This window comes from Notamacropus eugenii, chromosome X (assembly GCF_028372415.1).
Source record: "Notamacropus eugenii isolate mMacEug1 chromosome X, mMacEug1.pri_v2, whole genome shotgun sequence".
In the NCBI taxonomy this organism is placed as follows: domain Eukaryota; kingdom Metazoa; phylum Chordata; class Mammalia; order Diprotodontia; family Macropodidae; genus Notamacropus; species Notamacropus eugenii.
Window position 1 is genome coordinate 81469031 of NC_092879.1, and position 72089 is coordinate 81541119.

Genomic DNA, 72089 nt, shown 5'->3' on the forward strand with positions numbered 1-72089 from the left:
CTTCCTGTCCATCATTTCTTATAGCACAATAGTATTCCATTACATTCACATACCATAAATCGTTCAGCCATTCCCCAACTGATGGGCATCCCCTTGATTTTCAGTTCTTGCCTACCACAAAGAGAGCTGCTATAAATATTTTTGTATATGTGAGACCCTTTCCCATTTTTATGATCTCTTTGGGATACAGTCCTAGAAGCGATATTGCTGGGTCAAAATGTATGCACATTTTTGTAGCCTTTTGGACACAGTTCCAAATTGCTCTCCAGAATGGTTGGATCAGCTCACAGCTCCATCAACAGTGTGTTAGTGTTCCAACTCTCCCACCTTTTCTCCAACATTTATCATCTTCCTGTTTTGTCATGTTAGCCAATCTGATAGGTATGATGTGGTACCTCAGAGTGGTTTTCATTTGCATCTCTCTAGTCAATAGTGATTTAGAGCACTTTTTCATTTGACTATAGACAGCTTTAATTTCTTTCTCTGAAACTGCCTGTTCATATCTTTTGACCATTTATCCACTGGGGAATGACTTGTGTTCTTGTACATTTGACTCAGCTCCCTACACATTTTAGCAATGAGGCCTTTATCACAGACACTAGTTGCAAAACTTCCCAGTTTTCTGTTTCCCTCCTAATTTTGGTTGCATTGGCTTTGTGCAAAAACTTTTCAATTTAATGTAATCAAAATATCCATTTTGCACTTCATAATGCTCTCTATCTCTTGTTTGGTCAAAAATTCCTCCATTCTCCATAAATCTGACAAATACTCTATTCCTTGATTCCCTAATTTGTTTATAGTATGAGCCTTTATCCCTAGATCATGTAACCATATGGACTTTATTCTTGTGTACAGTGTCAGGCATTGGTCTATGCCCAGCGTCTGCTACACTGTTATCCAGTTTTCCCAGCAATTTTTGTCAGACAGTGAGTTGTTCTCCCAGAAGCTGGCTTCCTTGGGTTTATCAAACAGTAGATTGCTATATTCATTGACTATTGTGTCTTGAGTACCTAACATACTCCCCTGATGTACCCCTCTATTTCTTAGCCAGTACCAAGTGCTTCATAATACAATTTGAGATCTGGTAGGGCTGGGCCACTTTCAGGGGGAAGGCTTTCCATAGCAGGCAATAACTGAACTAAGCACCAAGGGAATTAAGAGACTGAAGGAAAGCATTCAAGGTGCAGAACAGACTATGCAAAGGTATAAAGGTTGAAGACAAAGACACAAAGACACACACACACACACACACACATGCACACAAAACAAAGGAGGGCCTTTAAATGACGAAAATAAAGTCATTTGCAATACCTTTGGAAGAAATTAATTCCTATTTAACTATCTCAATCTTGCAAAAAAAAAAACTAACACTGATCAAAACTGCATGATCATTATTATTTAAAAATAATAATAATAATAACTGAAGCTTATCTAGCAATTTAAGAAATGCATTTTATGTACATCCTCTCAAAACAATCCCATGTAGTTAACTACTATTAACTTCATTTTATACGTGAGATAACTGAGGCTCAGAAGGATTATATGACTTGTCCTGGACCTCAGAGCTAATAATTCTCTGATGATTAATCGTCCAGTCTTCATTCATCCAAGTCCAGCTGCCTAACACTACATTGCACCAAGATTCTAATAAAAATAGATAAAATAATAAAAATGTTTCTTTGGAATGCCCCCTTCCTCCTTACATGTTACAGCATGGTAGAAAAAGGAAGATAAAAAGGCAGGCAAATTTACATGTAGACACTAGGCCCATGAATCACTTGTTTGTCCCTGTTGCATTTTCATTTGCCCGTTCATGCCAGAATTCATTTCACTCTTAGACAAATGTAGCAATGAGTAATTATTTCTCTTCACTTTAGTCTTTCTGCCTACCAAGGACATTATATGCCATCCAAATAACAAGTCAAGGTTGCATAAGATAAGCCTGGTGAAGGTCACTACGGACAGCATGGAAGTTTTCTATTCCAAAAAGATCAAACAATTCAAAATATGAAATCCAAACAAACCGAGCAACAACAATTAAAAACTGCCATGATGATCAAGTGGATTAGGAGAAAAGAGAGAGGTGTTTTCACTCAGCGTGTGATGATTTATTAATGTCATCATGCACAAGAAATTCAAGGTCATGTTTTTGCATATTGTAACTTTGCAGCACATTTCAGATAAAGGGATGAAGCATGTTAACATTTTGCTCAAGTTTCTAAACTTGATAAGGCAGCTGGGAGGCAAGGCAGAAGGGAACAATGGACTGGAATCCAGAAGACTGAGTTCAAATCTGGCCTCAGACATTTGCTAGCTGTGTGAGCCTGGCCAAGTTAACTTCTCTATGCCTCAGCTTTCTCAGTCATAAAACTTGGGAAAACAATAGCACCTAACTCCCACAGTTCTGAAGATCATAAGAGATAATATTTACAAAGCTCGGTGCAAAACTTAAAACACTATATAAATGCCAGGTATTATTAACTATCTTCATTACTATTATCTGATTATGTCACAAGTTTAGTAATTAATATTATTAAGCACCCACTTCACCAAATTTCTATGTGTGGAGAACACAGTGATAATTGACAATATACTTATATAGTTTTTTGGAAAACTTTTAAGGGGGAGTGTGTGTGCTTGCCCTTCACTGCCGAAGAAGACCATGCCACCAGAGAAATGATGACATGACTTGCACTTGACTGTTTTGAGTGAGGGAGGGCTGTGCAGGTCATCAGCCTCACTTCTCCTCCAGAGCCATCTGAATCCAGTGACCAGATGTTCATCAGGATGACATCAGGATGAGGCAATTGGGGTTAAGTGACTTGTCCAAGGTCACACAGCTAGTGAGTGTCAAGTGTCTGAGGTGAGATTTGAACTCAGGTCCTCCTGACTCCTGCACTGGTGCTCTATCCACTGCACCACCTAAGGGGACAGAGACAAGATGACAGAGTAGCAACACGGACATTCTAGAGTGCTCCCACCAAACCCAAATACCTGTAAAAAATGGCTCTAAACAAATTCTGGAGCTGCAGAACCCCCAGAATGATGGAGTGAAGCAAATCTCCAGCCCAAGACAGCCTAGAAGGTTGCCAGGAAGTATCTATCACACCATGCAGAGAGCAGTCCAGAGTGGACTACATAGGCACAGACAGGACCTGAACAGGCCTTGGGGAGATTGAAACTCTCACACCTGTGGTGGTTTACAGACTTCATGAGCCCAAAACACTGATGATAAATTGGAAAGTAAGTGGGAAAAGCCATTGTTGGAGAGTGGAGTGGTCTGGCCCCAGGCTTAGAGCAGCATAAGAGAGAGGGGGTGGAGGAACCTGCTGTAGTCACAGAAGCAGCAGGGGCAGCTACAGCCATTGTTTCTGGAGCCCTAGGCCCACAAGTGGCTGACAGTACACCCCCCTCCACCCTCACTGGAAGCACAGAACTACCTTGACAAAGAGCTCAAAAGCCAAGTAAATGGCTGGGGAAATGAGCAAAAACCTGAAAAAGAAACAGGCTATAGAATCTTATTTTGGTGACAAGGAAGACCAAAGCATGCAAACAGAAGAGAACAAAGTCAAAATTCCTCCATCCAAAACCTCCAAGAAAAATATGAATTGGTCTCAGGCCATGGAAGAGCTCAAAAAGGATTTTGAAAATCAAGCAAGAGAAGTAGAGCAAAAATTGGGAAGAAAAATGAGAGTGATGCAAGAAAATCATGAAAAAGGAGTCAATTGCTTGCTAAAGAAGACCCAAAAAATGCTGAAGAAAATAATACTTCAAAAAATAGATTAACCCAAATGGCAAAAGAGATTCAAAAAGCCAATGAGGAGAAGAATGCCCTAACAGGCAGAACCCGGTCAAATGGAAAAGGAGATCCAAAAGCTCACTGAAGAAAATAATTCCTTAAAGATTAGAATGGAGCAGAAGGAAGCTAATGACATTATGAAAAATCAAGAAATTATAAAACAAAACCAAAGGAATGAAAAAGTGGAAGACAATGTGAAATATCTCATTGGAAAAACAACTGACCTGGAAAATAGATCCAGGAGAGACAATTTAAAAATTATAGAACTACCTGAACGCCATGAACAAAAAAAACAACCTAGACATCATCTTTCATGAAATTATCAAGGAAACTTGCCCTGATATTCTAGAACCAGAGGATAAAATAAATATTGAACAAATCCACTGATCACCTCCCGAAAGAGATCTGAAAAGAAACCTCCTTCCTAGGAGGTTTGTAGCCAATTGTAGCCAAATTCCAGAGTTCCCAGGTCAAGGAGAAAATATTGCAAGCAGTCAGAAAGAAACAATTTGAGTTTTGTAGAAATACAATCAAGATAACATAAGATCTAACAGCTTCTACATAAAAGGATCACAGGGCTTGGAATATAATATTCCAGAAGTCAAAGGAGCTAGGAATAAAACCAAGAATCACCTACCCAGGAAAACTGAGTTTAATACTTCAGGGGAAAAAAATGGTCATTCAGTGAAATGAGGACTTTCAAGCATTCTTGATGAAAAGACCAGAGCTGAATAGAAATTTTGACTTTCAAACACAAGAATCAAGAGAAGCATGAAAAGGTAAACAGGAAAGAGAAATCATAAGGGACTTACTGAAGTTGAACTATTTACATTCCTACATGGAAACATAATATTTGTAACTCTTGAGACTTTCTCAGTATTTGGGTAGCTCGAGGGATTATATACATATAGATAGAGGGCACAAGATGAGTTGAATAGGAAGGTATGATATCTAAAAAATAAAATTAAGGGGTGAAAGAGGAATACATTGGGAGGAGAAAAGGAGAAATGGAATGGGGCAAATTATCTCTCATAAAAGAAGCAAGAAAATGTTTTTTCAATGGAGGGGATAAAGGGGGAGGTGAGAGGGAAAAAGTGAAGCTTACTCTCATCACATTTGGTTTAACGAGGGAATAACATACACACTCAATTTGGTATGAAAATCTGTCTTACACTACAGGAAAGGAGGGGAGAAGGGGATAAGTGGGGTATGGGCAGGGTAATGGAAGGGAGGGCAAATGGGAGGAGGGAGTAATTGGAAGTAAACACTTTTGGGGAGGAACAAGGTCAAAAGAGAGAACAGAATAAATGGGGGGGGTGGGATAGGATGGAGGGAAATATAGTTAAGTCTTTCACAACATGATTTTTGCAGAAGTCTTTTGCATAACTACACATGTATAATCTATATTGAATTGCTTGCCTTCTCAGTGGGGATAGGTGGGGAGGGAGGAAGGAAGAGAAGTTGGAATTCAAAGTCTTAAAAACAAATGTTAAAAATTGTTTTTACATACAACTGGGAAATAAAATATACAGAAAATAGGGTATAGAAGTCTATCTTGCTCTCCAAGAAAATAGAGGGATAAGAGAAAGGAAGGGTGTGATAGAAGGGAGGGGAGAGATGGGGAGAAAATTTGGAACTCAAAATCTTGTGTAGGAGAATGCTGAAAACTAAAAATAAATTAATTAATTTTAAAAAAGAAAAATTTTGAGTCCAGATGAGCTCCTAAAAAGATTCATATCAGGAATGTATGTTTTTAAAAGCATTATAAGGGAAAAAAAATCTCCATAAATTTCCATCTGTCTTTCATAAAGAACAATACCCAGAAGATACACTGGTGGATTGTTTTCACTTGTTTTACACATCCTATAGAAGCCCCCAGTTTAATTCAGTAAGAATTAAGTGTCAATCATAGGTCCAGTTGTTAGCCCTTAATGTCAGGTACTGTTCTAGTAGTAAGCATTACAAAGACAAAAAAATCAGGAACTTCTTCAGGGGCCTTCCATTTTACTGAGGGATCCAACATTTGCATTTTTTAAAACAAAACCATGATTTCATAGATATAGGGAGCTCTCAGGAAGAATGCAGACAGGTCCTCAGAGAAGCTCAGAGAGCCTCTACACTGGTTAGGCCTTAGAGCACTGAGGTATTAAATGATTTGCCTGGGTGTGTCAGAAGTGAGTGCAAAGCCAGGTCTTCCTGATTCCAAGGCCACCTCTCCATAGACTGCATTATGTATGTAAGTAGAAGGCATATACAAAAGAGCACAACACAATTACAAGAGAGAGAATACAAGGGCAGTCTGGGCTTTAAGTCTGGTATATTTGCATAGGACTCTCTTCTTATTTCCCACTCAAGAAAGGACATATGTGGTTCCATGCAGTCTTTATGGAGAAAGCCCTGGAGAGAAAGAGAGAAAAGAATTTGGGAAGCTGCAGACATGTAAAGGAGACAGTACCTTGGAACCAGAAGGAATCCAAAGAACCAGAGCATATTAGGCACAGTTAAGATGCTAATAAACTGAGAACACATAAGAAAACAAGAAACACTTTCACATATATGGAAAATATAAAATACCCAATCTGAGGACCAGATAGAGATCTTAAATAAACCTAATCTCAACAAAGGAAATAGATCGAGAGATAAAGAAACTACCAAAGGGAAACTCCTGACCCTTATGAATTTGTTTATACTCATACTTGACAAATTGTTCTCAAAAACTGAGAAAAAATGAACCTGACCAAAATCCTTTCCTGAGACATAGTCCTAATGTCTAAACCAGGGAAAGATAAAACAGAAGGAAAACTACATACCAATATAATTAATGAAAATTCACTCAAAAAATTTAGACAAAACCTTGTCAAACAGGCTACAGAGATTTATCGAAGAAATCATTCATTATTAACAAGTGGGATTTATACCAGGGATGCAATAATGGTTCAAAATTAGGAAATCAACTTAATTAATCATATTAAAAATCAAAATATGCAAAACCACACGATCATTTCAATAGATGCAGAAAAAGCCGTTTATGAAGTATAACACTTTTACACTAAAAATCCAAAAAAATATAGGCATATAAGAAACTTTGCTTAATCACATAAAAGCACATATCTAAAAGCAAGCATGACATACGAGGATAAACCAGAACCTTTTTCAGTAAATGTGAAAATAAAGGAAACGAGGCTACTTCCCCCCACTATTATTTGACAATTCTAGAAATGCTAGCATTAGCAATAAAATGAGAGAAAGATATTAAAGGCATAAAAATAAATAAAGAAGAGATAAAACTAGCCCTATTTTGCTGATATGGTGGTATCCTTGGAAAATCCTAGGGAATCAGCAAAGATACTCATTGAGGCAATAGCTTTGGCAAAGCTGAAAACTACAAAATAAATCCTCCAAAATCAACAGTATTTCAGAATAATAATAACAAAACCTAAGAAGCAATAACAGAAAGAGAAAAATTATTCCAAATAAGTACAAGATGAATAGAATATCCGAGGTTCCATCTCCCAAGACACATGCAGGACTTGTATACATTCAATTACAAAGTGCTCTTCCAAGAAACGTAGAACAACTTAAAACAGTCAGAAGACTGTTCAGTGCTCATGACTAGACAATGCTAATAAAATAAAATCCACAATACTACCAGAATTAATTTATACTTGTAATGTTATAGCAATCAAGCTACCAAGGAGATACTTGGGGGCGGGGAGGTGATCAGGGATAAATAACTTGCTCAGGGTCACACAGTAAATATGTGTCTGAGGTAGCATTTGAACACAGGTCCTCCTGACTCCAGGGCCAGTGCTCTACCTACCTACCCTGGGATACTTTTTAAAACTGGATAAATAACAGCAAAATTCATTGGAAAAAAAAAACATCTAGAATATCAAGGAAAGTGATATAAAAAAATTGGGAAAAAAAGGGAATAGCATTTCTAGACCTCAAACTATATTATAAAGCAACAGTCATCAAAATGACAGAGAGAGAGAGAGAGAGAGAGAGAGAGAGAGAGAGAGAGAGAGAGAGAGAGAGAAGAATCAGAAAAAAACCACAATTCAATAACCCAGTATTCAAGTACGGAAATAATATACACAGTAACTGCAATAATATAAAAGGAAAGAATAACCACCACAAAAAAATTTTAATAAATATCATAAAGTTCTAAAGAGCAAAAGTACAGACTGGAGCTACTTTCCCAATTCTCATTCACATTGACAAGTCAGGCTTCCAGAATCTGGCTACTATGTCCTTTCAGACTCTAGGGTTGACTATAAAGGGTTTAGGGGGTATTTTAATGCCATAGATCTTTAATCTCCACCAGTGTACCATTGATTATCAGTTGATATCCGTTGGTCATCAGGACACTTACTTTTAGAAAGGGGTTTCTACTAAGCATGTATAAAAAGACAAGTGGAACAAAAGCATCCACTGTAACATTTCTAACACCCTCTCCTCCCATGACATATGAGGCCCAAGGGAAACTAAGCTCAAGATTAGACGGCATACATGGAAAAGGGATAACTCAAAGGTCCTGGCCACCCATACCACCTCCCTTGGACATACTGTAGCTTTTCTGATCTGTTTTCCTCATCTCGTTCAGCTGCTTCTTGGTTTCCGATGGAGACAAACCCGGTACGTCACAAGGATGCTGATGTGAAGGCAGGAAGTCTAAAATCCTCCAGTCCTTTAAAGTTATCAAGATCCTTGTCAGGCCAGGATGAGGAGTGGGAAATCATGAAACCAGATGGAGCCAAAGCAAGGGCTCTGCTTGTCACTGTACCCCAATCCTTTCTCTCTCAGGAGTCTAGTAGGAATGCTCTCTCCAATTCCCATTTCTAATCAGCTTGATGGTTCTATACATGTCCCAGAGCTTCATCCACTGGACCATCTAACTACTCTTAGGTCACAGAAGTCCACAAAGGAGCAAAATAATAATTTCCTTGTGGAAATAGACTCTTGAAATCTCTTACATTCCATGGATAAGCACTGGGTGATTTTGTTTTAAACTCCTGTCACTGAAGCCAGAGAAGGCTGATAACAATTCCAGGTTGGTGCCAGGACGTGTTCCCAACTATACTATTTGTGTAAAGGGACAAGACAAAATGTGAGAGGGTCTGATCTTTCCTGATGCTCTTTTTTATTCCAACAGCCTTGTTGCATGTAGAGGGCATGACAGCATTTCTTAAAGTTCCAAAGTCAAGAGTTTTATTGCCTGTAAGTTCTCTACAGACTAGAGGTATATTTACATCCACCACTTCCGTGCTGAAATTCCAATGAAAGAGTGTGTAGAATTTGTCATCAGAGAGCGATTTCTTTCACCTTTGGTTACCTGCCCAAGTCCAGTTATGCAGCTTTCACAGATGAAGGCCTTCAAATGCGAAACAAGCTTCTTGTCATCACCAGACATGACATCTGGACTACTGCCTCATGGCTCCATTCATGCCTCCATGGGCTGGGCCCTGGGACCCTGCAGTGCATGCCCTCATATACAAACACTCTTTCATCAACTAGAGGGTTGAGCAAATTGAGGGCAGGAACTAGTTTCAACTTCTTCTATATCTTCCATAGTGCTGAGCACAGTGCTGACTGAATGTAAGAAGTATTAGAATATTTTTAACCTTTCCCCCAAAATTTGTTAATTTGTTTTCAGTTTTCAACATTCACTTCCATAAGTTCCAAATTTTCACCCCCTCCCTCCCCAAGACGGCATGCAATCTTATATGAGTTCTACATATGCCTTCTTATTAAACACATTTTCACATTAGTCATGTTGCATAGAAGAATTAAAATGAATGGGAGAAACCATGAGAAAAACCAAAGCAAAACAAAACAAAACAAAAGAGAAAATAGTCTGCTTCATTCTGTGTTCCAACTCCATAGTTCCTTCTCTGAGTGTGGATGGCATTTTGCATCATGAGTCCTTTGGAAAGGTTTTAGGTCCCTGCATTGCTGTGAAGGGCTAAGTCTACCAGGAATAGTCCTCGTTCTGTGGCCATTCCTGTGCACAATGTTCTGATTCTGCTCACTTTGCTCAGCACCAGTTCATACAAGTCTTTTCAGGTTTTTCTTATAGCACAATAGTATTCCATTACCCTCATATACCACAACTTGTTCAGCCATTCCACAATGGATGGGTATCCCCTCGATTTCCAGTTCTTGGCCACCACAAACAGAGCTGCTATAAATATTTTTGTACATGTGGGTCCTTTTCCCATTTTTATGATCTCTTTGGGATATAGCCCTAGAAGCAGTATTGCTGTGTCAAAGGGTATGCACATTTTTATAGCCCTTTGGATATAGTTCCAAATTGCTCTCCAGAATGGTTGGATCAGCTCACAGCTCCATCAACAATGAATTAGTGTTCCAAACTCTCCAACATCTTCTCCAACATTTATCATTATCCTGTTTTGTCATGTTAGTTAATATGATAGATGTGATGTAGTAGGTACCTCAGAGTTGTTTTGATTTGCATCTCTCTAATCAATAGTGATTTAGAGCATTTTTTCATATGACTATAGATAGCTTTAATTTCTTCCTCTGTAAACTGCCTATTCGTATCCTTTGACCATTTATCAGTGGGGGAAGGGAGAACTATTAGAATATTTTAAAGCATGAAAGGACCTCAAAAGTCATTCTACAGACAAAGAAACTGAGAGCTATGGAGATTAAGGGACTTATCCAAAGTTTGGCGGTATGGAGAAGTCTGGAACAAAATGGGATTTCACAAGTTACACTTTGATGCTTCATAAATGCTTGTCACCTGAGAGGGAGAGTAGCATAAGGTTGGAGTTCTAGACTTGGAATCAGGAAGACCTTGGCTCAAATCCCACCTCTGATATGTATGAGCTGTGTGACTATGGGTACTTTCAGCCTCAGTTTCCTCATTTGTAAAAGGGAACTAAAATTCTTATAAAATGAGTATAATATCTATCTCACAGAGTTGTTGTAAGATTCAGATGAGAATTGAAAATACTACAGAAAATAAACTATCACTGCCTAATTCACAGCAAAGTATGAAGCTCTGCCACATCACCAAGAAGCAGCATCTAGCCCCTGCTCAAACCCATAGCAAATTGGTTTATACAGAATTTAAGTTGTCCATACAGAAAGACAACATATAGACAGTTTATGCCTTTAAGGAACTGGCATTCAGGCATGTGCATTAAATAAAATACTGTTCTGTTGCCCCAGTTTTGTTTACAAAAAGAAACTGAAATGACCAAGGAATACACAAGAAGCCCAACTACAGAGCTACTATGAGTCAATCAATTGCCCTTCATCCCTTCTAGAGAAAACAGTATCTTGAGAAGGTCCCAAAAGCCATTCAACTGAACAAAGTGGAGGCTTGAGCTCCTGCGTCACCCAGCCTTACCCAAGTCAGAAGGCATATGCAGACACATCAGAGTATCCAAGTTGGTAAAAGCAAGTCTCAGCACCTAACTTCAAATCAATAAGCATTTACAAAGCCTGAAATTGTGGGGACAAAATACTCCGTGCACTCAAGGAGTGAATATTCTACAAGTGTCAATGGCTGAGACAGACTTGAAGAGTGGGAGAATGAGGGGAGCCCAGCATCCTTCCTGAGATTATTACCAAACCAGGAGGTGCTGACTCTGCATGTCAGCCAGAGCTCCTATCTGTCTGGCCCTAGAACACTTTGGCCTTTAGTCTCAATTACCCAGAAGTATATATTGCTATCTCTCCATTTAAAAAAAACTCAGTTTCTAAAAGAACCCAAACATCAATCTGTGATTAAGTGCATTTTGTGGTACAACACACAGACACACATAAGTCCACATACCCTGCCCCCCCCCCCCACATAAGAACTTAAGCACAGCTCTGTTCAAGTCACTCTCTTATTCAAACTGTCATTAAGATCAAATATCAACTGCTGTATTTGGCATTTAAAGCCCTTCACAATCTGTCCCCAACCTACCTTTTCAGCCCTATTATATGACTCCCCTTCCTCTACTCTATGGCTTGGCCACCCTGGCCTCCCACGTGCCACTCCATGTCCTATCTCTCCGCATTTGAATTGGCTGCCCTTCATCCTTCCTCACCTCCGCTTTAGAGAATTTCTGGTTCCCTTCAAGATGTGGTGGCAATTAACCGGAAATTGCACTGATGCCCACCAACTGGGGGATGGCTGAACAAGTTGTGGTATATGATTGTGATAGAATACTACTGTGCCATAAGAAATGATGGGCAGGTAGATTTCAGAAAAACCTGGAAAGACTTGCATGAAATAATGAAGAGTGAAATGAGCAGAGCCAAGAGAACATCATATACAATAACAGCAATACTGCTTTAAGAACACTGGGTGAATAAGTTATTTTGACTATTATATGTACCCAAATTAACTACTAGGGACATATGAAGAAAGATGCTATGTTCATCCAGAGAAAGGACTGATAAGTAGAATTATGTATAAAAGAATTTTCCATATACGTATGTATTTGTGCCTAATGGGAGCTGCCACTAGGCCGGGGAGGAGGGAGGGAAGAAAAAAAAAGAAATTTAGATGATAATTTTGTCACATATTTGGATTTAGCAAATTTGTATATAGCAAATATAGCTATTTGTATATAGTAAATTGTGTGTAGTACATTTGCCATTTCATGTGCAATCATTTTTTATTGTACCATGTCATAGAAATGCCGTATTCCATAAATTAAAAATAAAAGTTTTAAAAGATGCAGCTCCAGAATGCCCAATATCACCAATATTATTCAATATTATATCAGAAATGCTAGCAGTAGCAATGACAGAAGAAAAAGAAATGGAAGGAATCAGAACAATAAGGTAATAAAGCTGTCTCTTTTTGCAGATGATATGAAAATATACTTAGAAAATCTTAGAGATTCAACTCCAAAGCTAGTTGAAACAATAATTTTAGCAAAGTAGCAGGATATAAAATAAACCCACAGAAATCATCGGCAGCATCTATATATCACCAAGAAAACCCTATAGGAAGAGAAGGTAAGAGATCCTACATTTAAAATAACCATATACAACATAAAACACCTGGGAGCTGATCTGTCAAGCCAAATTCAGGACTACATGAACATAATTATAAAACACTGTTTATACAAATAAAGTCAAATTTAAATGATTGGAAAAATATTAATTTTTCATAGGTAGGCAGAGCCAATACAATAAAAACGGTAATTCTACCTACACTCATCTACTTCTTCAATGTCATCCTAATTAAATTACCAAAAAATGTTTTATTGAGCTAGAAAAAATAACAGAATTCATTTGAAAGAACAAAACGTCAAGGATATCAAAGGCATTAAGGAAAAAAATGTAAAGGAAGGAGGTTTGGCAGTACTAGATCTTAAACTGTGTTATAAGGCAATGATTTTCAAAGCTATCTAGTACTGGCTAAGAAATAGAAAGGTGGATAAGTGGAACAGAGTAGACATACAATACATAGTGAACCTTGTGTTTCACAAAATAAATATTTAAGCTTGTGGGATAAGAATTCACAATTTGGTAAAAATTGTTGGAAAAACTGTAAAGCAGTCTGCAGAAATTAGCTGTAGATGAATATCTTACACTACTTACCAAGATAAAGTCAAAATGAATACATGAACTAGCTATAAAAGGAGATATCATAAGTAATTCAGAAGAGGATGGAACATATTACTTGATAAACTTAGGGATAGAAGAATTTATGAATAACAGAGCATTCTGAGATGTAAAATGGATACTTTTTATTTCATTAAATTAAAGAAGGTTTGTACAAAAAAAACTAATGCAGCCAAGATTAGAAAGAAAGCAGAAAATGGAAGATGGGGGAGGAAACTGTAAAATTTACAAGAATATGAGTCACTTTCTAATTGATAAATGCTCAAAGGATATGACCAGGCAGTTTTTGATGAAGAAATCAAACCTGTATATAATCGTATGAAAAAGTGTTCTAAATCATTACTTATCAGAGAAATGCAAATTAGAACAACTCTGAGATATCTTCTCACACCTATCAGATTGACTAAAATGATAAAATGAGAAAATGACAAATGTGGGAGAAGATGATGAAAAACTTGAATACTAATACACTGATGATCCAGTAATACCACCATTAGGTCTGTTTCCCAAGGTGATCAGAGCAAAAGGAAAAGAACCTATGTGTTCTAAAATATTTAGAATATTTTATCTAAATATCTAAAATATTTGGTGGCAAAGAACCTGGAAACTGAGGGGATGCCCATCAAAAGGGGAACAATGGAACAGGTTGTGGTATATGATTGTGATGGAATACGAATTACTGTGCTATAAGAAATGATGAGCAGGTTGATTTTAGAAAAACATGGAAAGACCTGCATGAAATAATGAAGAGTGAAATGGGTAGAACCAAGAGAACATTGTATACAGTAACAGTAATATTATTTGAAGAATAACTGTGAGTGATTAAGCTATTCTGAGTATTATAAAAATTCAAATCAACTACAAAGTACCTATGAAGGAAGTTGCTATGCACCTCCACAGAAAGAACCAAAAATAATAAATAGAAGTATGCATAATATAGTTTTACAAATATATATATATATAATATGTACTCATACATAAACAGACACATACATACACATAAGAACGCGTGTGTGAGTGTGTGCGTGTGTGTGTGTGTATGTGTGTGTGTGTGTGTGTGTGTGTGTGTGTGTGTGTGTGTGTAGATCTTCTGCCAAATGGCAGCCTTCTCTAATGCAGAGTGGGGAAGGAGACAGGAATTTAAAATGGAACAAAAATAAATTAATTTAATTTTTTAAAAAGATGCAGCTCCAGAACTTCTTGACCTCCTCTTAGCTTCTCACACCTCCCCCCTCTCCCACCCTTGCTCATGATCTAGTATTTCTCTGCTTACATTCACACATGGATAAGCTGCCCCTCCCAACAAACAGACTGAAGCAAGCTCCCTGAGGGAATAGATTGTTTCCTTTTTGTCTCTATATCTCCAGCCTAGCATAGTGTCAGCACTTAATAAATGTTCATGGATCAACATATTAACATGTCAAATGGAAACTAAGACTTGTCTCTTCAGTTACAGCAATTAAAATTAATTAGAATATGAAAGAAAACAATTAGGCTGACTTTCTTTCCTTAGCAAAGGAGCAAAGGTGCTCTCTTACTTGGAGCTATGAGGCTGGGCCTTTATGGTTCCCATTCGATGCACTGAATCCCTGTCTGTCATTTTGATAATATTATCATAGATATAACATTGTTCCTCTAATAACCATGCATTCATAACCCTAATTCAATGCTGCCTTTGTAGTTCTTTGATATAAATAATATAAAGTATTGTAGTGCAATGTCTAGCCACTATCATCCATATCCTATGTCCGATAGAGCTTTCATGTTAAATTATAGGCAGTGCATTAGAAGGCTGTGTGAACAACAACCAAAGGACGTATCTATTTCCACGTGTTGCATAAACAGAGAAACCATGGGAGAAATAAGGGAGAAAAAAATCTTGGGGGGGAGCTTATTAACTGAAAAAAAACAAACCTGTTTTTTTACTTGAAGTCAGAATTGGGGCTTATTTATTTCTAAGATTTCCTATAGAATTTAATTATTCTGAAGATCCAGAATGTCTAATATCGACTGCCCTTAAGGGGATCACGATTATGAAATAAACCATGCAGTTTATGAACAATTACAGTGTATAATTGACCCTGTTCTCAAGTTCCTGTCAGTGTGTCTTCTGAAAATAACCACGAGAAAACGAGAAACTGGTTTTTGTTGTTTTTTTTTTTTGTGGATCCCTAAATTGAAAACAGTTATGTCAACAAATGTTCCTACCCAGATGGCACTGAGCTAGACAGGAGATTGGTTTTTTTCCTAACAACAAACTGATTAAGCAAAGTCCCTTTGCGTCACCACTTTTCGATTGCTCAACTGCTATTTCTTTTTCCACAAGAACACTAGCCTGGGGTCGAGTTACATAGCAAATGAATTATGTTTTCTTCTCCATCATAGCAAAAACTCCCACCCATATGGCAAACTGAAGATGAGCTATTGTATTATTATTTGGGAAAGTGACTGCTTTCTTTTGGCAACATGGACAGTGTCAAAAGTGGAGATATAAAAAGTACAAGAAAATCCTAGTTAATCAATAGTTTTCAAAGTTGGGGAAGGGAGAACTAAAGAAAATCTCAGGTATGCAGGAAAATGGAATGCAAGTACACTAAGGAGCTTTATTCAATGTGATTAATGCAAGACTTCTTTCAGAAACAAAGTCCCTCTCCATAACCAGCAGCTGATTCTTCATTTTCATAGCTGTTGATGAATCAGAATGGGAAACACTGAAAGAGGGAATCTAATGTTTAAATATCTCCTAAAAATAACTGATATTTGTATAATGCTTGAAGTTAACTAGAGCTCTTTGTTCACAACAATCCCAGTATAATTATTCCCATTTTGTAGATGAGGAAACTGAAGCCCAGAAAACTTCAGTGAATTGCCAGTGAGAGTTACAAGGGGAATTTCAACTCAAGTGCCTTGACCTCAGGTCTGTTGTTCTAGATGCCCTCCTAAGTAGTATTAACAAAGGAAGGTTTCATTCGGCACTGCGGATACAAACACAGAGAATGACGTGGTTTCTTTTCACAATGAGCATTGCGGTGGAGGGGACAAGTGAACAATCAATAGATAGACAGACACATACACATACAAATCTACACATACACGCATATATGCTATATGTAAATTATATATATATATATATATAAACATACATATACGTAGTTGTTAACACAAGGTAGTTTGGAAGGGAGGGCACCATTGGCGAAGATGGTGGGAGTCAGGATCAGAAAAGCCTTCAAGCACAAGATGGTAACTGATCTGCTTCTTAAATGAAGAAAGGGACCTTTCTGAGGCCAAAGTAAAGAGGGAATACACCAGAATCCTGGGGGTAGCAGCACTCTCCCCAAAGCCTGACTCTGCTTCCATCCTAGCTCTCACAGCCACCATCCTAGGAAGCAAATGCTCTGGGGAAAGGGCCAGCCATCCCAACCAACAGACCATAAACAAGGCAAACAAGCTAGTCTAACTGAAGAAGCAGGAGCACCCTTAGGGAGAGACAGGGGGTGGCATGGGTCAGGTAAACCAGACCACTCCCACCACCTTGACCACCATTTCCCCTCAGACCATAATGGAGATAGCCCAGGACGACCATGAACCTGAGAGCCTTGGAAACAACAGTGTCCCACAGACTATCCAACCTGCCCCTGCTGCCCTCATTGAGGGGAGAGGTTATTGTGAAGACGCCCCTGCAGATGGCATAGCCACAGCAACGGAAGACCCATCTTGCTACCTAATTCTTCGGCATTGTCAAATAGTGCAGTTCTGGAAAGTGTTTTATCAGCGGAAATGCTGCTAAGAGTCATTGCCATCTTTATCAGCGCAGCACAAAGACCATGGGACATTTCCAACTGACATGCAGCTGAGATCTTTCCTGCCCATCTCCCACCCCATCCCCTATCCATGAGAGTGGTTAACGTCTTGGTTTTCTTTTTGTATCTTCAGTAGTTAGAACAGAGCTTTGCACATAGTAAGTGCTTAATAAGTGCTTCATCATTATCCCTTCCAGGTGGGGGGCTGGGGGAGAAGGGAACTCCAGTGAAAATGCCCCAACATGAGGATGGAATGTGTGTGAAGTCCAAAGAGAACACCAGCTTGGCTGGATTATAGAGTATGGGAGGAAGGGAGAGTACAGTCGAAGGAGGCCACAGGAATAGGGCCTTAAAAGCTAAATAGAGGAGATTTATATTGTATCCTAAAGGCAGCAGGAAACCACTGGACTTGGTTGAGTAAGGGAGTTGACTTGGCAACACCAGCACTTGAGAGAATGTGAGCTTACCAAATAAGATTAAAGATTTTTTCCCTTCTATTTCCATTAGTTCTTGATAAAATAACTACTAACTTGTCTACTGATAATGTCTCATCCCTTGTTTTTTTCATCATACTGTAGACTTTTAACAGGTGGATTTCTAAGAATAATATCATGTTATAAGAAAAAATTCCTATTTTTGCTCATATTTCTTGGGCCTGATTTTCCCATCTCTTTCTTAGGATTAGGTGTGTAATTGAGGATCTTATGATGAGTGCAAGGATTTTCTACACTTTTTAACTCATCCTACAGCAACCCTATCTGGGCATCCTGAGTTTGTTGGGAGGAGGCCAGAATATTTACTTGCTACCAGAGGTTTGCCTTTCGCATCTCCTGATGACCCAGCACGTGTGACAATAATATCTAAATAGCGTATAGGCAACAACACCAATTCTAGGCCTTAAAAATCCCAGACAGTTAGTCTATAGTAGTCAAACGAATTGTTGCGTGGATAGGATCCAGATCATTTAGTGTGTGTGAGCAGGCACAGATTGGCACTTGTGAGCATACATGCACACACACAACACAATTCAGTCTGAATTTTTAAAAAAATGGAAAGCCATCAGAAAAATAAAACTACAATCACTAAATGATGATTCTGTTGACAGATAAAGGTTGCAAATCAATTGAAGACAGTCTTTATGTCATATGCCAAGATTTTTTTAACCTTTAAGTGTTGCCCTGTCATACAATCCACATATGCAGGCATGTAACAAATCATTGATTGTTTTTCATTTCTCTACGTGCCAGGATCCAAAGTTGGGATATTTCTGGCAAATGTTTTTTTGTTCTCACTTTGGCAACGAATGACATTCAGGTTTAGGTTCTCATTATTTGTTAACATTCAAGCAGAATAAGCATACTCCAACAAATCTGAGCTCTCAATATGAGTATTCCTTCCTATGATGCAAAGCAACCCATCATGCCTGCCTACTCTGTTTCAACTAAGTTCTTCCATACATTTTCCCACACAATGTTTGGGGTAGGAAGGAGGGAGGTGGAGGTCTTCCTTGAGTTCTCTTGACATCACACAGGTACCAGCTGAGCATGTGGGTTGCCCCTTGGTGTTTCCTTTCTCTCTCCCTCCCTCCCTCATCAACGTATCTGTTTACTTCTTTTGTCCATTTCTTTGACAGTACCCTTTAAATCCATCTCTCCCATGCAATTCTTTATTTATCACATGTTGTACCCTGCTCTCACCCATCATACACCTCTGCCTTTGTGTTTTCTATGACTTGCAGCCATAATTCACGACTGCTAGAATGTGGGCCTTTGTTAAGAGGAACTTGGAATCATTAAAGGAACTGCACAGTCTCCCAGAGGTAATCCAACCCACTCTTCTCTTGCACAGATAACAATATCAATTCTAACAACTGCCTATACAAGTTTAATCAATGTAAATCAATGACCATAATTAGAGGACCAAAAGAATTCGGACCTGTCTCAACCAGCAGATACGTGATCTTCTTTCCAAGCTGAGGAAGCCAAAAAGGGACACTGGTTTAAATCAGAAACCCATTGGTAAAATCTTATTGGAGATAGTAAAGATGTGAAAAATTCTGAATAGTATAATCTTTTAATATAGAAAGTAGCAGCAGAAGGGAGGAAAATCCAGTGTATTTAAGGAAAGCTTGGTGATACGCCCAGGTAGTCAAGTGTATCCCCAAAGCATTTAAGAATAAAACTAGAAGAGGGCCAACAGAACAAGAGAGGGGTGGACTCCTCAAATGATGAAGAAATCCCCCATGAGTAAGAAAAGGCTTCTATACACAACAGGTATTCTAATCACAAGAAGATATAACCAAGCACCTACATGACCACCTATTCTTTTAACTTAGGTTCTGTGAACTTAAAAAAAAATTTGTGATAATTATATTTCAATATATTTCCTTTGTAATCCTATGAATTGATTTTATGCATTTAAATTATTATTCTGAGGTGTTCATAGGCTTTGCTTTGTTCACAAGAACTCTTGACCTGTGTTCTACTCAATGTTTAAACGGATCTAAGAAGTGATGGTGTAAACATATAATACAGAGAAAATTATGTACTTTGAGAGACTTTGGGGAGCTAAAAGATTATTTAACTAACTTACTCTCTATATTGGCACCCTGCAAGAAGACAATCAGACTGAGAACGCAGTGTTCAGCACTAGAGTCTGAAACAAGGGGAGGAGGAGACATCACCAGATGCCTCCAGATACTCTCTCCTCCTTGTGTGTGATTTTGTGGGTTCCTAACCCTGTATATCCTGTTTACTGTCTCAGCTTCACTGTGGATCCAGAGCTCAATGTTTCTGACCCCAGCCTGGTAAACTGAACCTGATTCTTGATTATTCCATTTGGTTTAATATTCATAGCCTTGAATAGCACCTTAGAAGATACTCGAACCTTACAAAATGACTTATCGGATCAAAAAAAATCTAGATTCTATTCCTGGCTTCATCATGGACTTGCTGTATGAACTTGAAATCCATTTTAACTCTCTACCTCAATTTCCTCATCTGTAAAATGCCACCACTATGACTAGCCCTACAGTGGAATCAATGTTAGCAATTGTTCCAGGAATCATTTTGCTTATAACTTTTGGTTCAAGTGATCACAAAATTAGAAATTATTTCGATACTACATATGGAAGTACTTTATACATCTTCTTTATTTTTTAAGCATCTAAGCAGGGTAAAAATATTTTCCAAAGTTAGAAGAGAAAAACACAAAAATGTTCCATTTAGTCACACCATGAAGGTGAACCAGGTGTAAGGAAGGTCTTGCCCTGTACCCTGAAAGATGATCATGACAACAACAATGGAGCTGTCAAACCGTGGCAGGCAGGAAATATAAAAGGTGTTGACTTTCCCTTGGAAACACATGACTTCCACTGCTGGCAGCATAAATCTGGGAACCTTTGGAAGAAGGACATGAGCACGTTGAGTTATCATGAGGCTCATAAAGATCCAGGCTCCAATCATATAAGATTTCATCGATCACAGTCAACACTGAATAGCACCCCACGGTTATTAAGCTCAGTTGGACAGAAAAAGGGTTTACTACTTCATACATTTGATAAGCAAAGCCAAATACACACAAAGAGATAGCTTTTCAATCCCAGGTGCTAAATATACACATAATCCATTTCACAATACTTCGCGAAAGCATTTTGCAATTCCTAAGTATAACTGAGGATGTACCTGTAGGGCATTAAAATCACTGCTCAATTCAATAAAAGTAGCAAAATTAAAAAAAAGTAGACAGCTGTCATTGGGTTTAACATTCGATATGATTGTAATTTAGGGTTAAATGTACTCCACAGTGACTTGGTTAGCAAACAGCACCCCCCCACACGCACACATGCACATGCACACACACACACACACACATGCTGCTTCTTTAGATAACATTCACCAACATGGCTGAAATAGTAAGTTATAGATAGAATAGCAACAGCACATATATTGTGTACTATGTTAAATGCTTCCTAATTATTATCTGATTTAATCCTCACAACACCTCAGGGAGGCAGGTACTACTATTATCTCCATTTTACAGATGAGAAAACGGAGGCAAAGAGAGGCTAAGTAATTGGCCCAAGGTTGCACAGCTAGTAAGTATCTAAGGTCAGATTTGAACTCATCTTCCTGACTCCAAGCACAGCACAGTAGATTCTCACTGCACTCTAGGCCATCAGTTCAAAAGATTCAAAACTATCCATGTATTAAAAGCATTTGTCACACAATTTTGTGTGACATTTATTTTATGCACACTCTATTGTTGCTGGGTGGGTTGAAACCCAGCATTTGTTTTAAATCAAATATGACTTAGAGCAGAAAAGAAGAGGGGCATCAATGATGAAATTAAGTTTTAATTGATGAAACTATCCAATCTCTTTTGAAACAAAACTCATGGGACGCATGTTTTTTTTTAAATGGGAATGATTTTTTAAATTGACCTATTCTTAGAAAAGTTATGTCTCACTTTACAAAATCACAAAATCTTTGAGTTCCAAAGGACCTGAGAAACCCTCTGGGTCCACTCGTACCTGGTCAAGCTAGGCCTCTGAAACACCCCCACCACACACACACACACACACACACACACACACACACACACACACTCACACACACATACACACACACACACACGTAGGCAGCCAGCCCCTGCCTGAGACCTCTAAGTAGAGGGCCCTCACATCACCCCTTGAAGAAGTGCCTTCCACTTTTGGACAGCTCCCATTTTTGAAAAGTTTTTCTTAACAAGAAGCCTAACTCTACTGCATTTCAATTTCCCTCTAGGTGGCTAAGCTGAGTAAGTACATTCCCTCTTTGATGCAACAGCCTTTCAAATATTTGAAGGCAAACTATTGAGTCCTCTCAGTCTTCTCTTCTCCAGGCTAAAATTCTCAATCTCATGAACATATACTTCTTAGGCAGGAACTGAAGAACCTTCCCTACCTTGGCTGCCCTCCTCTGGACACTCTTCAGATTAATCCTTCCTAAAATGGTTGAACCCCAGCTAGCCACAGTATTCAAGATGTGGCCTTTCCAAAGCAGAGTACAATAGGACTAAGCACCCCCCCACCCCCCGCAGCCCTGGACAATGCAGTAAGTCAGTCAATAAGCATTTATCAAGCATTTATATGCCAAGCATCATGATAAATCCTAGGAATGCAAAGAAAGGAAAAAAACAGTCCCTTCCCTCAAGGAAGAATATATTCTGAAAGTGGAGACAGCATGTACATACACATACATACAGGGCATATACAAAATAGGTACAAGGTCATATGAGAAGGAAAAGGCATGGCAGAGTGGGAAAAGCCTCCTGAAGAATGTAGGACCCCAGTAGTAGGAGGTCAGGTCAGCCAGTGTAGAAGTGAAGAAACAGGAGAGAGAGGGTAGTGGGTGAGAAACTGTCCAGTGTAGGTGGATCAGAGTAAAACTACAAAGGTAGAAAGGGGTCAGGGTGTCAAGAGCTAGAAGCGACAAACACAGGACATTATATTTAACCCTGGGGCATATAGTGTGCCAGTGAAGCTCAATGAGCAGGTGAGTGACATGGTCAGACTTTCACTTTAGAAAAATGCACTTAGTAGCTGAGGGAAGACTGGATCATCATTTGGAGAGAATTAAAGCAGGAAAAACAGTTAGAAGGCTACTACAGTAGTCAGGGCAAGAAATGATGAGGTGCCCTGTGGGGGAGAGAGGCAACATGTACCAGGCAGATTAAACAACCACTACCACCAAGACAACCATGACCACACTCTCCCCTCAGATCTGGATAATTAGCCCTGGCTCTTGAACTCAAGAGCTTTTGTGAGAGTCAGTGCTTCCAGCCCAGTGGCCTCAGCCCTCATCATGGAAACCAAATCCTGTTGAGATGCAACCTAACCACAGCTACTGGAAACCCAGAATATTCTGGGCACCAAAGTCCTTGGCACTGTCAAATGGTTTAGCATCAGAAACTGATGTTGTTTTTATGAGTGAAAATGATGTTAAAGAAGATGCATTAACATCAGTTTTGCTGCAGCACCCTAAGGACCATGGGACTTTTCCAACTGATTCACAGTGGAAACCTTTCATGTGTGTTATTTCTCCTATTAGAATAAGAGCTTCTTGACAGCAGGGAATGTCTGGCTTTTCTATTTATATCCCAGCACTTAATGCAGGGCTTTGTACACAGTAAGTGCTTACTAAATGCTATATTCATTCACTATTCAGTCAACTTAGTAGCATAATGTTCCACAAACACAAGGACCATAATTATTGGTTGGCCTCCATGCATTAATTCTCTCCCTACTCTAAGCTGCCAAAGTGGCTTCTGAAATAGCAGGTCTCATCATATCACCTCCCTACTCAATACCTCCAACAGCTCACTATTACCTCTAGGATCAAATATAAAAACCACTCTCTCTTTGGCATCAAAAACCCCTTCCTTCATCTCTAGGAGTTCTACAGCCCAGTGGCACTGGCCTTCTTGCCATTCCCACTATATGAGTATAATGAGATTATTTTGCTGTAAGCAATGATCAAAAGGTTGATTTCAGGGAACCCTGGAAAATTCAACCTGAACAAACTAATGCAGAACAAAGTGATAAAAGTCAGGGGAACTATTTGTAGAATAACAACATTGCAAAGGAAATCCAACTCTGAATCGCTTAAGAAATTTGATCAATGAAATGACCGTCCATGATTGCCAAGTACTGGTGGTAAAGCATGGAGGTGATGATCTCAGGGTGCAGAATGAGTTATATAATTTTGGAGGTGGCCAATATGTGGATCAATATTGTTTGAGTATGCATATTTATGACAAGGGTGCTAGAGTTGTCAAGAGGGTTGGTTAAGACACAACTCATCATGGCATTGCCAAGCAGTACATTAATGACAGGCAAACCTAAGGGCTGACGTAGAACTCCAACGTTAGGTTGTACCACTTCATGCTATCTCTTGCTGCTTCTGCATACATGATAAAAGTCATTCATAGAGACTTTGTGATTTACAAACCGGTTTACACACAACCACCCTGAAAGAATTATTCCTATTTTAGAGATGAGGAAAGAGACCTCTGGGAAATCAAGTCACTTGTCCAAGACCACCTAAGCATCAATTAGCAGATCTAGGACTTAAAACTCAAGTCATCTAATTCTAAGACTATGGCTCTTTCTACTGAGCCACACTGCCCATAAGCCAGCCTATTTTACATGAACAGAAATAAATGGAATTTTCTCACTAAAAATCCCTGACAATAGATTACAAATATTATTAGGGAACATGACTGCTTGGCCAACTTGCGATTTGCCCCGATATTTTGTCTTTTCTAAAGAGACCACCTGGCTTATTTAGGGTGTGCTAACAAAACCATTTTATAGCTATCACTGGCTGAGCTGTCAATTCTAATGCATGTCTATTCATATTTTGCTTGGGTTACCACTTCAAAAGTGGCTTCTTTGATTGACTCACAATAACCACTGCTTTCTCATCATATTTTCCGTGACATGTATTTGATCATATCAATCAGTCTTGATTTCTAAACTGAACCTTGCACAACATATATTACTAGACTGTAATATATCACCAGACTGCATGTTGGGTTAGCCCTCTGTAGAGGATTTATGGGAAAACATGGACAAAAGTTATACAGGATAAGAAGATGTGGAAGGCCTGCATTTCGCCTCAATGGAGGGAGGGCCCACAATGAGATAAGAGATCTATGGAAGCATTTTAAGTATTACTAGACTATGAGATCCTCAAATGTAGGGACAATACCTTATGTAAAATGTATGTTGCCCCTAATGATGGATATTTTTGCCATTATAATGTAAAGTATAATGACCATTTTTTTCTTAGTGCCCTCTCTAGATTCCATGCAACAAACATTTTAAAACATAGTTTCCATAAGACATAAGGCCTTTACTCCTGTGGAGATTATGATCTAGTGAGGGTATGCCTCATCTGTCATGCGACCATAGCACAAGCTCCTAGAAGTACATAACAGAACATGACAAACAGAACCATATCCAGACAGGCCCAGTTTTTCACCTTTTCTTCTCTGAGGACTTAAGGAAAATTCATTTTAAGGTATATCAGCTTGATTCTTTCTGACACTTGTCAGAAGTGACCTAGTCTGAGAGAATACAAATTTTAGCCATTTGGTTGGGACCAAAACAGTAAAAATGAACCAACTTTCCTTAAGTGGCTAGTATAGAAGGAACCTGGCATGGAGCACCCAGCGGTACTGCACATGCCTGCTGGGGCTCACAGAATGCCAGGGGATTCAACACCTACACAGAGAGCTCTATGGGCAACATGGCAAACAGGATGAGGGAGCCCACTGTACAGCCCCTTACACTGACCCCTACACAGGGACAGTGTGGCATCTGAGAGACAGGAGACCTGGATCTGAATACTGGTCTTACTACCAACTAGCTGCTGGTTCAATCCCCTCACAAATCACCTCGTCCTTATTTTATATATGCCTAGCTACATACATTCTGTCCTCCCTGATAGGATGAAAACTCCTTGAAGACAGGCGTCAGGCTAATTTGGTCTAACATGGTGCCTAAAGTGCTTGCTGACTGATTATTCAGAATATGTGACCTGGAAAATCCCCTTCTCCAGCCTTAGCTTCCTCAGCTGGCAAATCTGTGACATCCCTTCTAGCATCCTCAAATCTAGGAGTCCATGTCCAACTGAGTCCAGGTGTTCCTATGCAATTTAAGAAATATGAAGTTCCGACTCTGGATCAGTGAGAGACAGCTCCATGTCCCAGAAATAGCTCTCATACCTGATTCTCTGCCCCCAAATGTTTATCTCTTCCATGTCGCCCATCTCTAGGGCTTTACTAGACATCCAGTGAGCTCAGTTTTAAGGAGAGATTAACACTTGTGTAGACTAATTTGCTAGTTGCCCTTCTCCAAAAGATTTGTACAGTAAAAGAAAGGACAAAAAGGTAAATGCTAGAGTTGGAAATCTTGAGCACCAGGACAGGCTAAGGGAGATGATTTTTTAGCAATGTTCACAAATCATATTAGCTAGGTGACTATCTGGTCCACTTTATCATAAGGCTGACCCTGTCAACTGCACAAACAAAAATGATACCCACTGGGTTTTCCCTTTCTTCCCCCAAGATAGGCAGGAAAATTCAGTATTTCATTTTTCAGAATAGCAAAAACTCTGAATTGGAAGGGACCTCAAAGCTCATTTCACTCAGCCCACACTGGAATGTGAGACTCTATTCTCAAGGAGTACTGATTCCTTGCTTGAACTCTGAAGACAGTCTTTGCTCGAAGACCTCCATTACTCTTTGGGATGCCTCAAATTGCTGGGGAGATTTTGCTTCTATCATATGTAAATCTGCTCCCTGAAATTTTTATCCACAGCTCCTGATTCTGCTCTGGGGGGATGGGGGTGGGGAAGCAGCACAAGTATAATTTCCCTCTCCCATAGAACAGCCTTCATCTACTCAAAGCCAGTGATCACGCTCCTCTTGTACCTTCTCTACTTTGGTTTTAGCATCCCCCAGCTCTTTCATCTGCTGCATGTACAACAGTTTCCAGGTCTCTCACCATCCCAGGCATTCTCTTTTAATGTCTGACTCCTGTCTGGTTGCTTTTCTTTAAAAATCACAATTATACATGTGTGTGCAAGATAAAATGCAAGCATAATGGGGACCTGTTGCCTCTACATGGCAGCGGTTTCTTGGAGAAACATGATGATGTATACAGAAAATTCCTTGGAGACAAACTGGAGCATGCTTCTGGTTCAGCTCTACCTATATCCTGAATAAGATCCTCTTTGCCTTCAGAGGCATTCAAGAAGGCCTAGCAAGCTCAACTACTGTCTCTTCATCTCATTAGCTTTTGCAGGATCTCAATGACTCATGTGATCATGGAGTCTCATCTCTATGATCTGGAGGATTTCAAAAACTAGGTAGAACAAGCCACCAGAAGCTGGGAGGCAGAGCTCAGACTGGATTTCTCATCCAATGCAGGACTGATGCCAGGGGGCAGAGAGGGATCTTTAGTAGGAACCCAGTGGGAGGATTCATCTGGCAGCTGTGTCACATCTGGACAGGAACTTAGTGGCAACCGTGTTATATAGGAACTGAAGTAAATTGTAAGCCTAACCCCCCAATTCCTCCAAAATCCAAGACCAAGGTGGAGTAAGGGTAAGCAAGCCCAAAGGTGCAAGGGAAATGGATACATTCGCTCCTGCTATATCTTTGAAGTAAGCATCCTCCTATAGAAGCCAAGCACTGTTACCTGGTTAAATGGAACTGCGGTACTAGCCATTTCCCCCTTAACAATGAGGAGAACATGGCAAGTAGAAGGACTCCAGTCAATAGCAGAAAAGAGGGATAGCCCATCCTCTACCTCTCCAGGGCAGAAGCCAGATGGGGGCAGCAGACTGACCCTGAGAGAAAGGTGCCACAGCAAATAGGTTACACAAGTATTTCAGGTATGTTCTGGCCAGGGCAGAGACATGTCTCCTCAGTTCTAGAAACTCTACCCCTCTATGAAGTCCAAGACCCCATCAGAGTTTTTGAATGTCAAGTAGAACTTGCAGACCATTAAAAGTCCCAGATTTGTATCATATATTCTCTCATGTGTTCTTGCCTTCCCCACTTTGTACTGGTAAAGGGGATACTTTGAATCCATGTGTAAGAGTTAATATTTGTCCTTATTAAATGTCACCTCATCTAGCCTGTACAGATTCTTTTGGATTAGGACTCAGTCTTCAGATGCATTAGCTACCCCTCCCAGCTTTGTATTATTGGATATGCCAGGCACTCTGTCTTCCTCCAAGTAACAGATAAAAGAGTCTAACAGCATTCCCTAGGGCATTCCACCAGAGACCTTCCTTTGATACATCAAAAGTTCATTCTTTTAAAAAGACAAATTCTTCCCTTGTTGTAAAAGGGGCATTTCTCTGGGTAGACAATTCCTACAGGAACAACGACAAAGAGAAGATAATTTTCTGATTATAACAGGCTCTCTGGCAATTTATACTTTATTTTAAAGGTGCAGAAAAATTCATTGAAATAACAAATCTGACCACCTAAGGCAGAAGGAAGTCCCTCCAGAGAATTCTCAGTTTTGAGGAAAATGTTATTATGATGTAAGAATTGTACGGGAAAAGCAAAGTCAAGCAAAAGTGCCTGAAAGCTAGCAGTAAATGCCCATAGATGGCCTTGCCCAAATCACTGTTCCCCTCAACTCTCCTCCCTCACCTCAGTTTCCTAGCTTTCGATAATATTATAAATATGTTTAAGGCACTTTCATAGGATCATGACTTTAGAGCTGGCATGAATCAGAGCCCACCTAGCACAGAGGAGGAAACTAAGACCTCCCAAAGTGGAGCAGCTGGTCAGAGGCAGAAACCCATTTGAGTCAAATCCCGAGCTAGTACTCACTTCACTACACTGTGTGGCTTCTGACCTCAACAGCAGAAAATTCAAAGAGCCACTGATTCAAACAGCAAACCATCATGGTGGAGCATGCCATCATTGATTTCATAAAAGAAATAGATCTTTTTTAAAAAAGGCAACACCCTCCAGAGTGATGAGGTCTTTCTTCCCAACATAAACTCAAAAGGCTGAAGGATGCTGCGCTAAGCATGACAGAAAAGCAGGAGAGAGCAACTGACTTGGGAGTCATGAACTGAGTTCACAGGGATCTGCTCAGTCCTCCCCAAGTGACTGTGGTCCAGTTATTTAACTTCTCTAGGTTTCATAGGTTTCTTCTATCAAATGATCTCCAAGGTCCCTTCTAGCTCTAAATGTGAGCCACAGGAATATGAGTTCTGATGGATTGAGGCAAGGAGCGGGGAGGGAGAGAGAATGAGAGAAAGAACGATATAGCACAAAAGAGAAAATATTTCCGCTGATTTTCCAAGAAGCTGAGATCCTACAGTTAAGCAGGGCAGGTTGAATTTCCAAAAGTAAAGGGGGCAGCACAAGCCTCAGAAAGGAGAGCCCAATCCACCAATTTCTCCTTAATCATCATTATTTTCATGGCACTGCAGGAGCCTCTCACCTCCCATTCCCAGCCTCATTCCTTCAATAGCTAATGAACATCTAGGCATTCCTTTTCCCAGGGTGATCTGTATCATTTAAACATTGCAGACCCCTCTACCTCTCTTTCTTCATAGACACATCAGTTCTTAAGCTATTTAAAACATCAAAGGAATCAAAACAAGACGATCAGCGTCGGGACCCATTCCCATCCTCCATCAAGCCCTTCATCCCTACTATTCTTAAAACCACAGTGGGAGTGTCAGAGGTGAACTGGAAGACAGGAAACTGTACCTTGTGCCTGAGACTTAGGTTCAGATCCCACTCCCGCCTCCTACACGTGCTTGCTGTGTGGTCCTGGGCAAGTCACCTCACCTCTGAGGTTCACTTCTCCTGTGTATAAAGTGGAGTAATAGAACCTACCACGCAAAACTGTGGAGTGGCTCAAAGGAGGCAATAAGTGTAAAGTGACTCACAGACCTCAAAGCCAGATGCGAAAGTGATCTATTATTATGATAATCAGAAAATCACTTATGGTGGAAAGTAAACCCAGGACAGAAACTGTTCTCATCTTTAGCTCGCTTACCATGCAGCTAATGACACATTCATAAAAATGTCCTGGGGGAGGAGGAGGGAAGGGGAGGGGAGGGCCATTGAAGGCGCAGCAATTTGCTTTCAATTATTTCCAACAGCATCATTAAAACAGGGCTTTGTGTGCAAATGGACACACCCATCATTTGATTTCACTCTTTCCAGAATCTAAGAAATGGAGTCAGAGAAATGGCATGCCATTTACAGCCCAAAGCACTGAAATACTGGGCCCCAGCCCCAGCTGACGGCCTCTTCCTGGGGAGGAGGGTGAGCGGCGTCTCGGGAAGGAGTTCGGCCAGCCTCCCTTCCTGCCTTCTGGAGATCAGAAGCAACGAGAGCGCAGCTTTTGGCCCCAGGGAAGTTGCATGCCAGGCGACAATCAGACAACCCCTCATTGAGGTTCAAACACGTGAGACTAGTGGCTTCTGAGGGTTATGAAAAAACACTTCAATAGAAATGCACCGCCCCCCTCCCCAGACCCCCAGCCCGGGCTCAGGGTCTCTAACTCTACAGCTTGAGCCTAATCACCCAGGGAAAGCATTCTGCCCCGGGGCGTCAGAGGAACCCCCCCAGGGACCTTACCTGCCCGGGGGCTTCGCCTTAGTCCCAGCAGAATGGCAAGACTTGGGGTTTCTTTCTGGCCTTTGGCTAGGCCCGTGGAGCCCCTGCCCCCACATCCACGTCCACGTCCACGACCCTCCCCTCTCCCCCACGTCCTTTGAACCCTGCCTCTTCCCAGCTGTGCACCTGCCGCAGTTTCTCGACGTCTCATTAGATTGATAACATTTGCAGCTGTTTAAGGGGCCTTCTTGGGCAGTTCTGGGCAGGTCCTGCCATCCCCAGGTGCATTGTATGAAGTTCACCCAGACTGTGTATTGGGTCGCGAAGGGCTCGTGCACCCAGGAAAGGGAACTTTGTCCCAAGGCAGCCCCGTCTGTTCTGAGATAGCCCCAGGTATTAGGAAATTTCTTTTCCTGACATCAAGCCTAAATTTGCATCTTTGCCAATTCCACTCGAGCTCCCGGTTGTAGATGAGGAGCCAGAGGGCAATCTCTGGGGCCAAGCAGAACATGACCAACCCCTCCTCCACATGATCACCCTTTACACATACTTGCAGGGGGCAGGGGAAGGGGGGAAGTGGGGGGGGGGGGTTGGCCCGCCAAGCCTTTCTTCCTCTCTCTCCCCCTCCCCTTTCCTTCTTCAGTTTAAACATCCCCAGTTCCTTCTTCAACTAATCTTCATGTTACATGGATTCAAGGCCCCTCATCATCCTGGCTGCTGTTCTCAAGAAGTACTTTGACTTATCAGTAACAGCCTGCCTTTGTGATGTCCAGATCTCAATGAAATGGTCCAGAAGACAGCTAGCAAGAACACTGGGGAGAGGCTGTCACCTCCTTGGAGTCTCGCAGCCCCAGATCCCATGATCTGGTTCACATTGAGTTTGCAGTCCACTTAAACAATGAGAACTTTTTCAGACAAACTGCTGTATAAACCATGTGTCCCTAATTCATACTAAAGAAATTGAGTTTTGAACACATGTAAGACTACATTTATCCCTGCTGAATTTCATCTTATTAGATTTAGCCCAATGCCCAAGTCTGTCAAAACCTTTTTGTATCCTGACTGTCATACAGTGCGTTAAACTATCCCTCTTAGCTTGCTGTCATCCGCAAATTTGATGAGCACACATATTATTTATGTCTTTATCCAAGTCATGGACAAAACATGTTAAATAAAATAGGGACCCATCTAGATCCCTGGGACAGGCCATTGGAGACCTCCTGACATACCCACATTAAACCATTACTGACTACTCTTGGAGTCCAGTCATTCAAGTGATTCTGAAACAATCTAACTACTCTTGCCTAGCCACTTTCCATTTTCTCCACCAGAATGATATGATAGACTTCATCAAATGGTTTCCTAAAATCTAGGTAAACTATGCTGATAGCATTCCCTTCACATAACAGTTTATCAACTCTGTTAAAAATGAAATGTATACTCTAATGCAAATGTGAATCATAGAATCAGTCAATTGAAGAACTGAGATAAAATAAGATACAATAAAAGACTTTATCCCATGTTTCCAGAATGTCAGCCATTGGCAAGAAGGTAGGGTAGGAACTGGGAATTCGGGGCTGAGTAGGAGACAATTCCTAGAGTGCCTGCAATCCTTCCACACAGGCAACCATCAGCCTTCTACATGACATGACTCTGGAAGAGAGTGAGACTGAGAACTTTGTGTAGCTCTGCCTCACTTAAATCCAATTCACGCACAAATCAAGCCATCACTCTGTGATGTCATTGGGCCTCTTTGAAAATAAATGACAAATAGCAAGCACCCCAGACTGTAGTGAGAGCTTAGTCCAGAGGATAAGAGACTTAGAGCTGGAGAGCTGGAAACGTCTTTGGAGATCATTTGGCCCAGTCCTTTCAGTTTGCAGATGAGGAAACTAAGGCACAGAGAGGTTAGGGAACTTGCCCAAGATCATTCCACTAGGAAGGTGAGGCCCCAGGATTCCTCTCACTTCAAATGCAGCCTTCTTTCCACTCTCCTGCACTGTGAAGTTCTGGCTCTGGGCACCTCTGGCATTCAGCATACACTGGATGAGGGAAAGGTTCTCTCTAGCAGGAAGGGCTGAGAATAGGGCACATGGACTTGGAAAACTCTGCTCCCGTAAATCTACTGCGAAGACTTCACAACTACTTTGAATAAAGGCTGTGAGTGAAGAGTGAATTAAGGCATGAACCCATTGGAGGGAATTGCTCTTCTCCTTATATGTAAGACAGAGCATCCGAGGCCCCCTGCTGAGCACTTGGCTTTCTTTTTGTACATCACACATTCAGTGGCTGGAGTCCCATTAACTGAGGACTCACTGCATGAAGTTATTTGAACTAGTCTGACGTACAATATTCTAATATTGCTAATTTTTAGAATATCAGAGTTCCAAGGGGGTTTGAGGATATCTAATGTACAAAATAAGCTAAAGACCACCATGCAAATAAATTGACTTTGCATGTGAAAAGACCCTTAACCTGTCACTACAACTTACTCATAAAATTTTTCGAAATACTTCCTAGATAATTTAAATGTATCAGGGGATCCAAATTTGCAACTAACTAACTGAAGTTTCCTTCTGCCCATAATGAGAAGAGGATTCTGGTGAACAATAACAAGGTTATTTCAATATTTCTATAGAAAATTTTTAATCTCTTTAGACTAGAAGATAATTTGCAAGATTTTTTTTAAAATGCTTATATAACATGAGAGAAGCAACATGGTATAAGGAGTTGAGGGCAGCTTCTGATATGTACTAGCTGTGTAACTCTGGGTAAGTCATTTCCAGGGCTTCTTAAACTTTTTTCACTTGACTTCTTCAGCCCATCTTAAACTGTGGGCTGCAGACACCACATTTTAAGCATTGAATTTTTAATCCAAGCCACTTGAACTCAGGAGTTGCATTCTCTTTACTCTATAAGCATTGTGTTTGTTGCTATTTATGTCGATGTTATCTCCATTAGGGTGCAATTTTCTTGAGTAAAGACACTGTTTTGCTTATCTTTGTATGTCCAACAGTTAGCACATTGCCTGGCATATAGTGACTATCTAATAGATGTTTGTTGATGGATTTAGTGATTGACATAACCCCTTGGTACCTAAGACAACTTTCTAAGAGTTGCTGATCAGAATTGGTGGAATTTGCACATCAGAGAGTTCCCTACAGGCAAAATTACAGGGCTAGGCCCTTCACCCCCCCCCCCAAAAAAAACCTAACTTATCAAGATTTGTTATTAATTTGCTTTGCTACAAAGGAACATGAATGACCATTTGCAGGTGCTCTTTTCCACCCATGGTAATGGAATAATTTTGATCCATTCAGTGGCTGCCATTGGCTGCTTCCACCTTATTTACAACAAAATAGTCCTGTAATTTGTGAGGCCATTTTTCTTTTGTTGCCATTTGTCAGATCTAGATGTGTCAAAAACCAAGTGGAGAACAACTGACAGCCAAAATATACTTGCCCAGAAAGATAAGCAATCTAGTTAATTCAGGATCCAGAACAGATTTCAAAAAATTTCAAATCAGTATTTAGGGCAGTCATTAATTGGCTATAAATCACCAGTTTAGAGAAAAACCAATTCCTAACTGTAAATTATTGTCACCATTCATTGTATGGCATTGGCAAGCAAGCATTCCCTGTAAAGTGATTAAGAAATAATAACTGTCTAAAATGATTTATACCATGAAGATTATCTGCTGAAACTCAATGAATTTTTAACAGAATGTTTAGAATAAAGTGGAGTAGGCCAGAAATAAACCAGGCTCATGGCCCATACTGTCTATGTACTGAAGCTTATTTGTAGTCCTTAGTAACTAAGCTATTGGTACTTCAGAAAAGACGCAGTATGGTCTAGTGAAGAGGAAGGGAAAAGAAACTTATGCACTTGTAATAGAGGATGTCTAACAAATATTGTTAAGTGCTGTCCAAAACTCTTTACAAATATGATTTCATCTGATCCACATAATAACCCTGGAAGGTAAATATTATTATTATCCCCATTTTATAGTTGAGGAAACTAAGGCAGATGGAAGTTAAATGACTTGCCTAGAGTCATATAACTAGCAAATATCTGAGGCTGGATTTGAATTCAGGTTTTCCTGACTCCAGGCCCAATACTCTATCCACTGAGCCACCTAGACTCAGAATCTGGATTCAAATCCTGCTTCTTGAGGGAGTGGAAGAAGGAAAATCAACAAGGCTTGTGACTGATTGCATAAGGGAGGGGGTAGACGACTGCAAATGAAGAGTGGAGAATAACTCCAAGGTTGGGAGAATGGGTACCTAGAATGGTGGTAGAGCACTTAACATCTATCGGGGTATTTATGGGGTATTATTATTCTATTCCATGATAAGCTAATATGTATACTATATTATAACTGGCAAACTGATATTACTAGGGAATGGCCATGGCCATGTCCCTCTCCTAAACTTTAGAATCAAATATGAACACCTCTATTTGGCATTTATAGAGTTTCACCTCTCTAGGCTACTTGCACCTTCCTCTCCATCACATATTCTACCTTCAATCCAAGTAAAAATTCCTTCTCCTCCCTGTGCCTGATGCCAGGAGGACATTGTACCTTCCCCTTCACCTGACTTTATTCTAAGCTTCCTTCAGTGTTTGGCTTAAAATCTATTTTCCACTTAAGACCTAATGGGGAAGACTGCCCCATTTACCAGTCTATCTCTACCCCAGAATGATTGTGTATATGTGTGGTTTAAATTTACTTCTCTTTGGTTTTGTTTCCCCACAAAGGAATGTGAGCTTCTTGAAAGCATGGAGCTGTTCAATTTTTGTCTTTTTGTTCCTAGTGTGAGTCACAGTGTCTAATACAAAATAAGCTCTTAATAAATGGTTAGTGAATTGCTAAATTGATATCTATGAAGCCTTAAATGTGTGTGTGTATATATGTATATATAGATATATCATTAGGTGTAAAATGTAGAAACCTTCAAGTCAATGGGATATATCTGTTCTTTTTTTACATTTTTTTTAATTAACAAAAATCTACATTTTTTTCTATCTCACAGTCCCACCCTACTGGAAAAGAAAAAGAAAAACAAAATCTTTGTAATAAATGAGTATTATAAAAAATAACCACATTAGCCATGCCAAAAAAAATATCTCCCTCATTTTACAGCCTGGGCCCATGCCCTCTGTCAGGAGGAGGGTGGCAGGTTTCACTACTGGGCCTCTGGAATCATGGTGGGCCATTGTGTTGATTGGAATTCTTGAGTCTATCAAAGCTATTTGTCCTTACAGTGTTGTTGTTACTGTATAAATACTTTTCCTGGTTCTTCTCACTTCATCCCATCAATTCATGAAAGTTTTCCCATGTTTCTTTTAAACTGCCCCCTTCTTTGTTTTTCATGGTATAATGATATTTCATTACATTCATATATGTTAATTGGTTCAGTCATTTCCCAACTGATGGGTAGCCCCCCTTAGTTTCCAGTTCATTGCTATTACAAAAAGAGCTATAAATATTTTTGTACATGGGGCAGCTAGCTAGCACAGTGGATGGAGCACTGTGCTCAGAATCAGGAAGACCAAGGGCAAATCCAACCACTAGTTATGTGACTTTGGGTAAGTCACTTAACCTCTGTTAGTCTCAGTTACCTCATCTGTAAAATGGGGATAATAATGGTACCTACCTCACAGGTTTGTTTTGAGGCTCAAATAAGGTAACATCTGTAAAAGCACTTAGCACAGTGTATGGTACATAGTAAATACCATATAAATGCCAATAGTCGTAGTTATTGTTGGTGTTCTACATGGATCCTTTTCCTCTTTCTTTGATCTTTGGGGGGGTATAAGTCTAATGCTGGTATTGCTGGGTCAAAGAATATGCAGAGTTTCATAACTTTGGCGGTATATATTCAGACTGCTTTCCAAAACATCTGGGCTAGTTCACAGATCTCCCTAACAACGCATCAACATACCTGTTTTCTCCCAGCTCCTACTTTTCCTTTTATGTAAGTTTTGTCAATCTAATAGATATGAGTTGGAGCCTCAAAGTTGTTTTGCTTTTTGTTTTTCTAATTCTTCGTGATTTGGAGCCTTTTTTCATATGACTATTGATAGTTTATATTCCTTCCTTGGAAAACTGACTGAAAACAGCAACAAAGATGAGCCTGGTTCTCCCCCAAGAAGTTCTCCTCCTGCCAAGAGGCAGCCAGATGGTTCAGTGGATAAAGTGCGAGTCCTGGAATCAGGAAGAAATAGTTTTGCATGTGGGCTTGGACTAGCTGAGTAGCCCTGGGCAAGTCACTGAACCTCAGTTTCCTCAGTTTCCTTTACATTCCATGTAAAATGGAATAATAATAGCATATACCTTGCAGAGTTATTGTGAGGATCAAATGAGATAATAATTGTAACGTGCTTAGATAGTGACAAGTACTTAATAAATGCTTATTTCCTTCCTTTCCTCATAACTACTCTAATAAAGATCTAAAAAGTGTCAGACCAAGTATCCATCCAACTATCTAAGGTGAATTTCCAGTGGGTCACTTTTCTGTGACCCCAGAGTAGGATCATGGATTCAAACCCCAGGCTCAGATCAGGAGGAAGCTGACAAGGTTCTTGTTCTCAATCTGCAGACCTCACAACTAGCTGAGCAGGGCTGTGGTTAGCAACTATCTACTGTAGTTCTCCCCAAGGGCAAGTATGTAGCTATGCTGCTTAAACTTAAATTAAGGTTTGGATCCGGGAAAGTCCAGGAGAGTAGCCATTAGACCACATCCTAGGTCAGAGCACATAGGGCCCATTAAAAGTTTGCATCTGCCTGGCACAGGCCACCCCTCTGATCCTTGAATAACATAACACTCAATGCCTGGAGAGGATAGTGCCATAACCATAGATAACACAGAATCATTTTAAAAAGCTACAAGAGTCCATATGGAAGTGTACGTAGGCTGGGCCAAACACAAAGTCTAAATTCAGGAAGACATATTTGGGATATGCAAGTAAAAATCTTTATACACTAGAACAGAGGGTGTGGTCATCACTTGAACCTCACTTTAATCTGAAATTCTCAAAGGAAGGTAGAACACGTACTCATATACTGACCCACATAAAGATTTCTGTATAGAAACACATTCAACTCAACAGGAAAGCAAGAGAGCCTAGGGAAAAGGGAAAGAAAGGGATAAAGGAAATGGTAGATTTTTTTGTTGCTGCTGGGAGGCAATTACATGGTACGGTGGATAGAGTGCTGGGCCAGGAAAAAGAAAGACCTGAGTTCAAATCCAGCCTCAGACAGTTACTAGCTGTGTGGGCAAGTCACTTCACCTCTTGTTGCCAAATGGAAGATTTAAGGAGAGCCTAGTCATAAACAAAACGCTAAAGTCATAGAAAGAATCATAAAGAAGGGTTTAAAGGGAAAAAACAAGCAAAACCTGCAATTGGGTTCTGGGTGAAGGGAAGCTAAGAGGGGTAAGGGAGAAAATGTCAATTACATCTCAAGCAGAGAGCACTAATGCTGAGCACACTGTGACTATGCCTGCAATGAACTCACAAAACAAAAGAGGAGAGCACAATGGATTAGAACATAGAATACAACAACATATTGTTGGACAAGAAAGGCACCTGGAACATAAAAATCTCATATGGGGTTGGAGCAAAATCTATTATCCTTCACCTAAACGAGGCCACATGTGGCCTCAGGGCTGCAGGTTTCCCACCCCTGACCTAAAATGAACAAAGGAGGGGTAGCAGTAGTGATCTTAGACAAGGCAAGAACAAAAGTAGACTTGGTTAAAAGAGATGAACATGGAAACTATTTTGCTAAAAGATACCACAGACAGTGAATGAATGTCTTCACTTATGCACTAAATGGCAAAGCATATAAATGCTAAAAGAAAAAGCTAAACAAATTATAGGGAGAAACAGAGAGCAAAATTATAATAGTGGAGAACACTGATATATATCCCTTTTAGAACCAGGCTAACAATGAAAATAAAAGGTAAGCACCTGGATAGAATTTTAGAAAAGTTAGATCTTACAGATTTCTGGTGATTATTGAATGAGAATAGAAAGGAATAAACATTTCTCAGCTGTGCATGACATCTGTATAAATATTTTCCACATAGCACATAAGAAGCTCATAAATGTAGAAAAGGAAAAAATATTAAAAAGCATCTCTTACTAACCACAATATAATAAAATATTATAATAAAGGACCTTGAAGAAAAGATTACAACTTAATTAGAAACTAAATAACAACCCTGAACATCAGTGAGTCAAAGAACAAATCACAGAAACAATAGATAATTTCATTAAAGATAATGAAAACAATGAGACAAGATGCCAAGAATGTGTGGGATGCAGCCAAATCGGTCATTAGGGGAACATTTATGTCTCTCATCACTGTCATTAACAAAAAAAAGAAAAAGAAAAAAACAAATTGAGCTTTCAATAAAAAACTAGAAAACAGACAAAATTTTAAAAATAAATACCAAAATATAAATCCTGAAAATCAAAGAAATTAATAAAAATTAAAATTAGAAAACTCAAAATGGTTTTATTATTTAGACATAAAAGGTGATAGCATAAGCAAATTAGAGGAGCATAGGATATTTTACCTGTCAGATTTATGGATAAAGGAAGAATTTATGACCAAACAAGAGATAGAGCATTATGGGATGTAAAATGAATAATTCTGATTACATTAAATTAAAAAAAAGTTTTGCACAAACAAAAGTAACATAGCCAATATTAGAAGAAAAGCAAACAACTGTGAATAAACTTATAACCAGTTTCTCTAATAAAAGACTCATTTCTCAAACATGTAGAAAACGGAGTCAAATTTGTAAGAATATGAGTCATTCCCCAACTGATAAGTGATCAAAGGATATGAACAGGCAGTTTTCAGAAGAAGAAATCAAAGCTATCTGTAGTCATATAAAATGCTCTACATCACTATTGATTAGAAAAATGCTTATTAAAACAACCATGAGGTACCACCTCACACCTATCAAATTGGCTAATATTATAGAAAAGAAAAATGAAAAATATTGGAGGGGATATGAGAAAATAGGGACAATGTTGGAGTTGTAAAGTGATCTAACCATTCTGGAGAGCAATTTGGAACTATTCCCAAAGGGCTATAAAACTGTGCATACCTTTTGATCCAGCAATATCATTACTAGGTCTATATCCTAAAGAGATCAAAGAAAAAGGAAATACCTACAAAAATATTTATAGCAGCTCTTTTTCTGGTGGCAAAGAACTGGAAATCAAGGGAATGCCAGTCACCTGGAAATAGCTGAATGAATTATGGTGTATCATTGCAATGGGATAATATAAGAAATGTGAGCAGAATTCTTTTGAAAACAAAACAAAACAAAACTGGGAAGACTTCCAATGAACTGATGCAAAGTGAAATGAGCAGAACCAAGGGAACACTGTACACGCTAAGAGCAAATATTATACAATGATCAACTGTGAGTGATTTAACTTCTCAGCAATGCAATGATCCAAAACAATTCTGAAGGAGTTATGGTGAAAAATACTATCCACCTCCAGAGAAAGAACTTATTATGGAGTGTCAATGCAGACTGAAGTATACTTTTTTCCTTTATTATTCTTGTTTTTGTTTTTTTTCTTTTTTGTCTGCATTTTCTTTTGCAACATGGCTATTATGCAAATGTTTTGCATGACTGCACTGGTAAAATCTTTGTCAAACTGCTTGTCTTCTCAAGGAGGGAATAGTGAAAAAAGGAAGGAGAAAATTTGGAACTCAAAATTTTTAAAAACAAAATGTTAAGCATTTTTGTTTAGATGCAATTGAGAAAAAAATAAAATAAAATTTAAATCTAAAAAGGAACTACTCAATATACTGTCTAGCATATGGGTCTACCAAAGTACCTAAATTTTGACTATAAAACCTTCAATAAAATAAGTATATTGGAAGCCACTGCCTACATTAGCAGTGAAGCAGCTCAAACAAGTGAGATTGACTTTATTTAGCCTTGGAAATTTCCTCTGATGCTTACCAGATTTGTTCTAGTAATGTAATTATCTCTCTAGCTATTAGCTCTTGAAATAATTATATTTCTATTTTAACTGTTTGTATTTATCTTGTTTTCATGTAACATCACTACAAATAATTGCACAGAGTGAATATTTCATGCAGTTGACTAGAAATGTATAATAATAGTGTGGGAAGGATCCCTAGTGGCCCCCATCTCTATGGCTTCAAGCAGGGTAATATTTGTGTAAGTGAAGACAGTTATATCTATTCTATTCAATTTTTAAGCAAGTATTGAAGTAATAGGTCATATGAACAACCAAATGGAAAACTAGTCATTTTGTTCCAATCCTCACAAACTCAAATTTCTCAAAATAATTATGTGCAAGAGATAAAAGAATTGCAGCTGTCTCTACAGGCTAAGACAACAAGAGACCTAACAATATAACTAGCTGATGAAGTAACAGCAGAGAACACCAATCCTTAATTGCTAACATGTTCAATGAGTTCTCCTTCCCCCAGAAGCCCCATGTTCTGACAGGGAAGCACAATAGGCACATGGGTTTGTGTTCTGGGATCCACTCAGCAATTTCCTTGATGCTGTAGGAGACTTTCCTACCACAGTCCCCTACTCCTGTACTCACTCTACCACTCTGTGGCAGTAAAGAAACATGCCTCAACTCTGACCCTTCTCTAGGAAGTGGAGGTAAAGAAAGCAGAAGGATGCTATGCCCGGGTGGCAGTATGCTGTGCTATATGAGTGTTTAGCCACAGAACTAAGATCAGAGATAATTAAGCAAGATACTAGAATATGTGTGAGGCTATACCATGACAGAAAGAAAGGGGACAGACATCTAGCTGTGTCCAGTTCTGCCACTTGAGGAAGAAATTGATACTAGTGAAAAGTTTATTCCCCAATGTGGGTGGAGACTGGAGAAGCTTTAAGGTCTAGCCTGCAGGGGACCCACTACCATCAAAGGTGAAGAAGTCATAGAATTAGCAATAGGGAAATATAAGGGAAAAAATAAATTACCAAAGATGTTAGGAGCAAGAAAATTCAGTTGAAAACCTTAAGCACAAACAGATAAATAAAAAAAGTAATATATTCATAACAGTAGGGAAGATGACTTCCAGGATAGCTAAACAAATCAATACCTGAGGAGACAGACCCCGTGGATTCCCCAAAGAGCACAGAACCACAATAGGATGCTCCTGAACAGTTCAAGACAGAAATGAGATGAAAGCAGAATTTATGCGTGAACAGTAGAAATAATTGGCAGAACAAAAAAAAAAAGAAAAACAACTTGAATCCATGGTGACGAGTCTCTACAAACAAATTTGAAAGAAAACAAATGACTGGAATAAAAATACATAAAAATGAACAATCTAGAAGAGAAAACACAAAAAACAATAATATTAAAAGAAATTATGGTTTCCATGCAAGCAAAATATATTGATCCTTAAGACAGGCTACACAGAGAGATTTTAAGGATCATAGGTCTCCCAGAAGAACATGGCAAGTCAAAAAACCTGAATATCATAATGCAAGAAATAACATAAGAACTTCGGAACATAGAAAACAATGCAATCAAAAGAATCCATTGATCACCTCCAGAATTCTTTTTAATATGCTATAAATTCCAAGACACATAGTTTGTTGTTAAATTTAACTAGAGGCTTTCCAATAAGATTGGGGTAAATCAAGGAGTTCTACTATCATCATTACTCATTGATATGGTAGTAGAAATGCTAGCAATTTCATTAAAACAAGAAAAATAAATTGAGTGAATGAGCATGGACAAAGAAAAAACAAAATTATCCTCTTCTGCAGATGATATGAAGGCTTACTAAGAGAACTCTAAAGAGCCAACTAAAAAAGTTAATTGAAATTATGAACTTCAGCAAAGTTGCAGAATATAAAACAAATCCACAGAAATCATCAGTATTTCTGTTTATTACTAACAAAACCCAGCAGGAAGAGATAGAAAAAGACGTTCCATTTAAAATAATTACAGAAAGTATAAAATACTTGAGAGTTTATCTCATCAAGACACACAAAGGAATTATACAATTCTAAAATACTCTTTATACAAATAACAACTGATCCAAATAATTAATTAATAATAATATCAATTGCTCAAGAGTAGGCCTAGCCAACATGAGAAAATGAAAACACTTCTTAGATTTATTTATTTATTCAGTGCCATAACAATCAAATTACCTGACTTTATAGATTTAGAAAAAATGATAATAGGTAATAACAAAATAATAACAAATTCTTCTGGAAGAATAAAAGGTTAAGAATTTCAAGGAAAATAATGAAAAATAAAGTGGGAATGAAAGGGGCCCAGCAGTATCAGAACACAAACTATGCTACAAAGTTGTAATCATCAAAACAATTTGTTACAGGTTAAGAAACCGAGAAGTTGGGCAATGAAAGTGTGTAGGTATAGATACATTTTCTGGTAATATAGGTAACAAAGTAGGTACATAAACAAATAAGAACAGTAAATTAGTGTTCAATAAACTCAAAGATACCAGCTACTACAGTAAGAACTCACTATTATGCAAAATTTGTTGGAAAAACTAGAAAACACTCTGACAGAAAGTTGGTATAGACTAACATCTTACATTAAATTCCAAGCAAGCTCCAAATGTGTATATAGATTAGATATAAAGGATGATACAAATTAGAGAAGCAACAAAGAAACTGTCCATCAGATCTGTGGAAGTTTGTGACCAAACAAGGTACAACCCTTGTTCCAAGGTCATTGACTTATTGGTGGAGACAAATGCCCTGCCCTGCATTAGAAGCAGGGCAGAGTTGGTAAGAGACAGAGAGCTTCAGTTCTCAACAGTACTCCTCTAAGCACTTTTCAAATGAGAATTTCCCTTTGGTTACTCTACAAATACAGGTCTTTTTTGAGCATCTAGTAGGCTTCCAGCTTCAAGAGAGAATATGGAAGAGGCCAATTCCACTTCAGGTTGCTGAGGGAAAAGACTGAGAAAATATGAGAAGAACTAGCAGTCTCCATCATGTCCCTATTCCCAGCTTGCTACACTAGAGACTTCAGGGAGTTTCCCTTTGGGTGAGATCCAGGACACTCTGTCTTGGCTGAGCTGAGCTATCTTCATCCCAGTGGGAGAGCTCCTTCTTTCTATATTGGCTGGTATTCCTGTGTATGCTTTCTCTGATTTGTATTGGATAAATGACTTTCTTTGCTATTCTCTATGTGTGTTCATTATAGACCTGGTATTAGGTGAGGAAAGGGTCAAGCCTTGAATATAGAGTTTGTGACTCCCCTTTCCACCCAAAATGACGAAGTGATAAAAAGTTAGATGGAACTTGTTCATATCTCCTAGATGAACAATATTTAAGAGAGCAGATAGACAAAATGCTAACCGAGGACCCATCGAGAGAGAGAGAGAGACAGACAGACAGACAGACAGACAGACAGAGACAGAGAGAGAGAGAGACAGAGGAGTGGTAGCCTCCAGTCCCAACCTCCTGCTTCTCTTCCTGGTAGGAGTAAAAGTCTCCCTTGGAGAAGGGTGGGGGGAAAAAGAGGCTAAAGATGTCTACTCTGCCTCCCTTTGAGCCACACACAAGGATGGCCTCCTCTCTTTAAACAGGGATACAGAGCATCACAGAACACAAAATGGACAATTTTTATTACATAAAATTAAAAAGGGTTGATACAAAAAAACAAAAACAAAACAACTAAAATTAGAAGAGAAGCAGGTAAATAAGGGAAAAAATTGCAGAATGAATCTCTGATAAAAGATTTCATTTGTAAGATATATAAAGAATTGATTCTAATTTATAAGAATAAGAGCCATTCCTCAATGGTTAAGTGGTCAAAAGATATGAACAGGCAGTTTTCAGAGGAAGAGATTTAAGCTATCAACAGTCATATGCAGAAATATTTTAAATCACTAATAATTACAGAAATGCAAATAAAAACAACTCTGATTTTATACTAAATAAGCACAAGGTCAATAAAACTGGCAAAAAGAAAGAAAGAAAATGACAAATGTCAAAGGGGTTGTGAGTAAATAGACAGATTAATGCATTATTAGTGGAACTGTGAACAGTTCTGACCGATCTAGAAGCAATCTGGAACTATGATGCAAAAGTTATTCAAGTGTGCCTATCCTTTCAACCTGTGATCTGCCCAAAAGAGAACAAAGAAAGACAAAAAGGACCCATATGTACGGAGATATTTCTTGCAGCTCTTTTTTGCAGAGCTTATCAAGTGGGGAATGGCTGAACAAGTTCTGCCGTATGAATGTAATGGTATGCTATTGTACCATAAAGAAAAACGACAGTGATGGTTCAGGAGAAACCCCAGAAAACTTGAACAATTTATACAACAACAACATTGAAAAGACAAACAACTTTGAAACACTTGAGAACTCCAATCAAGGGGAAAGTGAAAGGAATAAACATTTTATTAAGTGCATACTATGTACCAGATACTATGGTAAGTACTTAATAAATATTATTTCATTTGAGCCTCGCAATAACCCTGTGAGATAGGTTCTTTTATTATCCCCGTTTTACAGTTGAGGAAACTGAGGGATACAGAGGTTAAATGAGTTGCTCAGGATCACCCAGCTAGTAAGTGTTTGAAGCCCAATTTGAATTAAAGTCTTCCTAACGCTAGGTCCAGTGCTCTCCACTGCATCACCTGGCTGTCTGACCATGACTCCAGGTGACTTCTGGTGAAACATAGTACCCAGCCCATTAGAGAGGTGATGGTCTCAGAATGTAGACTGAGACAAATATATTTTTGAACTTGGCTAATATGTGAATTTGTTTTACTTTTCTACACGTTTTTAACAGTTTTGTTTTTTCTTTCTCATGGGGGAGGAGGTAAAGTGAGGGTAAAAGGTGGATTTCATTGATTGAAAAAATAACATTTAATTTTGTTCAACTCTCAAATTCAGAAAAAGAGTGAGAAATGGGGAGGGGGGAGGGGAAGAAGACAGTCTCTGGGAAGAGAATTGTCTTAACTTAGATTAAGCAAAAATAAATGGAGATAAAGTACTGTCTTCACAAAATAAGGACAAAAAATTTTCTAATAAAAATTATTAGAGATATGTGAAGGGATATAGAAACCTAACTCTCAGAACTTTAAATGTGAATAAATTAAATAGTCCAATAAAACAAGAGTAACAGATTGAACACAGGCATTGCAAATCAATGTAAAAAGGCAGAAATAGTAAACATATGCTTTATAGATCCTAACACAAATAAAACAGCCGTCAGTTCACAGAGCACAACTGAAACATGCAGACCCAAGCAGATGCTTAACAATGAAATCCTAAATAATGAATGGATCCAAGAACAAATCACAGAAACAATAATTATGTGAAGGAAAAATACCATGATGAAATGACATACTAAAATTTCTGGGATGCAGCTAAAGCAGTCCTCACGGGGGGAAGTATAATCTTTTTACATACACATATACATATGTGTGTGTGTATATTAGCAAAATAGCAAGGGAAAAGGTTAATGCACTGAATATGCATTTTAAAAATTAGAAAACCAACAAATATAAAATAAGCAAAAAAGAGGAGATACTGAAAATTGGATAAGATATAGATAAACTGGAAACATGTATATGTAGAATATAAACACATATGTATGTATTTATGTATACATGTACATGATTAGCAAAACTAAAAGCTGTTTTTTTGAAATGACTAACAAAATTGATAAATCTTGATCCAATCTGACGAACAAGAAGAGAGCAGAAAATCAAATCAACAAAATAGTACATGAACAAAATGAAATCACACACATGCGTGCGCACACACAGAAAAAAACAAAAGAAACAATGAAAAATATCAGAACCTACTAGAGACAGTTAGATGCTAACAAAACTAAGAACTGAAAAGAAATAGAGGAATCACTTTAAAATAGTAAATAGTCAGATTATCAGAAGACCAAAAATCATTCTAAAATAATTCAACCCACGAAAAGGAAATGAAAATTATTGTAAAGGAATTATGAAAGGAAAAATATTCTGGTTCTTACAAATTCATAGAATAATTCTATTACTTTTAAAAACTAATTAGTACCCATACAATTCTCAAAAATTAAGAAACCACCCTACCATACTCCCTTTGTGATAATAATAGTAATAACACACAGCATTTACATAGTATTTCCAAGTTAGCAAAGTGCTTTACATATGTTATGTCATTTGCTCCTCACAACACCTACAAAAAGTAGGTGCTAATCTTATCCCCACTTTACAGTAGGGGAAACTGAGTCACAGAGAGGTTAAGTGACTTGCTGAGGTGATACAACTATTAAGTGTTTGAAGTAGGATTTGACCTTGGATTGTCTTGACTTCAAGTCCAGCACTCTAGCACAGCTTTGCAAGTACCTGGCACATAGTAGGTGTTTAATAAATGTTTATTGACTCTATTCACTGTCCTGGAGAAATATTCATTGCTCAAGTTTGGGTTGGGCCAATCTAATAAAATTACAATACCACTAAAGTTAATTTACAGTTTAAATGCTATGTAAATCACACTATCAAAAGGATACTGCATATACCTGAAAAAAAATCAGAGGAAATCATGAAAAGGGGTAGCTATAAACGGGGAATAGCACTTCTAGACCTCAAACTATATCATAACACAGCATTCATAAAAAAAATGGGGAAATAGATCAGTGGAACAGAAGGGACAAGGAAGAATCTGATATAAAAATGATCAATATGATAAATACAGAAAAGCATGGAAAGATTGACATAGAACGATGAAGAATGAAGTAAGGAAAGTCAAGAAAACACAGAACTATAACAACATTCATTAAAAGAACAACCACAATACAATGAAAAGTGAATGTTGAACAATGACAAAGGAGAGAAATAAGAAGATATCCCAATTCCACTTGTTTACAGACATGGGAGTTCCATGAGTAGGGCATATTGCATACATTTATACATGATTTCATTGTGTTGATTGGCTTTGATGGTTTTCTCTTTTTCTTTATTTTTTTCCTCTTTAAAAATATTGCTATATGAGATAGCTTTCTGTGAAGGGAAGAAATACTGAGAAATTCTGATGATGTAAAAAACAAAAGCTATCAATAAACATTTATTTAAAAAAACTTTATGAGAAATGGAGAAGATATAGTGGCTGCCTATTTAAGAGTCATTCATACACTTCTAAGTTAGTGAGCAATGAATATCGAGCACCTGCTGTGGATAGAGTCCTGTACTGGGAGTGAAGGGAATAGTATTAAAAATTACTGTGATACATGTTTCCTTCCTTCAAAGAGATTATAATCTAACTGAGGAGAAAGAACAACCATATAAGAAAGTAGCTTAAGAAAAATTACAAAGAAATACACAAAAGGTACAAAAATGATGGAAGGGATTAGGGTGGAGGATAAGATCTGAGTCTTAAAGGAGGTGAAGGAAATGGTTTTCAGAGCAGGACATCTAGGACATCTAGGAATACCCATACTTGGACAGAAATTCCATTTGTATCACCATCAACTGGTCATCTGGCCTTCATTTGAACCTCTAAAGGGAGGAAACTCATTAATTCCCAAAGAAGTCCATTTCATTTTGAGATTTCTATAATTATCAGGAAGTTTTTCCATACTTTGAACCTAATCCTGCCTCTGCACAACTTCTACCCATTCTCCTCTTTAGGGTTAAGAAGAAGTCAAATCTCTTCTAGACGAGAGCCTCTGAAATAATCAAAGACAACTATCAAGTTCCTCTCGGAGATGAAATTACATCTTTCATCAATTCCTTCAACCAGTTCTGGCATGGCATGGTCTCAAGAGCTTTCTACATCCTCCTCTGGACACTCTATAGGTTGCCAATAATCTTTCTAAATATGACATCCAAAATTGAACATAATGCTCCAGATATGGCCTGACCAGGGAAGAGTTACATGAGCTATTTATCTCTCTAGTCATAGAACAATGTCTTTTTTTTAAAATTAATTTATTTAACTTTTAACATTCATTTTCACAAAATTTGGGGTTCCAAATTTTTCTCTCCATTTGTCCCTTCCCCCCACCCCAAAACACCAAGCATTCTAATTGCCCCTATCACCAATCTGTCCTCTCTTTTGTCATCCCTCCCATCCCTTGTCCCCATCTTCTCTTTTGTCCTGTAGGGCCAGATAACTTTCTATACCCCTTTACCTGTATTTCTTATTTCCTAGTAGCAAGAACAGTACTCAACAGTTGTTCCTAATACTTTGAGTTCCAACTTCTCTTCATCCCTCCCTCCCCACCCATTCCCTTTGGAAGGCAAGCAATTCAATATAGGCCATATCTGTGTAGTTTTGCAAATGACTTCCATAATAGTTGTGTTGTGTAAGACTAACTATATTTCCCTCCATCCTATCCTGCCCCCCATTGCTTCTATTCTCTCTTTGGATCCTGTCCCTCCCCAAGAGTGTTGACTTCAGATTGCTCCCTCCTCCCATTGCCCTCCCTCCCATCATCCCCCCACCCTGCTTATCCCCTTCTCCCCCACTTTCCTGTATTGTAAGATAGGTTTTCATAACAAAATGAGTGTGCATTTTATTCCTTCCATTAGTGGAATGTGATGAGAGTAAACTTCATGTTTTTCTCTCACCTCCCTTCTTTTTCCCTCCACTAAAAAGTCTTTTGCTTGCCTCTTTTATGAGAGATAATTTGCCCCATTCCATTTCTCCCTTTCTCCTCCCAATATATTTCTCTCTCACCACTTAATTTCATTTTTTAAAGATATGATCCCATCTTATTCAATTTACTCTGTGCTTTCTGTATCTGTGTGTGTGCGTGTGTGTGTATAATCACATGTGTGAAAAGTTTCAAGAGTTACAAATATTGTCTTTCCATGTAGGAATGTAAACAGTTCAACTTTAGTAAGTCCCTTATGACTTCTCTTTGCTGTTTACCTTTTCATGCTTCTCTTCATTCTTGTGTTTGAAAGTCAAATTTTCTTTTCAGCTCTGGTCTTTTCATCAAGAATACTTAAAAGTCCCCAATTTCATTGAAAGACCATTTTTTTCCCCTGAAGTATTATACTCAGTTTTGCTGGGTAGATGATTCTTGGCTTTAGTGCTAGTTCCTTTGACTTCTGGAATATCATATTCCACTCCCTTCGATCCCTTAATGTAGAAGCTGCTAGACATCGTGTTATCCTGATTGTTTCTTTCTAGCTGCTTGCAATATTTTCTCCTTGTCCAGGGAACTCTGGAATTTGGCCACAATGTTCCTAGGAGTTTCTCTTTTTGGATCTCTTTCAGGTGGTGATCAGTGGATTCCTTGAATACTTATTTTGCCCTCTGGTTCTAGAATATCAGGGCAGTTTTCCTTGATAATTTCATGAAAGATGATGTCTAGGCTCTTTTTTTGATCATGGCTTTCAGGTAGTCCCATAATTTTTAAATTGTCTCTCCTGGATCTATTTTCCAGGTCAGTTGTTTTTCCAATGAGATATTTCACATTATCTTCCATTTTTTCATTCTTTTGGTTTTGTTTTGTGATTTCTTGGTTTCTCATAAAGTCATTAGCCTCCATCTGTTCCATTCTAATTTTGAAAGAACTATTTTCTTCAGTGAGCTTTTGAACCTCCTTTTCCATTTGGCTAATTCTGCTTTTGAAAGCATTCTTAGAGAGGGAGAGACAAAGGGATGGGGAGCGGGGAAGAGAAGGGGAAAGGAATGGGAGGGGGACGCGCTGGCGCCCTCCCCCACCCCTATCCTCACCTCCCTCTGTGGCCAAGAAGGGCGCGTGCGCCAGGGTCCCTCCGCCCCCTGCCCGCACACGTGCACACACATCGGGTGACAAGTGGGGGGGGTAGGGAAGCGGGGGGGGGGGGAGGGGGAGAGAGAGAGAGAGAGAGAGAGAGAGGGGCTGGAAGAGAGGGAGACCGAGAGTTAGCCTATTTTTCAAGGTGTTATTTTCTTCAGCATTTTTTTGGGTCTCCTTTAGCAAGGTGTTGACCTGCTTTTCATGCTCCTCTCAGTGCCGCGCAGCCAAGGCAGGGCTGGGCTCCGCTCTGGGTCCAGGGTGTAACGGACCTTTGGTGTCTGTTTTCACGGCTCTCTGGAACAGAAATCTCGTCTGCTCCATTGCTCTGTGGCTTCTGCTGCTCCAGAATTTGTTGGGAGTTCTTCTTTAGAGATATTTTATGGGCTGTGGGTTTGGAGCTAGCATATGTGTGTCTTTCTACTCTGCCATCTTGGCTCCTCCAAACAATGTCTTAAGGCAGCCAAAGATCTCAGGAACTGCTTTGACTGCCACATCACACTGTTGACCTATACTGAGCCTATAGGTCACTAAAAAGCCAGATCTTTTTCGAGTGAACTGTTGCCTAACCACATCTCCCCCATCCTCTACTGATGATGATGCATTTTTAACCCACCTCCAGGATTTTATGTTCATTCCTATTAAATTTCATCATATTAGATTAAGCCCATCATTCTAGCCATAATGTGATTTATCACACAACAGTAATTCATTGTAACTTTTGACAAGGAGAGTGATCTGATGAAAACCCAATTTGTGGGAACAGGAAGAAATGGAAAGCAGACAACATCTTCTAGGAGACTACAGCAAGAATTGCGTTTCTGAAATGCTGGGCTTCAGTGGTGGCTGTGATAAGGGATTGATTCAAGGTATGACAGTGGAAGAATCTGGAAGAGTTTATCATGGATTGCTTGGGAGAGGCAAAGAGAAATAATTGAAAGCAAAGGAAGTAGTGAAAGTGGTGAAACCATTAATGATAATTAGGAGCTTGGGAATGAATAACAGGGATGGGGGAATTACAAATCCAGTTTTCTCTAAGCTTATTGATTTGAGCTAAGGCTAAAGGTTAGGGAGGGGTTGCATCTTTTACTTCATGGGTACCTTCAGTCTGGAGACTAATCACCTTCATCTGTTGCAGGGGTTCTTTACCTGGGGTCTACAAACTTTTAAAAAACATTGGTAACTATTTCATTATAATTGGTTTTTTTGTAATGTTGTGTGTTTTATTTTATGCATTTAAAAACATTCTGAGAAGAGATACAAAGGCTTTAGCAGACTTCCGGGGGGGGGGGCATTATATAAAAAAGTTAAGAATCCCTCACCTTTACTAATTAGAGGTGGGGCCACTCTTAGGTGCTGGGCCACCCAGTAAACTCCCAGAGAAAGTAAGAATCAAGAAGGCATTTTCACACTGAAAAGACAGCTGGCAGGGAAGAAGCATTGTGCCATGAAAGGTATGTGGAACTTGTAGTCAGGAGACCTGAGATGGATGAGAAACAGATTGTGTAACCCTGGGTACATTACTTCACCTATCAGAACCATAAGCTATTCTCCTTTGAAAATATGGGAGGTGGCATCAGTCATCTATACATCAATGCCATGTGACCCCCACCCAGATAGCAATATGATTCTAAATTTTGTTGAAGATGTAATAACAGAAATAACCATGTCCAATGAGCCTCTGAAAGCAAACATAAAGTGAGGCATAAACCAGACGAAAAGATGTGTGCTCCCCACTGTGATGGAGGAGAGCCCAGCACAAAGTCCAAGTCAAAGAGGATTCCCTGTGATAGTTACACTGTGTTCAATCCAAGCTATCAACAAGCATATGGGGAAAAATGTTTTAAACCACTAATAATTAGAGAAATACAAATGAAAGCAACTTTGAGGTTCTACCTCACACTCATGAGACTGGCAAAGATGACAAGAGAAAAATGACAAATGTAGAAGGGTCTGTAGGAAAACACATACATCACTGCATTGTTGGTGACCCTGCGAACTGGTTCAGCTATTCTGGAAAAGCAATTTGGAACTATGCCCAAAATGTTACTAAACTATGCATACCCATTGACACAGCTAAACCACCACTACATATATGTCCCCAGTGAAATCAAAGAAAGTGGAAGGGGACACATATGTACAACAACTCTTTTTGTGGTATCCAAAAGTTAGAAACTAAAAGACTTCAGTTCTTCCTATTGGAGAATGACTAAACAAATTGTGGCTTAAGAATAGCATAGAATATTATTGTGCCATAAGAAATTATGAAACGGACAGTTCAGAGGAAACTGGGAAGACTTGTATGATCTGATACAGATCCAAGTGAGCATAATCAGGAGAACAATTTATATACAAAGATAACAAGATTACAGAAAAAATAATTCTGCTATGCATTTGGTTAAGCAGATTACATTTCACTCCTTGTTAGAATTTAAACTTAGCACATCCCTAAATTTAGCTCCTCCTTAACAGGATCCACTGACAGTTTCACAAATTGGCCATTCATTTTATGCCTTTCAGGTTGTCTGTACATATTGATGCCCCTGGTTCCCATTCCATGTGCTACTGAATTTTGTTTCTAGCAGTTGGCTACTTGTTTCTGGGAAGGACAGACAAGATAGGACTTAGACATTTCATTTACAGGCTACAGCACAGGAGCTTTGCTACTCCCAAACGATGCATTCTATGCTCAGAATGTTTGAAAATCATGATCAAAGTCTGATGCTTTCAGAGCACTGATCTGGCATCTGCAAGCACTGAATAATTTTTTAAAAAATAAATAAATGAAAAGATGGCATTTTCCCCAAATTCCTTAAGAGGAATTACAATGAAACGAAGCCAAAGAATTTCTGAGAGAGGAGTAGAATTCAGAGATACAATTCACATGGTCAAAACAAACAGTTGTTTTTTTCCAGATTTTCAGGAAAAGACAATGGGATGTAGTAAAAGAACTAACACTGGGTTTAAGTCCAGCTCTGCCAAACTCTGTATCCTGGGGTAAATCAATCAATGAGCATTCACTAAATCCCTACCATTATCCAGCTACTGGGCTAGGCACTGGGAATACAAAGGGGAGAATGAAATGTTCCTTCTCCTGAATAAGTTCGCATTCTCTTGAGTGAAACATTATGCAAGAAAATGCGTAGTCCAGACCAAGTCAATAAAAGATACTTTTAGCAGAGGCAAGGGAGGAAGAGGTACTTGTCCTTGCAGCTAGGGAATAACAGAAATGGTCTCAACCCAACTCCTCTGATCTTCAGTTTTCATGTACGTTAATATGGGCTCATCCTTTTACATTATCTCCCTCCATGAGAGGCAGCCTTAGAGATACAGCTGTGTTCATTTTCCACCTCTTCTGTATACTTGCTACATGACCCTGGCTAGATCACTTAACCTCTAAATGCTTCAGGCAAATCTCTAGGACTAGAAGTTCGAACACAGTTGCTTCTCTTGCCTTGGTAGAGGGAGTGGCCTCCTGGGAGCTTCCAACACGAGTCAATCCCTGTTCCAGATTAAAAAAAAATCTAAACTAAACTAAAAACCTTTATACGATGTGTTATACTAGGCAACCTGGTATAGTGGCAAGAACGCTGACTTTGGAGGCATTGAGCCTCATTTTGAAACCTAGCTCTGGTGCATACAATGAAGGTGCCCTGGGGCAAGACCTTGGACAATTCACCTTAGTTTTTTTTTGGCTATAAAACAACAATAACAATAATAATAAGAAGAACTGAAATTTACGTTTAGTGCTTTAAAATTTGCAAGGTGCATTAAGCTGCTTGAGCCTCAAATAACCCAATGAGGTCGCCAATACTAGCATTCCCAGTCTTGCTTTCTAGATAGCAAAGCCAAGAGTGAGAAAATGGAGGCAGGAAGCCCCATAGCCCGCCGGTATCAGACGATGAGAAGCTGAGTCTTCCTGGCCCCAGGTGAGGCACTAGGTGGTCTTTGCCACACTGCCCAGCTAGTGTCAAGGATGCCTCCCAGCTTTCTAATTCTATGCACTGCCAAGTGCTATCTAAATGTAAACATTGTTGCTTCAAATGCCAGGCATACCTGAGAGAGCAAGAACATTACTTTCACCTCCCTGCCCCCCAGTCTCAGAACTGTGACTGATGCCAGGTTCAGTGGAGAGGTAGAGCTAGTAAACTACATTTAACTCCCAGAAGCAACCTTTTCTCCTATATACATACACTGCTTTAATCTACTTGGACATTCAGCTAACTGGGGGTGAGGAGAGAGATTAGACATCACCAAATAATATATTATTTACCTACAAAAGAGCCTGCCTTAAATTATGGTCATGTCTCAGGGACTTGGCTAGAGCAGAGAGTTGGTGCTAAAGCAGAATGAGAGAGAAGGCTGGAAAGGAAGGTAGATTGAGGCTAGCTGGGAGAGGGCCTTAAATACAAAGCTAAGCATATGATCAAAATAGCCCCCTGCCACACTACCACAGTTAGAGCATACAAGTGGCCCTGCCTCCTAATATGTACAATGTGCTCCAATACTTCTTTTGCTCATCAGGGTCCATACAGGGACACAGTGGGTGCTGCTAAGCTCCAGGAGGCTGAAGAAATATAGTCTCCGTGGGGTTTTGTTTCTATTTTTACTAAAATTCTTCATCTTTATTTAGATCTTGCCTTTTGAGAGCTGGACCTGAGGTGCTGTGCTCCTTTTCTAAGTGGGGCTGCAAAGGACATTGAAGAAAATAGGACTGACATTTCCAGAATGGCTTTTTGGGAAGAGCTTGAAATCATATACAATCGTCACCGAAAGAAGGCCTTCTCTTCTTGTGAATGTGATTTGAATTGGTAATTGGAACTTGCATTTTAGTGCATCCAGAAAGGGGTAACTTGTTCTCTAGGAGGACTAAGAGCTATAAATACATTCCAGTCACCAGAATATGAGGAAATTACAATGAAAGCAATTAAAGTATATCATAAAAATGATGGTGGCCTCACATCTAGAATCCAAACATTCTGGAGAGGGACTAGATTTTAGCGATCATTTGGCCCACTACTGACCAACCCAAATCGTATTGAGGACTGCCAAAATAGCCCAGTCATTTACTAGGGACTGTTCTGTCCCCTCTGCAGCCTCAGTCCCATGTTGCTCAGAGGCTCAAGGGAACAGAGATCAAAGAGAATAAGGGAGCCAGGAGTGAGAGAAGGCGATGCAAGGGAAAAACCACAGGAATCAGCTTTTTTAAAGATTCTAATATTTTTATCAATGACTTAAAGGCATGGATTGCATGGTGATGAAAATCTCAGGTCCCTACAGAGAAGTTTCTCTCTTCTCTTTATCAAAATTCAAAAAGTGAACTTCCAACACCAATCTCAGAGACTGGCTCCCCGGTTCCCTCCAAAACAACTACTGGCATGTTTCAATGCCAGCCATGACACCTTCCTCCCAGACATGCTCTCATTGGGGAAGTAAGCAGAGAGCATTCTTCTCTAAGCAGTTTGACATCTGGCCTGAAATGGGCACTAAGCAAAGGCAGGGCTGGTTCATAGGAGAGGAGGAGCTCACGAAAATGGGGGAGTCCAATCCAACTACTTTCCCTCTCTGTTGCTGAACTTTGGAAATCATAATGGTGGCAACACTTCATTAATTCAGAGTAATTAGAGGGCAGTCAGTCTAAATTACATACAATTGTCAGAGAAATAGAGTTTTGTATTTTTGAAGCGTGCTGAAAGCTGATAGGAACTTTTGCCAAGCAAGGGGCCTACAGGACTTGCTTTAATGCACAGACAAGATAGGGATTAATGGGTCTCAGTCACTGCTGACAGAGAAATGGATGCTGTTAAAACAATCTTAAAAGGGTTTGAAAGTTTGGGGTGGAATTGTGCCTCCACTAACCTTGGTTATATCATCTAAGGTTTTTTAAATCGTTTGAATATTGAATGATTTCAGAGATTTAACCTCTGTTTACAAATGCATAAGCCCCAGAGGGCCCAACAGAGAGCAGAGTAGAATTTGCAGAGGAGCAATACCAGATCACCTGAAGTGGCATAACTCCATGGATATTCCTGGATATGAAGCTGGAAGCTGCTGGATTCCAGAAGACTCCAGGGACACGTGTAGATATCCTGCCATTTGGCCTAGCATGTGGTTGGGAGGGACCTTTTTCCATTGGCTACATAGCCACAGCTGTCAGTGTCGTTTAAAGGGCTGGAGCCAGGACTGACTAGGGCTTGGGTAGAATTAATCTGAAGAAGAAGGTGACTCCTTCCCTCGCACTATGCATAGCCTTAGGACTTCCTCCATCTCTCAAGACATATGCCTCTCTCCCCAGGAATGGATCTGGGTCTTTGACTTGTTAACTCCTTTGTTATTTCCCCATCCCAGGTGCAGAGAGCAGAGTCTCAGACCTGGCTAGGCAGCATGAGTTGTAGGGATCTGAGGAAACAGGAATTCAGGAATCCAGGCCTGGTGCTGCATACATACCAGCAGCTACACTCCAGGGAGCAGAGTTTTGGGATCTCCACCCAGTAGAAGCCAGCAGTGATGTGAGCTTTGGACATGAATGAACTAACTGGTTGGATCCAAAGCAATGTAGGAACTGAGCTAAACTTACCAACCTAATCCCTCCAGAATGAGGTGGTGAGAGGTGACTGTGCTCCTGAGGTGCTAAGGGAAATTTGTGTATGTTTCTTCTTGCAGTATCTTTGAAGTGAATTGCCATTTGTAAAAGTGAATCCGATGTTAAATAGTTAAATAGGGTACTAGTCACTGGGCCCCTAAAATCGGAGGGGCAACAGAACATAGTTCACAGAGGACCAAGCCAATGTCAGAGAAGAAAGCCAACCTGCAACCTGTACTGGCACCCTAAGAAACTGGAGGAGGGGCCCAGCTCTGAGAAACACTCAATTAGAGCTACCTAACAAGTAGAAGGGGCTGCTTTAGGGAGTGGCAAGTTCTTCTTCACTGGAAGACTTCAAGCATAAGCTGGAGGTTTGCCTGCTGGGAATGTAGCCATCATGGCTCATACAGGGTTCGATCTTTAAAAAGCCTTTTCCTATTTATTAGTTCAATCTGATCCTCCTAGCACTAAAGATCAAGAGAGTTTAAGCAATCGATCCATTGTCACACAGCTAGCAAGTGTTGGAGGCTAGTTTTAAAAGTAAGTCTCTCAGGTACAGGTTGGACATGATGACCTCTGACCTTCCAACTTCAGAGATTAAGAATAAGGAGACCTTCATACTACATTTTTTGGTCCTCTGTTTGCATTTCTACCTCCCCAACCTTACTCCAGCAATGAAGATGGATTGCACTGGATGATAAACATGCTCTCCTGATTAACACAACCAACTAGAACTAGCTCACATTTACCCTTCTGCATATACACTTGACCAGCTGGCACAGAGTGAGTCAGATTAAATCACTTAGCCTCCTAGGCCTCAGTTTCCTCATCTGTAAAATGAGGGATCTTTCTAGCTCTAGTTCTGTGATCCAAATGAGGAAATCCACAGGGGCCTCGAGAAATCTGTTGGTAATCTTACAAAGCTGGCCTATGCAAGGAATGCTTGAGTGGTGGACTGAGGAAAGGCAGGGAAAGTTTGCCAATCTGTACTTAAATACCTTAAATGGGAATCTATGAACTGGACATTGTACAATTAATACATTAAAGACTACAATACCCTTTCTGCTAGTTCCTATGCTTCATCAGTCACTTACATGACATTTCTGTAGGATCAGTTGGCTACAGGGAGACTTCATAAGAATCCTCCAGTCCATGAAAGATTTTTATACATAGACTAGCAACCAGCTGCTCTCAATTTCCACTGGGTCTAGAAGAGGAAATTAGCTTAAACTGTAACATGAAGGTTTCAGTTAGGCAGGAAAAGGTCCTGCCAGTCAATTTTATTAAACCAGGAAGTTTGAGAAATCTCTTGGGGAGGGCTTTATATATAGATCTTCCTTGTTTGAGAGGAGTTCATTACAGGGACAGCCTACACACTGATGGAGAAGACAGCTGCCTATGTGGTACAGCCCATGGTTTCTGGGGAAGGCTCCCTTTCCCTTCCCCCATTTTCCCTAACCACCTGTCCCTAGTGCATGATTTTAGGTTTTAGATTGTAAAAAAAAAACAACTTAGAACTAATTTAGTCCAAACCCCTCATTTTGCAAAGGAGGAAACTGAGGCCCAGAGAGGAAGTTTCTTGTCCACAGTCATATAGAAAATGAGTAGCAGAACCAGAATTCCAACCCAGGTCCACTGGCTGTAAATCCTACGTGTTTCATTGAAGGCATTGTTCCCTGTCCAAGTTGGAAGTACCTCTGAAAGGCCTGTAAGTCACTAATGCCTACATATGATTTCATTCATTTAAAGCTTTCTTTTCAGTGTAAGAACAAGAAAAGCCTCAGTTTGGACTGAGACAAAGGCAGAGTGACAGGTTCACAGCATGGGGCATTGCCCAAGGACAGAAAAAGTCTATGTGGGTAGGCACCTTAAGGAATAGAGGAAGGACAGAGGAGGAAAGAACAGGACGTAAGTTAGAGACAAATGGTCAACTTCATGGTTTCCCTCTTTACATGGAGCTCTGTCTGGTCGCAGGAAATAAGAACACATGAATTCTCAAGGTCACTTACAGTCTGAGGTTTGTAGAATGTGACAAATACTCACAACCATTGTCCCTCCTGAGGAGGTCTTTATGTAGAAATATGCTCTCACACACAGATAGGGCCTAGAATTCCCAGGTGAGGAAACTCCTTCCATACATGCAGGTCAGTAGAGCTTAGAGAGCTGCCTAGAGCACTTGAGAGGTTAAGCAAGTGGCCCCCAGGTCCCCAGCCAGAATGTGTCCCAGGCAGGACTCACCCCAGGTCTCTCCCCACCAGGCCACACAGCCTCTCAGCTAGGGTTGACAAATGGTTTGACTGTATGTGGTTCTGTAAGGCTCCCAATGATCATTGGCTTCTTACTGCAGGGGACTCTGGCCTGGCCACTCCTGTCCTGAGACAATTCAACTCTAAAGTCCTTGTTGGCACTGAATTCTATCATCTGCTCTCTTGGGTTCACATTCAGAACAAGCAATGTGCCAGACTTTTTTTTGCCAGTGAGATCCCACTGATTCTGAAAATGAGTTTAGAGGGAAATATCTGCCACATTATACTCCTTAGTTGAGCTTTTGTTAACGTTAGAAAAAGTACACTGTTCACGTGGCTTAAGTGACTTCTTGGAGAGGATTTTCTTTTCCTTTTCTTCCTGAGGCCAGGCTCTAAGGTAAATTGCATCTCATAGCAACCGGGCTGAGGTGAAAAGAGTGAATTTCAATGGTAGCAAATGTATTCAACAAACAATGACTTGATGTGAAGAATGAAAATGAGAAAGTTGTTTACCAGCTTCTAATCTAATACAATGGAGCAGATTTCTTTCCTATGTGGTCACACTATGCAGGCAGGAAACCCTTCCCCCCCGCAGAGGATCAGTATCTGCTCCAAGGACTGGCTTGACAGATAGTTCCATTGTGTCCACATCAACACAGCCATTCAGGAGCCACTGTACTATTTGGGATGTTGAGGATAATAGCTATCATCTAGAGAATACTTTAAGATATATATTATATATAGATAGATATCTATACCTATTTATCTATCATATATGTATATTAAATAAATATTCAATGATATATCCAATGACGTGTGTGTGTGCGTGTGTGTGTATTCAATGAAACTGCCCACATCATTTAGGAATAAAAAAGCTTATAAAAACTGGGTGACTGACAAAGTCCTCCACTGGCTTAAAAAACACAGTTTATCTATACGTGTCGCTATATTCCTGACAGAAATAATGTACTAATTTTTTGTTTACACTTTTTCTGTATCTATACATATATGAATAAAAAGCTTTTCACCATCAAAATCACTGACATTCTTTCGATATTTTCAAGAAAAGTATGAAAGTTAAATTTACTGAAGTCTGTCTACTCTTCTTGTCTAAATTGTGGCATGAAATTTGCCCCTTCTATATATAGGGCCATGGGTTACTATCCTGGGGTCTGTTAACTTAGAAAGAAGGGGGAGACAGAGGAGAGAGGAGAGGAGAGGGAGAAAAGAGAAAGGGAAGCTATACTTGAATATAATTGCTTTCTTGCGTATTTTATTTATTACTTATTAATCCTATGTATTTTATTTTGTGCATTTAAAAACATGATTCTGAGAAGGGATTCAGAGTTTTCACCAGACTGACAAAGGGGCCCATGATACAAAAAACATCAAAACTCTGATTTAGATTATTAGGGTAAGAGAGAAAAGAGGAGACTTCAAGATGAAAGCAAAGAGGAAAGCTATGAAAAGGCAGAGGGTAATTATTTCCTGTGTCAGGAGGCTGGAAGATGGAAAAATGTCATACAGAGGAAGAAAAGAACCATTGAAAACTTAAGGCTAAGTTACAGATATGAGGCTCTTTAAAAAAGGAGGCTGAACCCTCAAAGAGGAGGAAGCAACTATTTGTCCTCTAAGGAATTATAAGGAGGATGCCCAGATACTGTCTGGTGAGAGATCATCCGGTAAAAGTTGGAGAAAGAAGAGATGAGTGGTAATGGTTCCTCACTGCTGGCTGAGTGATACTGAGGCAGCTATCTGCCAACCTCAAAGCACCAACAGAGTGGTCTGGTGTCTTTCCAGGTCATAATCAATGAGTATTTATTAAGGCTCAATTATGTGCCAAGCTCTGTGCTAGGTACCAGGTAGACGAGGACATGCCACATGTGCACATATAAGTATATACAAGATTAGTATGAGCGCAATATACACAAAATCTATACCAGGTAATCAGGGTGAAGTAAGAGGTAGTGTTGGAGCTGGGGTGTGAAGGAAACTGAGGATTCTAAGAGGACAAGATGAGGAGCTAGGACATTCCAAGTATGAGGGACTGCCTTGCAAAGACCCTGATATAGGAGATGGAGTGGCATGTGAGACAAATAGCAGAAGGCTAGTCTGCTTAGAAAGGCACTGTCCGTTGGAGCCAGGTTGTAAAGAGCTTTAAATGTCAAAGTGAGGTGTTTGTGTTTGATCCTAGAGGCAACGGAGAGTTACTGGAATTTACTTAACTAGAGGGTGACATAGATTTGTGACTTAGCAAAATCATGTTGGCAACTGGGTACAGGACAGATTGAAGAGGAGACAGACTTGAGGTATGGAGACCAATCTGGGGACTACTGAGATAGTCAACAAAGAGGTGATGAGGGGCTAACTAAGGTGATGGCCTTATGAGTTAAGATATGAAGGTAAAATAGAGAAAATTTGGTATCTATGGGATAAGGGAGAGTAGGAAGCAAAGAATGACAATTAGATTGGGAACTTAGGTGACCAGAAAGATGGTGGTGTCTTCAACAGAAATAGATAAGTGCCTAAGAGAGAAGGGTTTAGGAGAAAACCATGAGTTCTGTTTTGGGCATGTAAAGTTTGAAATGCCTATGGGATTTGCAGTTGGAAATGCTCAATAAGCAGGTGGTGATTTGGCCCTGGAGCTCAGGAGAGAGACTATAAACAGAGATCTGGGAGCCATCTGCACAAAGAAGATAGATAACTCCAGGGTTGCTGATGGGGTGACAACAAAAGAGTGTAGAGAGAAAGGAGAAGAGGGTCAAGGTCAGAACTTTGGGGAAAAAAAATGAGGAGAGGTCAGAGAGATAGAAGGAAAACCAAGAGATCTGAGTCCTGAAAACTCAAAGAGGAGAGAGTATATAGCTAGAGAACAGTGAAGCGTATAGAATGTTTTAGAGGGATCAAGAAGAATGAAGATTAAGAAAAGCTATCAAATGTAGAAACTAAGAGGTTCTTAGTGACTTTGGAGAGAGAAGAGAGTTAATGAAGTTGAAAGCCATACTGAAAGGAGTTGAGAAGTGAGAGCAAAAATGGAGAGGTAACTAGTAGGAAATGCTTCTTCTAGGAGGCTAGCTGTGAAAAGGACAAAAAAGATGATGGTGGCTTGAAGGACTGCTAAGGTTGAAGGAGGGTTTCATAACAATGGAGGAGACGTAATAGAGAGCCTCTAAGTTGTTGACATCTTCTCGGTCACTCACTTTCAAAACCTTGGTGCCATCTTTGATTTCTCTGTCTTATTCACCTCATATCCAATCTGTTGCCAAGTCATGATTTTTTCTGCTTCTACGGTGTCTCTTGTATATGGTCCCTTCTCTCTACTCACACAGCTGCCACCCTGGTGATGGCCCTCAGCACCTGATTCCTGAACTACTGCACAAATCTTCTGGTTGATCTCCCTATATCGAGTCTCTCCCCATTCTAGTTCATTCTCCACTCAACTGCCAAAGTGGCATCTAAGTTGCATGGTAGGCAGGGTGCTAAACCAGGAGTCAGGGGGGCCTGGAGTTAGGAAGACCTAAATTCAAATCATAGCCTTTCTAGCTGTATGACCCTGGGCAAGTCACTTAACTTTGCCTCAGTTTCCTCAATTGTAAAATGGGGATAATAGTACCTACCCTCCTAGGGTTGTTGTCAGGATTGAATGAAATAATCTTTATAAAGCAATTAGCACAGTGCCTGGCACATAGTAGGTACTATAAAATGCTAGTTATTATTTTTATTATCTTTTGAAAATGCAGGTCTGACCATGTCACTACCTTATTCAGTAAAATCCAGCAGCTCCCTATTACCACTACCATCAAATATCCAATGCTACATTTGCTATTAAAGCCCTTTAAAACCTGTCCCCTTCCTATCTTTTTACATTTGACTCTCCTCCACACTCTTTGATCTAGTATCACTGGAATACTATTGGTACACGTGGTATTGTGATACGAAGCAAACACCTTCAGAAATTCTCTTTTGTTTTCCTATCATGTGTACACTGATATGTTTGCATGTGTTATATGCCATTTTATTTCATTGAAATAAAAAACATAGGGCACAGAAATATACTTTCTGAAGTGAAGTTGCATTTTACAGTAAGAATTTTATGCTGGCTTTTACAAATCTCCTCATCTCTTTCCCTATAATGTTCCCCTATTTCCTAGAAAAAAGTACACTATACACCCTTGACATCAATAGTTCCCATGTAACTTACTTGATCACTATTCATGTTTAAATTTGTTCTTGTTTTTAGTCACTCCCTCTAATTCTTCTTCTGGATTATTTTTCCATTTCTCCTCATTCACTTTTCCTCTTATACGATCAAGATGGGTCACACAATCATGCTTTCTGTTACTCATAGGCAGTATGCATTCTTTTGCCTGCAGGGCTGCTGATGATATTGGGTCAAAAGCCAGGGCTAGATGGCCTGTAAAGGAAAGTTCTTGTCCAGTAGCAACAGGGCTTACAAAGGTAGGAGGACATCCACTGTTCTTTGTCTATTGATTCTGTAGCTATTTCTTTAGCACCTTCTATGTACTGGAACCTTTCCCATAGGTGGGTTGTGAAGTGGCCATTTTCCTCTTTGTCTTTATCTATCCTTGGTTGGTCCAGGAAATGGCACATTTTAGTATACCAATGAGGAAGTTGATTTTGAGAAAAACAATTGATTTGCTGTGCCTTTCAGTTTTTATAAGCTGATGTGTCATTGAGAAGTGTAAGGCAATATAATGTAATTTGTCAGTCTATTTCAAAAAGAAATGGGATTAGTTGATCCTTTTCAATTAAAAATGGAATTAATAAAGTCCAAGAATAGCATAAATCATCGAAAAACTGAAAACTAAACAGCCATCCCTTGCAGGCAATGATTCACTTGGAGATATATATATATATATATATATATATATATATATATATATATATATATATATATATATATTTCACTTCTAACAATTTATGTTCTTACAAGGCTTACATACGTGCTTCATTGAATCAGTTCAGCTGATCCAAATTTCCCATGTGAAAACTCATTATGTTCTTAGGTTTCTCTTTGTGAATTAGGTCTTGTAGGATTATCTACACTATTTTAAAGTCTTAGGAGAGGCTCCCTAAAAGCATTACCTAAAGCCACCAATCTGCAAGCCAGGTTTTAAACAACAGCTTTAATACTCTTCCAACAGTTTTCTCCAGGCCACTTCATTTTCACTCACCACCAAAACACAAGTTTCTCTGGGGCTTCAAAGCTGAAGATAAAAGACATTGGTCGTTACCTTTCCTTTGATAGTGAATACAAGTTTTCCAGAAAGATAAACATTTAAGCTACTTGGGATAAAAGTTCTATGTTGGGCATAAGTTCTAATTCTGTCAAGGCTTGGAGTGTCCTTCTATGAAGATTTACATGGGTGAAATACCTGGGCCATGCATGATAATGTGAAACCCTTCAATGAGATTTGTTCCTAATGATAATCATTCACTCCAGTTTTCCAGTACCTGAATACAATGCTCACAGTGGATGGCAGCAGGCTTGTAAATGCATATTTCAAAACTTGAAGGATCTAGGATTTCATTGGTATGGCAAAACTCACTGCAGCAAAGCAAAGCAAACTGCAACCTCTCTGTGAGGTAGGGAATGATTTTGGAGAGTAGCTGTGGTCAAAAACTTCATCATTGGCAGGCAACTTGATGATAATCCTCTCTGCATTTAGTACTTTGGATGATAGACATTGAATCTATCACCTGAACTCATATTCAAAGTCTTTCCAGCATGGTAGGACCTGCCTGAGATTATACTCCACTGGCAGAGCCTGTCTTACACAATCTTGTATCCCCAAGGGATGTTCCTAGCACCTAGGGTCTAGAGCTTAGGACATAAATCTTTGTTATATTGCAATGAATTGAGATGCTGGAGAAGAAACCAGTAAGCTGCCAAGTCAAGTTTCAGGTGATCAAGGAGAGGGAAGCTTTGACTTCAAGAAAAAGATTATAGGAAAGGAAGGAAGGGAGGAAGGAAAGGAAAGGAAAGAAAAGAAAAGGAAAGGAAAGGAAAGGAAAGGAAAGGAAAGGAAAGAAAGGAAAGAAAGGAAAGAAAGGAAAGGAAAGGAAAGGAAAGGAAAGGAAAGGAAAGGAAAGGAAAGAGAAAAAGGAAGGAAAGAAGGAAGGAGAAGAGTAGGGGAGGAAGAAAGAAAGAAGGAAAGAAAGGAAGGAAAAAGAGGGGAGGAAGAAAGAAATGAAAGAAAGAAGACAGGAAAGAAAGAAGGTGAGGAGGAAAAAGGGAGGGAAGGAGGAAAGAAATAAAACAAAGTGAGGGGGAGAGAGAAGGAAGGAAGGGAGGAAAGGAGGAAAGAAATTTAAAAAGTTAGAGGAAGAGAGAAGGAAGGAAGGAAAGAAAGAAGGAAGGAAACAGATTGTCTTCAAAGATGTAATCATTCTAGGATTTTCTGTACCTCTGATACTCAACACTTTTTCTGTCCAACCCACATTATCTGCCAAGTTCCTTTGGACTAGCCAGACTCCTTGGTCTTTCCAGTACAATTCAGGCCCACTGTCATCTCTGCCTTAGTGACAGAGCATACAGTTCTAATATAGGGAGGTCACTTGGCTTCCATAGCCCACTGACTTGTTTGGGGTATGTTGGGTCTACTGCCAGTAAGATTAAATAATCTTACTCATGCTTTGGTTCCTGTGTCACTAATACCTATGATGAAACAAGACCACCAATTTCTTTTCCATCAGCTTCTCCACCACTGCCACTGTTCATCATTGCTAACCTGAACCCAATTTGGACCAGTGACCTAGAGAAGCAAAAGCTTTCTTTCTTCTTCCATTATCAGGTCCCTAAGGCATTTGATTCCTTCCCTCGGCTTTTTGAATGATTGAAAGACCAGTTCAGATAGTGACACTTTATTTCTTAATGGAAGCAACAGCTATTCTCATAAATGATTTACCTTGTTTCAAAAATCAATGGAATTGCAATGCCCTAGTATTGTCTGTTTCCACAGCATTTCCCCTTCTCAGAAGTACTGCCCTGTTTAATGTCTACATAAAAGGAAACTCAAATTAATTTTCTTTTAAGAATTTTACCACCTTCTTTAAGATAACTTGAGCCTCCCAGTAATGTTACCAAATCAGGGTAGGAAGTTGCTCATTGAAATGTGGATTTTAATAGTCCTACTTTTTTGAAAAAGTATAAAAATCCATTTGTGTCATGATTCTTGGGTCAAAAGAATGGTACTGGCATCCTCTTTCTTAGTAAATTTATTACTGGAAATATGTCTATGTGTCTATACATATATATCTCTTTATGTTTAAATGACATCTCTGAAGAATTCTATGATACCTTTAAAAAATAGAGCACAGCAAAAACAGTCAGAAACTAGGAGATGGGGGTCACTGCTGAGATGTAAAGATGCATGCTATAGTATACATGTACACAGCAGCACCATGGACAAAGCTAGTTTCTTGCTGGCAAAAATAGGATTAATTCATTTCCTTTGTATAATAGAAAGCAAAATGAGTTTCACTTTAATCCTCTTTCAAGGCTTAATAAGATCAACTGGAAGATACCCAATCAGCATTTATCTTAAAAGTCGAACAGCAGATGCAGTGTACTTTACCTTAGAAAGCTAATGCAGGAGAATAATTAATCCATAAGCTAACATTCCAAAGCCATGGTCTTGTTTGCTATGACCACACATGCTATTTTATTTGCTAGGAGACATGAGAGCTATTGGGGACCTTATTGGTACTATTGATGTTGGAATGAAAATGGCACAAATTTCCTTAGTGATTCCAGTTCTTAGGCTTTTCACACTCCAAATATATTTCATACTTTCTGCCTTCCTGTGGGGTTTTTCTGAATGAAAGTAGTGTTTTCTCATTATATTACTTTAGCTATAAATAAATTACAGAGATTTCTGAAAGGCAGATAATTAGTGGCAGAGCCAAGAATAAAACCTACATCTTCTGACCTTAGTGCTCTTTCAGCTGCACACAATAAGAATAAGAATAACCATCTCCAAGTCTAACCCATCATCCTTGATGAAGGTGAGAAGGGAAGAGTTGTCAGACCAATGGTAGGGCGAAGAAATTCCAGCCACCACAACATGCTTTGGGACCACTATGACACTGTGGAAGCCTGGAAGGAACCCTAAAATGCTGGCCAAGGGGGCTCTGGTGATACTCCTATTGGATTACTATCCCAGCCAATGTGCTATTGATGTTCTATGATGTTAAGAAATAGGGCAACATAGGATTGCAGTCCAGCTCTACTCAAAGCTATCATGATGATCACCTTGGTGTGAAGGTTGATGGTGGAGCAAATGACCTTCCTTCATGTTTTTGTACCACAAAAAGCAGGAGACATTGGAACAAATCAGAAATATCAATAACTCACCTGTTGGAAATACTTCAGTGCAATCACTAAAGCAGACAAACTAAAAGTGTGCATAAAATGGATTGAAGACATGAATATTTTCATTATGCATTAATATTATATCAAAGGAAAACTGGAAAAAGACTACTGGTTATAAGCAAGGACTATATGCTACTTTTCGTCAACAGTACCCTCGGCTCCACATCTCACAAGAGCATGTTGCTGATCAATGCTGGGCAATGCTAAAAATGATTCCATTCCTAAACATACGTTAGATAAAATAAGGGATGAAATGGTAGAGATAAAAAAATGCAAAGAGCAAAGGTGAAAATCTTTTGAAAGTCATTGACAATCTTCACTTAAGTCAAATTTCAGAAATTATACCTAGCAACAAAATATTTTTTTTAAAAATGCAGCACTGATATGTCTAATGATTTTTAAAAGGTGACGGGCATACTTAGACTAGAATTCCTTTTTGAGTTGATGCGAAGAATCTAACTAGCAGACCAAGTCACCAAAACAAAGTAATTCCAAAAATCTAGTATTTGCTATAACCATTATGGGTATATTTTCCACAGAGTTTGATGAAAACTGTAAAAACACTCCAGGAACTGAATACACTAATATGGGTGGTGGCTAGAGCTGTAGTGAGAACCACAGGAAGACAGATGGAGTTATCCAGCAATATCCTTAAGGACAGTCAGCAAACACCACCATCAAAGTTTTCAAATAATTGAAACTATTGAAAATACGGGGAAAGGTATTGGAAGACTATATTGCTATTTAGCTGGTACTTGCAGTAGAAAGCTTGAATGCCATGTTGCCAAACTAAAGACAATAAACAAGGACACATGGGAAAAAGTGCAGAAAACGAAGACAAATCAAATTTCTAGATTCCCTTAATCAACAATGTCAAACAAAAGTCAAAAATGTGAAGCAACATAAGGAACAAGAAAAAATGCAGTATCAATCGAAAACTTTACTAAAGAGGCTTAAGAAATAAATCAGAGGTAAGAGAATCATCAAAGGAAACTGTTGGTCAGTTTTATTGGCACAAGAAGGGCAATGCAGCAATAAATTCAAGTCGGATCAAATGAGAAACAGATTGCACATCATTAATATAATGAATTGCAGGATAGTAATATCAAGGCAAGTGAGTGAAACTCTAGCGTCTCGGCAGAACTGGAAGGCTATATGGGCAGTCAGTCAGTTAACATTTATCAAGAGCCTACTATGAGTCAAACACTGTGCTAAGCACTGAGGATGCAAAGAAATGCCCAAAACAGTCCATGTTCTCCATGAGCTCACAGCATAATGTGAGATAAAACATGCAAACTATATACAAAACAAATTATAAACAAGTTAAAATGGAAATAATCAACAGAGGGAAGTCTCCAATTTTAAGAGAAATTGGAAAGGCTTTTGGGAGAAATTGGAATTTTAGCTAGGACTTGACGGATGCCAAGGGATCCAGAAGGTGGAGATGGGGAGAGAGAACATTCCAGGCATGGTAGCCAGCCAACAAAAATGCAGTCAAGAGATGGTGAAGAACAGCAAGGAACCCAGTGGCACTGGGTATTTCACAGTAGTACAGCATGTGTCAAACTGTTTGGTCTCAGAACCCTTTACGGTACTAAAAATTATCGAAGATCCACTTGAGACCTTTTGCTTATATGAGTTATACTTATCAATATTTAACATATTAGAACCTATACTACCTTAGTATTATTATGAAAATAGTCCCCCTTGAAAGGGGACTCTCCATTTGGAGAAGTATACCTTCCAGCTTCTTCTCAGATGCCAGGATGATCCCTCCTTCTTAGTAGAATACATCATATACTTAAAACCAAAAATGAGAATGGAACTAACCCTCACCATAAAAGCGGATCATGAGCTTATGTATTATATACAAGGCATTCACATCTTGTACCTCCTTCAAAATTATAAATGCACGATATTGGCTAAGAACCAGAAAGGTTATACTGAAAAGCCCTAGAGGTATATACACCAACTCATTATTGATTTGGCTATTCTTAAACAAGCCATCTGAAAGTGCTATAACATTCGTATTACTTTTTTTGATCATATCTCACAACTTTTCATTTCATTCTCCACACATGGCTTATTCTGGTATTGCAAATACAGGTTGTCCCAAAAGAAATGGTACATTTTGGAGCTTAAACAGCTTAAAAAGATTTTCTGAACACTCTGTTATAAAGTACTTCCCAAAACAATGAAGATACCATAGCATCTGATGTCCACATGGTAAACTCTTACTCTATTTAAAACATGCACCAATATTAATAATGTCCAAACTAAGGAATATAAATTGCAGCAAATTTCAGGAAGTTAGACTAAACTCATTAGTTCTGTCTAGCCTTAACCCTCTTATCGTCTCTCCTGAAGAAAACTGTGCATACTTTCCAAGTCAAGGAGGGTGGTACTCTCAAACCCCTATCAATCACTCAATGTACATGGAAGACATGCCAATGAAAAACATTATCACACACCTTCATCCTATAGCAATGTGTTCCAGTGATATCAAAATGTTATTTGTATTAAGAAATAAGTGTAAAAGAGTCAATGCATACCAAAGAAAAATAAAGCTGAAACAATGGATAAAGGTGATACTTAAAAGTAGCTTGTTCTCTTCCAAGCAAGACACAACAAACAAAAAGTTATTGAAGAAGACACCATAGTAGTGTGTATCAGGGCACTCACCGGCCCCTCAAAGTCCAAGCTGAATGAGGAGACTCATGCTTAGTTCAGTTAACACCTTCTCAATGCCAATAAATGTAAACTTTTGGAACAGGCAAATGGACAGAAACAGCTTTAGAAAGTAGGCAAACAATATTAACAAAACACAGAGTCCACTATTCCAAGGCAACCATGGAAAAATTAACATTGTCTTTTATTAAGGAAAAAGAGGACTGAGAGATGTTTTCATACCACATGACAAACAAGTTGGGTGTTTTGTTTTTTTTTTTTCAATCATTTCAGTCATGTCCTATTCTTCATGACCCTATTTGGGGTTTTTTTGGCAAAGATACTGGAGTGGTTTGATATTTCCTTCTCCAGCTTGTGTCACAGATGAGGAAACTAAGGCAAACAGAGTTAAGTGACTAGCCCAGTGTCATACAGCTAGTAAGTGTCTGAGGCCACATTTGCACTCAGATCTTGCTGACTCCAGGCCTGGTACTCTGTCTACTGCACCACCTAACTGTCCCTGATAAATAGGTTAAGAATGTACAAAACTACACTAACTGGGCCCATTACAAGTTAATGCTGCATAATCTTTACTGGGCCCTCACTGTGATACAGCAGTCCTTTGACACTTTTCTAATCAATTCACTGTTCCACTTCCTACAATGACTCTTTGCAAATCTTTCCAACCCTCCTCAAACTTCCAATGGCATACCTCCCTGCAACCTCTCAGCTGAGTTCCTTGCCTCATATTTCACTGAAAATATTAAGGCCATTCACCAAGAGCTCCCTCTTCTTCCATCCTTCTCAGCTCACATTACCCTTCCTCCTTCACCTGTTTCACATGAATAAGTGGCTCTACTCCTTGCCAACGCAAACTCTTCTACCTGTGCAAGTGATCCCATTCCATCACATTTTCTCTATAAGACTGTCCTTTCTATCATCACCACTCTCTCAATCTTCAATCTCTACCTGTCTTCTGTTTCCCTACTGACTACAAACATGCCTATATCTCCTTCATCTTGAAAAAACCCTCACTTGATCTGTCCATTACCATTAGATATCATCCTATATCTATCTTCCCTTTCATGGACAAACTCCTTGAGAAAGCTACCTCCAGTGAGTACCTCCATTCTTTCCTCTCACCGTCTTCTTAACTCACTTCAGTCTGACTTCTGACCTCATTATTCAACCAAAAGAGCTCTCTCTAAAGTTACCAGGAATCTTTCAAGTGCCATATCTAATAGCTTTTTCTCAATCTGCATGCTTCTTGAATTCTGGGTAGTCTTTACCACTGATGACCACCCTCTTGCCCTTTATACTATCTCTAGGTTTTCATGACATTATCCTTTTCTAGTGCCTCTCCCTCTTGATCTCTACCTTCTGGCTTCCTTACTTCCTTCAAGTCCGGGTTTAAATCTTATCTTCTGTAAGAAGTCTTTTCCTGTCCCTCTTAATCTTAATATTTTCCCTCTATGGATCATTTCTTATTTATCCTATATATAGGTTATCCCTACCTACTCATCTGTATGTTGTCTCCATTAGATTGCAAGCTCCTTAAGGGCAGGAATTGTCTTTTGCTTTTCTTTGTAGCTCCAGTGCTTAGCATGGTACCTGGCATGTAGTAAGTATTTAGTAGTCAATGCTAATTGACTAACTGATAACTCCTCAGTCTCATTTGCTGAATTTTAACCTAGGCATCCCCAAAGGCTCTGTCCTAGGTTCTCTTCTCTCCTTCCTCTATGCAATTTCACTCAGTAACCACATAGGCTCCCATGAAGTCAATAATCCTCTCTCAGCAGATGATTCTCAAATTAATTCTTGTAGCACTGGCATCTCTCCTGAACTCTAGTCTCACATTTCCAAGTGTCTACTGGACATCTCAAACTGGACAGCCCAGAGGCATCTTAAACTCAACATGTCCAAAACTGAACTTATCTTTCTGCCAAAACTTTCTCCTCTCCCTATATTCCCTATTTCTGATGAGGCCATCCCCCCAGTTACCCAGGCTCACAGCCTCAATGTCATCCTTGACTCCTTACCCTCTCTCACCATCCCCACATCTAATCTACTGCCAAGTCTTCTGATTCTCCCTTCAC